The sequence below is a fragment of the Papaver somniferum genome, chromosome 5 (assembly GCF_003573695.1).
Source record: "Papaver somniferum cultivar HN1 chromosome 5, ASM357369v1, whole genome shotgun sequence".
Taxonomy (NCBI): Eukaryota; Viridiplantae; Streptophyta; class Magnoliopsida; order Ranunculales; family Papaveraceae; genus Papaver; species Papaver somniferum.
In genome coordinates this window covers 106,444,154-106,516,242 of record NC_039362.1, presented here as the reverse complement: position 1 = coordinate 106,516,242, position 72,089 = coordinate 106,444,154, and the positions used below count along the sequence as shown (strand labels likewise).

General features: G+C 38.4%; 1 long non-coding RNA gene across 2 annotated transcripts; it reads right to left on the bottom strand.

Annotated features, from left to right (window-relative positions):
* Nucleotides 1-56,130: 56,130 nt before the first annotated feature.
* Nucleotides 56,131-59,487, bottom strand: LOC113277701. 2 transcript variants are annotated; one of them, XR_003325075.1, is made up of 6 exons: nt 58,712-59,487; nt 58,434-58,599; nt 57,335-58,257; nt 57,092-57,193; nt 56,886-57,022; nt 56,131-56,503 (listed from the first exon to the last, which is right to left on the bottom strand). It is a non-coding gene; the product is annotated as an uncharacterized LOC113277701 (long non-coding RNA). The 2 variants fall into 2 exon arrangements; XR_003325073.1 differs by having other exon boundaries at nt 58,434-59,487.
* Nucleotides 59,488-72,089: the final 12,602 nt, after the last annotated feature.

Genomic DNA, 72,089 nt, shown 5'->3' with positions numbered 1-72,089 from the left:
CGGTAACAGAAATTTAATGGAGTTTCATATGGATTATCATCACAATTATGTTGAAGAGAGGGCAATTGGTAACTCAACTATGCAAACTGGAATGACACAGAATCAACATGGGGATCTGCAATCTCTTTGGTAATTTTTTTAAACCCTAATTCTTTCCCCAATTTTAATTGTTTTGATTTACTGAGTTTATTAGGTTTTTATCGTAGCAATTATTGCTTTATAATCCTGTTTTTGGCTGATCTCAATCCTGGGTTTGTCGAAACCGGTATTATTAGGGTTCAACAAATTCATAATGTTTTTAGATTTAGAATCTATAATAATTCCAACATGAAGATACTTGCTTGGAATGTCCAAGGATTTGGGAATGAGGTAACTAGGCAACACCAAAGGGAATTAGTTAAATCCAATGATCCTGATATTGTGTTTCTTTATGAAACTAAAACTAGAAATAAAAAAATGGCTAGCTATACTAGGAGTCTCAATTATCCCAATTTTTTATATGTTGATCCTGTGGGTGTTTCTGGTGGTTTGTATCTCATATGGAAAGATGCCATTGATATAGATTTTGTGGATATGAATCATAATTTCATCACTGTCTTAGTTAGAATGGATGCTAGGAGTGATAGAACTTTATTGAATTGTATGTATGGAGCATTTGATGATATTGGTTGGGATACTCAATGGGGTTACTTAGGCAACCTGGCTACTAGGTATCACTTCCCTTGGATAATAATTGGTGACCTTAACTTTGTTATTAGAAGAGAAGAAAAAAGTGGAGGAAACCCCCTATCCCAGACTCATCTATATGATGTTAAGGATCACTTGCATGAGTTAGGCTTATATGATTTAAATTTTGTAGGAAATATTTTCACATGGACCAATAGAAGAAGTGGAGATTCCCTTATTCTAGAAACACTGGATAGAGCTCTTGTGAATGATGAGTGGGAAAATTTCTTTCCTGATGCTATTATTTATCACCTTGTTTGCTTAGGAAGTGATCATGTTCCTATTTTAATGGTTAATTCTAGGAATGATAATAATGCAAAAAAAAAACTAGAAGATTTAACAAGTGTTGGATTCTGATAACTCTTGTAAGAGCATAGTTGCAAATAACTGGCATGTTGATGTTAATGGTTCTTTTCCTTTTAAACATGTTCACTCTCTGAAAAATGTTAAGATAACTCTTAGTCAGTGGAATAGCAATGTTTTTGGAAACATTCATACTCATATTCAGACTCTTCAAGGACAACTTCATGATGCCCAACAACATGGACTGTCTAGAGACCATACTGCGAAAATAGAAGCTAATCTAAAATACTGGTACAAAGTACAACAAGAATTTTATATGCAAAGGGAAAAGGAAGATGTTCTGAGATTTGATGACCAAAATACCAAATATTTTCATGATAAAGTTAAATATAGGAAGAAAAGAACTCAAATAGATTGCATTCAACATAGTCTTGGTCTTTGGTTAACAGATAGAGACATGATTGCTACTGAATTGAAAAACCATTTCTCTAAGATTACCAGATCTATTAAGCCTTCTGATGCTAGAGAGTTCCTTAAAGTTTTAAAACCATGTATTACTGAGGAAGAAAACAATTTTTTGATTAGTATTCCTAGTGATGATGAAATTAAAAATATTGTGTGGCAAATGCAACCTTGGACCTCTCCAGGTCCAGATGGCTACCCTCCTGGGTTCTATCAAACTATGTGGGATGTTGTTGGTGTTGATACTATCAATACAGTTAAAGATTTCTTTAGTTCTGGTCATATGATGAAACAAATGCATTATAGTTTTATTTCTTTAATTCCCAATACTAATGCCCCTAAAACTTTTGCTGATTTTAGACCCATTAGCTTGAGTAATGTTAGTTATAAAATAATTTCTAAACTTTTTGTTAGAGCACTGCTCGGTTGAACCCACTAGCGTTGGTATGTCAAGTTAGTTGTCAATTTTAGTTTCCAAAATTCATTCTTGATTTAGCATACTAAAGATAGTTTCGGACTAGTTTAGGTCTAAGAAGTTGAATCGAAACTATCCTTAAAGGATGAAGATTGAAGGATACAAGAAGGCATCAACAAGTACTTCATCAACAAAGGTATGTGATTGATTTCATTTGGATTCTTGTTAAATTCTACCTTTCTAATCTATCGAGATAAATGCTCACTCTATGGAACAATTCCTATGACGGTAAATATACATTTATGTATATATACTTGAGGTTATTTGATTCATGACTTTGGTGATAACAACCTTTATCCCTATAAAGGATCTCATGTTATAGTGAATGATCTTGCGAATCCAATGATCCAAGAATCACTCAATTCCGAGTTATAACGACAAAGTTATGAGTGATTTAAGTTCATTAGTAGGAAACATTCCATGGGCTTTGGAGTGGTCCGCGAACTTGGGCCCAATACGTGACTAAGAGGAATTTTTGGTCAAGTTGGTGATGTTTCCTTATCTAGGCAAGTTAGCTATTGGTCCAAACACTTTTGATTACCATATTAAAGTGTTTGTGATTCCTGCCTAAGTTAAAATGTGATTTATTCACATAAATATAATTTTTGCTAAATAAGTTATTTATTTAATTATTTTGGCAAGAGTTTTAACTTAGGAAAGACTCCCATATTTAGGAGAGTCTTGTAAAAGGAAAATAGTTTTGCTTAGCTTCCAAGCTATTGTTCATTATAAATAAGGAGTTCGCGAGTCTACACGTTTTTCATCCCTTTGGAAAATTGGCGTAAGCTCTGCAGGTCGTTTTCCACGTCTTCCGTTCTTCGTGAACGAGAGTGAGATAAAAGTCTTTGTATTAGGGATCACAAAGCCAAGTTGGATTTAATCTTCGTGATTGATCATACAACTTGTAATTTAGGTTTTTCACCTCTTGTCTGTTCTAAGTTTTTCTCTTCTGATATAAAACCATTCAAGAGTTGTTGATCATAAACCCTAGGTTTTGATAGATTTCAGTTTCCGATCGTATACCAACACTTGTTAGTCGAAATCGGAGACTAGAAAGAAAAACTTCTTTTGAGGCATCTCGTAAAAATCCTTGAGAAGTTTTAAACAAGATATCTCTAGATTTATTCTAGTTGTTCTTGTGGTAGATTTATTAGGGTTTTCTTAACTTGGAAAATGATCTTTGGAATCACCCAAGTTTACTTACGGAAATCAGGTTCACGGACTCCTTGTGTGTACGCATACTGATTGTAAGTTAAAACCCTAATCTACAAGTTTATTTTGATATTACTTTTACCTAGTAATTGTTTTTATCAAAATAAACACAAGATTTCCAAAACCTTGATTCACATCTAAAGGGAAATCAAACTAGTGTTTTGTGCAAACAAAATATCAAATCGTATCGATCGTTGTGGTGTATCTTCTAAAGAGAACTTTGGGTTCTGCTAGAAGATTTGTGTGAAGAGTTCCTAAAGAGAATCGGTATTCTGCTAGGAGTTCTACAAGTGCTGAAGAAGGTATTACATCTAGTCCGAATAGGTAGTAGGAATTTGGTATAACAGCTTATTATCAGTGCGTGTTTATTCTGGACTAGGTCCCGGGGGTTTTCTGCATTTGCGGTTTCCTCGTTAACAAAATTCTGGTGTTTGTGTTATTTCTTTTCCGCATTATATTTTATTTATATAATAAAAATATCACAGGTTGTACGTTAAGATCAATCAGTTCTTGTATCCGGCCTTAGGGTTGTTGAGTGAATTGATTGACACTTGAACATTGGTCTTTGGTACCGTTCAAGTTAATCCTCTTTTATTCAATCGGGATCGCAAATCCCTATTTGCTGATTGCGGATTGAATCAAGAGATAGAGATATAAAACTCTTTGATATACTTTTGATAGATTGAGTCTAACTGTCTAGTTGATTCTCTTGAAAGTATATTGTAGTTTGTCTATTCAGATTGTCAAACGAAATATTGGGTGGTGTTGTTAGACCCCCGCTTTTTCAATTGGTATCAGAGCAAGGAAACACGCTAAGACCTCATAAGTATGTGTTTGTAGCAATCTGATTCTGTGGACAGAGGTGTTATCTCTATAAACGTACCGCCAGTCTTCAATGGCACGAACTATTTATGGTGGAAAATTGCGATGCGAGATTTTCTTCAAGCACGTGATTTTCAATCATGGGTATATGTTGCTAAAGGCTATGATGCTCCCGTTATGGCAGTTGGATATGTAAACGTTCCCAAGAATATTGGTGAATATAGTCATGCCGAGATACTTGCTGCAAAGCAAAATTCCGACGGTTTGAATGCTATTATCCATGTCATTATCCCATATCTTCAGCACCACGTGACTACGTGCAATAAGTCTAAAGATGCTTGGGATATCTTAGAAACCGTATTTGAAGGGAATGCCGCAGAGAACGAAGCGAGGCTTCAATACCTAGCATTTGACTTGGAAAACCTTCGCATGTCTGATGATGAAACCTTTGATGAGTTTGACCAAAGACTTTCTCCAATAGTTAACGCCTCATTTTCATTAGGAAAAACTATTTCAAAGAAATATATAGTGTGAAGATTCTCAGGTCTCTACCATCAAGATACGAGTCTAAGAAACATGCCATTGAAGAAGCAAATGATCTTTATACACTCTCCAAAAATACTCTTGTTGGAAAGTTAAAGATCTTTGATAATGAACACGCAAGAAAATAGGTGATTTCTCTTAAAGCTGCAAATAATTCTGAATCCTCCAAGGATAAATCTGGTTCGCCAGATACTAAGGATGTTACTCCACGATAATTTATAAAATTGTTGAGAGACAGGAAAAAGACTTTTTCTAAAAGTGTGTCATCTCCTAAGGATGATGTCCAATGCTATAACTGTCGTGGTTTCGGGCACGTGTCTTCAGTATGCCCTAGCTGTAGCCGTAGACAATCGGAATATGCAGCAGATTTTCCTACTCTTGATGATGGACCTGAATATTATAATCCTCAAGAGCTCATAGGTGAGGTTGCATTAGCTTCTAGAAAAATTCTTTCGGATACTGATTCTGATTCTGACGAAGAAGTGTTCCATGTTGATCCAGTAGCTAATAATCTTCCTAAAAAATGTCATCGGAAACTTTCGGAAGCTGATAGTACCATTTTCAGTGAGAAAGTTAAATATGACAGACTTCGTAGTCGGAATAAAGACTTGCAAGACCAACTTGATTCTAGTGGTGCAAGAGATTATCTCAACGAAATACGAAAGCTTAAAGAAGAAATTGCCGAAGGTCAAGATCGGGAAATTACTCTTCAAGCAAAGCTAGATAACTTGGAAAACATTGAGATGAACTTGTTATTTGATTCGGAACGAGAATATCTCAAAGTTCAATGTGAATCATCTAAGAATGATCTAGTTATTGCGCTTGAGAAGGTCAAAAGCTTGGAAGAAGATAACTTGAGCTTAAAAGAAAGTTTTTCTAGAAATAGCAGCTCAGATAAATTAACCTCGATATTGGGAGCATGTAGAATTAATCGTGATACACGAGGATTGGACTATGAAGGAATATACGCTCCTAGTATTTGCAAAGAGGTAAAATTTGTCAAAGCTAAATATTCTTCTCAACCAAAACCTTCCACGGTTGACAAAAGTAAAGTATCTCTACCAACTACGGATGGCGAATAGAAGAAATCCTTCCAAGATCCAAAGAAAGCACATACACATTCAGGTAATACTAAACATAACTTTTTTCATTATACTAAACATTTTTTTTATTGTGGAAAACCAGGTCACTTACAAAGGAATTGCATATTTATTAAACGGGATAAAACCAGATATGATTCTGTTAGGATGACAAGATCTGATGTTCCAAACTGCAGAAAAACTGAGTCTCATAATATCAGTTCTTTCAGTATTCCCCCAAAGAAGTTTCACAATTATATTGGGGAGAAAAAGAAATACGTTGCTCCAAAAGTTACTCAGAAATGGGTACCAAAGAAGACCAATAAAGCAACGAGTTCTATTAAGAAGGATCTCCCAGACAAGAGTTTGACAAGGGATAACATCTTAAAAAGGTATGGAACATTTATTGAAAGTTTCAAGGAAGTTTTTAAATTCCTAGAGTCCATGCATGATTTTGTTTCGAATACCTGTAGTGAGCAATATTTTGCTCACCACAACACAACCTGATTGTGTTGAAAGTGCATCCTCGCCAAGAAGCCCTAATAAATGCGCTGAGGATTGCAAAAGAATATGGGCGCACATATTAAGTTGGGAAATTTCTGAATATGTGGAACAATTTATTGTTTCGAGCTGAGTTTAACTCGCTTATATATTCCTCGAAACATGTTTTGGTAAGCTTTCGCTTCAATCAAGTTTATCTTCACCCAGTGACGAAAGTCATGAAAAGTTTCAATTACTTTGAGGATTGCTCTGACGTGAAACGGTCTGTGAATAACTGTTATATAACGTCCTCTGAGAATGTCTCAATGATTGGAATGAGAGTTTAGATTACATAACCATGTATTCCTTAATCCGAAGTTTTCGAACTTTGTTGATTGAGAGAAACCGGAGGAATTGGCTTTGCCAAGTCCGCAACTCAATCCGCGAACTGACGGAAGTTCTCGTACCGAGAATTTCTTCTGGGATTTTCCAAAAACTCGTTTGCGTGTAAGTCCGTGAACCTAGTCTTCGAACTGGCGAAAGTCTCTTTGCCGAGATTTTCTGCTGAGTTTGGAAAACTCCACCGGTTGTCTTAAGTCCGCGAACTTGTTTATGAGCTTAAGTGGTTATGATCTAAAGATGTGCTCTGAACATGAAACTTAAATTACTAAGGAATGCTTTATGCAAACCGTGGCTATTAAGTTCATGAGCCGATTCATCGAATCGAATCATCTTTGTTTCAATTGTGTCTTGTGTAGTTACATAAGATCTCATAGCAATTGAACAACTCTCTAACTAGTTCATTTGAGTCAATTGAACTAGTTATGGTGAATAAGAATATGGTTTATATGGAAGTGATCATATGGCTAGATACCACATGTATGAGTCTTAATTACCTAACTTGATTTGTGATTGAAATTCTTAAATTTAACAGGTTAGAAGCAATTATCAAAGCCATGGATGTTGGTGTTTATTGTCAAATAATTTTTTTTCATATTCTTATTGTAGTTGCAGGAAATCCCACAACACACCCCTTGTATTATCATGACTATAATTTCTATATCTAAACTTATTTGATATGAAAATAAAGATAAAAATAATGAAAATAGAAAATAAGACACAAGATTTACGTGGTTCGATCAATATGATCTACATCCACGGGGTTAGGGATCTTCACTATGATTGTTTGTAATTACATATGGATTACAATTGAGACTCCATTAATGAGTATTTGGAGCTCTTGGTTGAAGAAGGAAGAAGAAGATAATAATACAAATTCTGCTCTCTCTCTCTCTACAAATGTGTCCTCCCTAAAGTGTCTCTCTCCTTTTTCTTTTTGATTATTCTCCTTTCTCTCTCTTGCCTTTCTCTTTATATAGGTATTTACATAATGGATGACAGCTCATATGTAGTGGAGTACAGCTCATATTCCCCTATTTTCGGATCCCGTGCTATGTTCTCTCAGGCTCTCATTACAATTTCGCAGGCTCTGCTACATTCTCGCAAGCTTTACTATTGTGCGATATTTGGATCCTACATCTTGCCTCTTTTTCCTTGAATATTGCTTGAAGAGCGATCTTTAAGGAAAAAACCACTTTGTAGTAGTAGTTGTTGGAGGAACGAGCGAAAGAATATTAGACTTGAAAAGTACGTACTTGCCTCTATTCTTTTGTGAAGTTCCGGAGCGTTGCGAAGTAAATAAGAAGTATCATCTCTTGAAGTATGCGAAGTATGAAGTATCCTTGAAGAAGTATAAGAAGTACTCAATCCTCGAAATATAAGAAGTATCCATCCTTGACTGCGAATAAGATGTATTGCGAAATTATACTCCACGTTCTCTGCCTCATGCAATGCTGTAATGCAAATAAGAATTTAGATTAGTATTCAACATTTCTTTTATCAAAAATTTTCATTTAATTGCAAGTTTAAATCGTTTTTCTTTGTTTTGATTTCCTTTGTATAACTTGTTTCGTCTCATCCGATAAACATCTTTCATGGAAATGATCCTAATGAGGTCTTATGCAGCCTGTTGATTGAAGGTCTTACTAGCCTGTTGATGGAAGGTCTTATTTTTCCTTCTACTACTCTCCATGTTAGATATCATTCTCATTTGAAACAAAGCAAATTTTCAAGAGAAATATATAAATTGATTTGTGCGAGATTTTTCTCGGTTTCTTTTGTAATTGTGGAATCTTTGTAATTCTGAAATTTCTGTAATTCTGCGATTATATCGCCTTTTGTAAATCAAATCAAAAATATTTTATTTTCTGTAAAAGTAAAACGTTCAAGGAAAGTGGTACTTAGCTTTTATGTGATTCCCTGTTGTTGTCAATCTCGCGCGAAAAATACGCTGCATGAAGTATAAATGTCGCTTAGCAAAAATAGATGCGAGAGGCAAGAATTGAACCTGCGACCTGCTACTTGCATATTCTCACACCATACCAACTATGCTAAGCCTCTCTTGCGAAATAATCAAAGTTCTTGCGAAGTAATCAAATTCCAACTGTGTGAGAGACAGTTCTGTATAAATTTCGCGTAACAAAAATAAACATGCGAGAAGAAAGAATTGATCTCGCGACCTGCTGCTTGCATTTATGCCTCCTGACAAACTGTGCAAGCTTCTTCTTTGCGAAATTATCATCAACTCTCTTCTGTGCGAAATAATCAAAGAAATATATGTGCGAAAAAATACGCAGGTGTTGGGACTTGATCACACGACCATGAACTCATTAACTTCGCAGATGACCAATTGTGATGCCTCTTGTTTGCGAAATAATGAAACAATATTGCGAAATTATTCATTTCTTCGCTCTCTGTAAAAAAAGAAGAAAACTATGTTCGCAGGAGAATTCGAACTTGCGACCACGAACACACATACTGCTCTCTGGACCAATTTTGCAAAAACCTCTCTGCGAAATTAACGCATAACTTTTTTTATTATTCTTTTATTCTCCCATGCAAATGAGAAGAAAATGAAAAATATGTGTCTCTGTGAATTCGAACCCGTGACCTATTTGTTGTTCGCTCAGCCTTGAACCATCTGTGCGAATTTCTGTTTGTGATAGAAATTGCAGCATCTGCCTCTTATGTTTTCTTCGTCCTTCCTTAACTTCTTTCACATTTGCCTTCTTCTCCTGAACATGAAAATCTTCCACTGAAACGTCCATTTTTTTCCTTAAATTTCACCACAACAACTAATTTGTTCTCTCCCTCTTTTCATGTCTTTGAATTTTTGATGATGTTTACTCCCTGAAAGTGTGATTTCTTTCATAAAATTTCCATTTTTGAACCTAAACTTTGTAGATCTAGAAAAATATGAACAGTAGCTAATCTTCATGAAAATTTCTTGATCCAACAAGTTACAGGAAGGATAAATCCTTTACTCGTTCCCTGTTTCTAGCGCCAACCCCTTATATTATCATGACTATAATTTCTAGATCTAAACTTATTTGATAAGAAAATAAAAATAAAAATAATGAAAATATAAATAAGACACAAGATTTACGTGGTTCGATCAATATGATCTACATCCACGGGTTTAGGAATCTTTATTATGACTGTTTGTAATTACATATGGATTACAATTGAGACTCCATTAATGAGTATTTGGAGCTCTTGGTTGAAGAAGGAAGAAGAAGATAATAATACAAATTATGCTCTCTCTCTCTACAAATGTGTCCTCCCTAAAGTGTCTCTCTCCTTTTTCTTTTTGATTATTCACCTTTCTCTCTCTTGCCTTTCTCTTTATATAGGTATTTACATAATGGATGACAGCTCATATGTAGTGGAGTACATCTCATATTCCCCCATTTTCGGATCCCGTGCTACGTTCTCTCAGGCTCTCATTACAATTTTGCAGGCTCTGCTACATTCTCGCAAGCTTTACTAATGTGCGATATTTGGATCCTACACTTATGGTAACCATTCTTGGTGTAAATCCTTGTTGAAAAGTTTATTCTTCCTTCTAAGCATATCAAGTCTTGTTTATACAAGTTTGTATCTTAGAAAATATGATCACAATACTTGATCTTCATGATCACATATTGTGTTTTGTTACCATGAGATAGTTCTAAACTTTTTTAGTAACATGATCTCATGAGAGACTTTCAATGATTGGTTCTTAAATCATATCTCCTTGTGGGTTTTCTAAAATCTAATTTATAAATCCTTATCTCTGGAGTAAGGTCGCTCTTGTTGTTCTTTCGGGAATGACATCAAATGGGGGAGAGTTCTTTTGAACTTGTGCTTAATGGTAATATCTTGCGGGGTGCGCGGCTGTGGAATTTTATAGGGGTTATCTTGTATCTTAAAATTCTTTGATGAATGCATTTAGCTTCGGCTTTATGATTGCATCTAAATTAAGTTAGTATGTATTTTTCTTTTCGTCTATGAAACGTCTCTTCCCGGAAATTTCATTAGGATCCCGTTCTTGTACCTTTGCCAATTTTATTGACAAAAAGGGGGAGAATTAATGTGTAGTTCTACTACATATACATATAGTTTTCGGATCATTGTGTAAGGGGGAGTGGTTTACATGTGAGATGGAGTATTGACTAAGAGGGAGTGATACATATCACCGTAGTATTATTGTCAAAGTTGTGATACAATGAAACTTTGATGCTGTGTAATAATACTATGATGGATCTTCAACAAGTACAGGATGAACACATGAAGATTTGAAGAACCAAGGAAATCAAGATTGTCGTTTTTACTTTTAACAAGTACAAGCCATATGTAAAATGGTTTTGTCACTAAAATTTACAAACGGGGAGATTGTTAGAGCACTGCTCGGTTGAACCCACTAGCGTTGGTATGTCAAGTTAGTTTTCAATTTTAGTTGCCAAAATGCATTTTTGATTTAGCATACTAAAGATAGTTTCGGACTAGTTTAGGTCTAAGAAGTTGAATCGAAGCTATCCTTAAAGGATGAAGATTGAAGATTGAAGGCTACAAGAAGACATCAACAAGTACTTCATCAACAAAGGTATGTGATTGATTTTATTTGGATTCTTGTTCAATTCTACCTTTCTAATCTATCGAGATAAATGCTCACTCTATGGAACAATTCCTATGACAGTAAATGTACATTTATGTATATATACTTGAGGTTATTTGATTCATGACTTTGGTGATAATAACCTTTATCCCTATAAAGGATCTCATGTTATAGTGAATGAGCTTGCGAATCCAATGATCCAAGAATCACTCAATTCCGAGTTATAACGACAAAGTTATGAGTGATTTAAGTTCATTAGTAAGAAACATTCCATGGGCTTTGGAGTGGTCCGCGAACTTGGGCCCAATACTGACTAAGAGGGATTTTTGGTCAAGTTGGTGATGTTTCCTTATCTAGGCAAGTTAGCTATTGGTCCAAACACTTTTGATTACCATATTAAAGTGTTTGTGATTCATGCCTAAGTTAAAATGTGATTTATTCACATAAATATAATTTTTGCTAAATAAGTTATTTATTTAATTATTTTGGCAAGAGTTTTAACTTAGGAAAGACTCCCTATTTATGAGAGTCTTGTAAAAGGAAAATAGCTTTGCTTAGCTTCCAAGCTATTGTTCATTATAAATAAGGAGTTCGCAAGTCTACACGTTTTTCATCACTTTGGAAAATTGGCGTAAGCTCTGCAGGTCGTTTTCCACGTCTTCCGTTCTTCGTGAACGAGAGTGAGATAAAAGTCTTTGTATTAGGGATCACAAAGCCAAGTTGGATTTAATCTTCGTGATTGATCATACAACTTGTAATTTAGGTTTTTCACCTCTTGTCTATTCTAAGGTTTTCTCTTCTGATATAAAACCATTCAAGAGTTGTTGATCATAAACCCTAGGTTTTGATAGATTTCAGTTTCCGATCGTATACCAACCTTGTTAGTCGAAATCGGAGACTAGAAATAAAAACTTCTTTTGAGGCATCTCGTAAAAATACTTGAGATGTTTTAAACAAGGTATCTCTAGATTTATTCTAGCTGTTCTTGTGGTAGATTTATTAGGGTTTTATTAACTTGAAATTGATCTTTGGAATCACCCAAGTTTACTTACGGAAATCAGGTTCACGGACTCCTTGTGTGTACGCATACTGATTGTAAGTTAAAACCCTAATCTACAAGTTTGTTTTGATATTACTTTTACCTAATAATTGTTTTTATCAAAATAAACACAAGATTTCCTAAACCTTGATTCACATCTAAAGGGAAATCAAACTGGTGTTTTGTGCAAACAAAATATCAAATCGTATCGATCGTTGTGGTGTATCTTCTAAAGAGAACTTTGGGTTCTGCTAGAAGATTTGTGTGAAGAGTTCCTAAAGAGAATCAGTATTCTGCTAGGAGTTCTACAAGTGTTAAAGAAGGTATTACATCTAGTCTGAATAGGTAGTAGGAATTTGGTGTAACAACTTATTATCAGTGTGTGTTTATTTTGGACTAGGTCCCGGGGTTTTTCTGCATTTGCGGTTTCCTCGTTAACAAAATTCTGGTGTCTGTGTTATTTTTTTTCTGCATTATATTTTATTTATATAATAGAAATATCACAGGTTGTACGTTAAGATCAATCAGTTCTTGTATCCGGCCTTAGGGTTGTTGAGTGAATTGATTGACACTTGAACATTGGTCTTTGGTACCGTTCAAGTTAATCCTCTTTTATTCAATCGGGCTCGCAAATCCCTATTTGCTGATTGCGGATTGAATCAAGAGATAGAGATATAAAACTCTTTGATATACTTTTGATAGATTGAGTCTAACTGTATAGTTGATTCTCTTGAAAGTATATTTGAGTTTGTCTATTCAGATTGCCAAACGAAATATTGGGTGGTGTTGTTAGACCCCCGCTTTTTTCACTTTTTACTAGTAGGCTTAAATCTGTTATTGATAAATTTATTAGTCCCTTTCAGGCTGCTTGTCTTTCTTCTAGACAAATTACTGATAACATTGTCATTGCACATGAAATTGTGGACACTCTTAGAAAGCACAGGTCAATTAAAGGTTTTATGGCCCTTAAGTTAGACATGTCAAAGGCCTTTGACAGAATTGAGTGGCCCTTCCTGATGACTATTCTTAAGCAATTAGGGTTTCATGAACACTGGTGTACTATGATTGAGCAATGTATTACCACTGTATCTGCCTCGATACTTCTAAATGGCTCTCCAGGTGAAAAATTCTTCCCAACAAGGGGTCTTACACAGGGGGACCCCTTGTCTCCTTATTTGTTTATCATATGTATGGATGTCTTTTCTAAAATGTTAATTAGTGATGAAGATAGTAATGCTATTCAAGGCATTAAAGTTACTAATACTGCTCCTTCTGTTAGTCATCTCTTTTTTGCAGGCGATTGCTTAGTGTTTACTAAAGCTAATGTAAAATATTCTAGAGCCTAGCATCCTTCAACAATTTAGCAAATATTCAGGTCAGTCTATAAACTATGACAAGTCAGGAGTAGCCTTTAGCCCAAAGACAGATAGTAATGTTAAAGACAACGTTTTCAACATTCTGAAGATTAAAAAGTTAGGACTTCAGGAAAAATATCTAGGAGTGCCTCTCTTAATTCAGGGAAACAAAATGGAAACATTTGGTCACTTAGAATCTAGCTTTGAAATAAGACTAGGAATGTGGAAAAGTAAACATGTCAATCAATCTGGTAGAACTACTCTCATCCAGACTACTTTAGGAACTCTAGCAAATCACCATCTTGTTGTTTTCCCAATGCCCAAAAGATTAACTGATAGACTAGACTCTATCCAGAGGAAATTTTTCTGGAATAAAAAAGACAACAATAGAGGCTTGTACTTTAGGGGTTGGGACAATGTTGCCAAAGCAATTGTCCATGGTGGACTTAATATCAACAAAACTGAATACCTAAACTCTACTCTTCTGGCCAAACTTGCTTGGCGTATGTTGAAAGAACCTGATGCTTTATGGGCTCAGATTCTCAAACATAAAAACTTCCCAGACCACAACCCTCTTCACTATGTTAATGATAAGTCTGGATTTTAGGTTTGGAGAGGCATATGTAGAGGCTTAAAGGTCATTAGGGAGAACTATTGTTGGGAGGTTGGAAATGGTAAGAATATTTCAATTTGGAAGTATAAGTGGGTATCAGGTGTGAATGGTTTGGTTAATTATCAGTTTATGTCTGCCAATATTAGTACAGTAGATCAATTAATTGACCAAACTACTAATGCTTGGAATGTCTCTATGCTGAATGCTCTCTTTGATAATGAAACTGTAAGGAACATCTGCAGGATTAAGATCCCTTTAGAGGTTGTGGATGATCTTAGATGGACTCCAGCTTACAATGGTGAGTTTTCTGTTAAAACAACTTATAGAGCTGTGACTGATAGAGTTTTTGGTCCAGTCCAAGGAAATTTTAATTGGAAATCCTTTTGGAAACTCAATCTTCCACCAAAAATTAAACACTTCCTTTGGAAGTGTGTCAATAACTATCTTGCTGTGAATGAGAATATTGGCAGGTATGTTCAACATGTTGATAAAAACTGCCCTCTTTGTAACAATCATGTTGAAACAGTAGATCATCTACTGCAATATAACCGATTCCAAGAATGTAAATCCATATAAATATGAATAAGGATTTACAGTAAAGAGATGTCAACATACTTTGAACACGTACAATAACTCTTATCATTTATTGTTCAAAGATATTCCTTACTACTCAAGGACATCATGTGCCGAAATAAATTGAGAATCTTTTAATTAAGGTTTTTGGTTTTATATGCTATAATTACCAGCAATTAAATGCATATCTCTAGCTAGAGAATAAAAATTAGTAATGCGCGTTTACTAATTGGAGAATTTCTATTGAGAGATTTCGGAAATTTTGGACAAGCATTTATTGGAATTAGGAAAACCAAATTTTGCAATTCATTGCATATCTTGAGAATATTTTCGGTTTTGGAAATTCCTTGGTGTCCAAACATCATTGGTGTATAAATACCTAAGTTTGCATTTCTAGCAAACTATCCTAAGAGACATGCAAACTTCATTCTTGTAGTTTCTGGTTGAGTCGTCTATTCGGAGAGGAAAGTATCCGAATTAGGTGAAATCTCTTACGACCGCTCGTTTAAAGACTTCTGTGGGATCAAGAAGCTCTACGAGTACCGTTGGTGGGAAACTAGATAATTACAGTGTTATTAGTTTTCGGTTAATTTGATTGACTAACGGTTGTTGAAACTTTGATTGCACCTAGTTTGTTTATTCTTAAGAATCTTCTCTTCTGATATAAGATTCACTCAAACTAGCTAGATCGAAATATCGACGGGATCTTTAGAACTGTTTGTAAATCTAAAGACATCTTGTGATAATCCATTGTTAACAGACTCCGTTCTATGTGTGATTGATCACAAGAGATTCAAGTGGTGTTGTGCAGGTTTTTACTGAAGATTAATGAAGATTTGAAGACGAAGAAGCTTTCTTATTAGTTCTCATATCTTTGTGTGTGCACAAAACTTGATTGGCTGGGATCCAACTAGAATCGGATTTATTCGATTGATTAGTTGCGTCGGCATCACTTTATAGCTTCTCGTTGAGATCTATACTGATTGATTGCAAATCTAAACTTAACTGCTTTTATAGTTATTGGATAGATTGATCTAACCAGGCAAAGAAGTTTATTAGATTAAACGGAAAAGCCTTTGCATATCACTTGAGATATCTTTATCTTGAAAGAATCAATAGAGTTGTTACCAAACAGATTTGATGTTCCTTTATTGTTTGGAATATGATCCAAAGGAATTGTACCAGTGCGTGACCTTCGAAGTAGGAAGCGCAGGGATACTGAGAAAACTAAGTGAACTAGGGGTAGTTGTTTGGTCTCAACTATACGAAGTTGGTTTAGATTTTGTATAGCGGCTTAATTATGAGGGTATTCAATACTAGACTAGATCCCGGGGTTTTCAGCACTTGCAGTTTTCCTTGTTAACAAAATCTTGCTATGTGATGTACTTTTGTTTTCCGTAATTATATTTGTTTATATAATTTAAAGTAAATTATCCAAACGTGAACTCCATGCTTGATAGTGATCCTATAGAGTTTGGTTAAATCCGAACCTATTACCAAGTATCACACTTTGGTTGTCGTATTGTCTCGATCTCGTATCCATAGAGAATCACACAAAATGTGAATACCGATTTGTTGTACTATCTCGACTCTGTCCATAGACGATCACTTTTGGTAAGAGGACTTATAGGTTGAAAACTAAAATATTGTGGTGTATTTGGGTACCTTCGTCTTTTCAATTGGTATCAGAGCAGGCAGACACGAAAAGATCTAACAATCTGTGTTTGGTGCGATCCAACCTATAAGACATGAGTCGAAATAAGAAAAGTAAAGCTTAACTTATAAAGGACTCAGTTAACGTATATCAAGATGTTGAGAATAATCTCTCAAAGAAGGTCAATGGAAATTGGTTTAGTAATTCTTTTCTAAAATCAAGAACAAAGTCTATGACTGATAATTTGATTGAGAATCATGTTCATGATAAGAAAAGAATGCATCCAAAACTAAAGGAACAAGTACCTAGTTCAAAGCATGTTTTGGATCCGACTCCAATTACTGGTGAAAAATCTTTTGTTTCTATTCCCGAAAGAAAGAAGAACTTTGATTCACTATCATGTTTTAATCCTGAATTAATGGTTGGATTACAAAGTTTTTCAATAAAGTCAAAACCTTTTCAGAAGCAGGAAAATCCGTTAATAGCCTGGAAGATGTCTTAGAACTTATTGTTCAACTAAATGTAAGAATTTGTGAAGGAAAGCGTGAAACACTCAGTCTTCAAAATCATCTAGTAGATTATTTGGAACAAAAATTGGCTTTGTGTAATGAAGTAAATCAGCAAACTTCAGAGTGTGAATATCTTACACAATCACTGGAGCATTCACAAATAAGGATTAAAATCCTTATAGAAGATCTTCTTACAGAATCATGTCAAGAGGTATGCTTTGGAAAATCCTTAGAGAGACATTTTCAACAAGGTATGGATACGTTAAAAGGGCATATAGAAAGTCTTGAAAGAAAGATATCTGTAATATGTTTGATGTCAGATCAAGACTACTTGGGTTCGAATAAAATGGATATACCATCCTGGGCTCAAAAAGTAATCAAAAATATAGCATCACGCAATATTCTTGATGAAAAGGATGTACCAAGCACATTCGAAACCCATACTAGGACACAAAATCATGTTCTTAAAGATAAGAAGAAAGATGTTACTCCTATGGGACTTGGTGAGAAAAACCCCTCTCACCCCAACACTTAACAATGTTGGAAAGTGCATCCTTACAATTCCCAATCTTTTGATGTAAGGAAGCACAAGTACCTGGGCATCCTGAATCCTGCTAACTTCTCTTATTCAACATAGAGAGAATACATGATCTACCTGAAGATATTTAATAGGTCTTCATGTGTAGAAAAGTTGTCTTACAACAACTTGTGTAAACAGGATGAGTTTTCTTGTCTAAAAGTATTTTTAGATACATGATTTAGAAGAATTCTTTTCGAAAAAATCTTTATGATTTGGAAACACATAAGATGCGAAAATATTTTCGAATGTGGTCAGAATTATTTATTTAAGGCTGATATCTATGTTTGGTATGTGTTGAAATCCTCTGGTATATGTACTCATATTGTTTGAGAATTTATACCAAAAAGATGTATCCTCAAATCAAATCTCAAGCCAAGATTTTGAAAGCCTTGACTGAAAAGGTTTCTAGCTAAACTGTTAATCTTGTTGATTCCTTTAAAAATCTGGTTTTGAGGATAAACGAAAAGAAAATGAAGATGTGACATCTCAAGCAGGAGTTACTAATCTTCTGGTCCAAAATAGTTTGGACACTAAGATTGATATTCTCAATCTTCGTCAAGTCCTCCCCAGTACTGTCGAAATTCATCACAGACAGAAAACATTACTAAGAACTGTTATCTGTAACCAAAGAAAGTTTATTAAACTTGGAATCAGTAATAGGGAGTATGCTCGGAATATTAATCGAAAGGTGTTGATGGTGGTTTTTAGCTTAGGGTTAAAATTGTAAAACCTTGCATCTGACGTGACGTCACTCTGTAAGATAACGGAGCCATGAGTGTTAACCTCTCCACTGGCATATTTATTGAGCCGTTCAATATACATACATGAAACTTATCTAGACTGGCGCATGTAGCAACCATCCCAGATGATCTGTAAATTTCGGCTCCCTGCCTTTATTACTTATTAATATAAGATTCACTGAGTACTTTTTTTGTGCTATGTTCCCCGGCAGAACCCTTAATATCGGTATGGCATGACGGATTTGTGTTCACTCGCAGCAGAGTAGCACGGATTTCCAAGTACCAAAGTTAAGGCCACTGCACAAAACGCTCATACAGAGTGCAGTGTAAGGAATCTTGTGGCAGCACACAAAATCCAATTAATTTTGTGATAACTCACAAAAAACTCATGAAACTGACTAATTTGCAAAATTAGGGTTTTTGCTCCCTCGCAGTATATTAGACCCCGTTGGTCGAAATTACGCTTAAGCAACTAAGCAATTGATCCACCGCAGATTAATAGGTGCAGAGTCCTGCCCAAAATCTGAAAACAAAGAGTAACGGAGTTGTGGAGAAGGAACAACAATGAGAGGAAGCGTGGCCACACCATAGGCCATCCGGCGCCACCTGCCACGCCCCATGTTACCTAACCGGCCCTACTCCTTTGTCGGCCAATCAGGTCGCCTTAAACCTGCCACACTCCCATGAGTTGTGGTTGGGCCCATACTTGTCGACCCTATTCCCCATCGACCAATCAGGTCGCATTAAACATGCCACTCGCACCGAAAGGGTAGCCACGCCCATGCTTGGTCGGCTTCCTACTTTCATTTACCAATCAGGTTGCTCTAAACCTGCCACAACCTTAAAAGAGGTGGAAATATTGTCAAGAGGTCGCCATACTAAGTTGGCTCCCCAAAAACCATGCCAACATACTAACGGCATGCCAAACATACCAAAAACAAACGTGCCAGGCGCACATGCCAAACGGCATGCCAAACATGCCAAAAGCATGCCAATCGCACACGCCAAACAGGCATGCCAAGTGCACATGCCAAACGCGCCACTTACCGCGATAGCATGCCAAAACTTGCCAACCCACTCTCCGTGCGTGACCAGCTTCACAACGGACTTCAATTTGGCTAGCCTGAACCCTAGACGCGGCCATGCTCTAGTGGCGGTGGATGAAACCCTAATTTCTAATCGTGGCCCAAAATTATGTCACCTCGGGCCCGCAACATGCCGCAAGCCGTACAGATTTAGAAAACCCTAAAAAAGCCGCCACACCATGGCCACTCGTGGAAATATTTGTTCCTGTGGTCGTTTCTACATGGTGGCCTGCCTATGGATCCTCCGGCATGACTCTGGCATCGTTTGTATAAAACGTCATGCCGCGGCCACCCACCGTGCTACATGCCATATATACTAATTAAGGTTTCGACATGCCAAACCCTAATTTAGGCAAAGTTGTCACGCCAACTGAGCCAAACAATGTTCCTCAGAACACGGGGACCAATGTGGCCATTAAAACTGATGTTGCCACACCACGTTTGATTCTAACACCAACGTGCCAAAATTTCAGTGCCCATAACTACGCCAGGCGCCACTTACACCATCGTGCCGTTGGCATGCACAAACTATGCCATCCACTCCACCACGCCACTGTACCATTATCAGGCGCCAACAGTAGGTATCCATAATCGACGACTACCCTTCCTCATGAGATGCAATCTCAGCCATCCAAGTCCGCCACCGAGCTGACAGGCTTGTGGCAAGTTTTAGGCGACCAGCCGCTTAAATCTAGTGGCCATGGCTACGCAGGCGCCACTTGCACCACCGTGCCACTGACATGCACGAGCCATGCCATCCATGCCACATTGCCACTGGCATACACAAAAACGCCATTGCACCATTATCAGGCGCCAACACAAGGTAACCATAATCAACGGCTACCCTTCCTCATGAGATGTAATCTCAGCCATCGAAGTTCGTCACCGAACTAACATACTTGTGGAAAATTTTAGGAGACCAGCCAAGGCGAACCTAATAGCATCACATGCTATTTTCCTGCGGCAAGCCTCTTGATTTTAACTTTCCACACGTAGCAAAATGCTACATGTTTTCTACGATAACACTCGAGACATCAAACATGTCACAAACTAGGGGATGCTCATCAGGGTAGTGGTATGGCGGTTTACAGCGTGTGGCGTGCAATATGCCCATTACAAGAAAGTGTCATAAAGTGGGGCGGTTAGTAATGGCAAGAAGTAATGGTGTAAACGGATCCACCTCCTTCATTATGGAAGCATAATTCATGACGCTACACGTTACTCTTCCACCACTCAATCGTTTCCACTTTCTACGAGACCAGGGTATGTTTTATTACGACTTGTATAAATAGGTTTCACCTATTTCCATCAAACAACAACTTTTGGTCAGAGAACAACACAGTATCCAGAAAGCACCAAAGAACTGATAGCTTTCATTTCGCAAGCCAGTTCCACTTTCTGATACAAGTCATAAAACAGTCACACCTTTAGAATTAACCATTCTGGTCTCAACACTTTCTTCGCTTCCCTCCCTAAGACCAACCCTTCTCCTTCACTTTGTGACCGAAGCAAGCCTGGAACGATCATTTCTTGGTTTAGGCCAGGATTGTACAGATTGATCTCTCGAATCAAAAGCACTCCCGTGCAGTGCATTGTTTAGGGTTTAGATTTGTTTCTCATCCACACACACGAATTTACCAAAACCGGCAGAAACAGTTTTCACCCACAAACAATTGGCGACCACAGTGGGAGATTAATCTCTCGGTTGCAATACCAATTTCCAATTTCATTTTGCAATCCCGATCTCAAGATGGTAGAACTCAGGTCCAGATCAGCAACAAACCCTGAAAACATTAGCGCTGAAATCATACTCGGTATTAACGTTCCTTCCAGTGGCATTAATACGCCACTTGTCAAGACTAGCGGCGCGGAAAATGTTACTTCAGGTGCTACGCCTCCGATCACCAGAGCCAGAGTTGCTGCCGCCACCCCCATTGTTTCTTCAAGTGTGACGCTCCCAGTCGTCACCAGAGCTGTTGTCACTCCACCATCAGGACGAGAGACCATAGGAGCCAGAGGAAGCCAACCCCCTTATTACCATTGTTGATTTGATGGAAATACAAGAAGTTTTTGCTAAGGCTCAGACGGACATGGCCACAACTCAAAAGGAGCGAAACAATGAACATCCGAATGATTAGTCAAGGGATTCAGAATTGGGGTGTTAGATTGTCATAAACCAAATGTGACCGAACATCAATTGGTGGAGTCGTGCATTAATGCTTTCTGGGGACTCTGTTCACAAAACCATGTAATTTATTATGGAGCATGTGTGTAAGATTTTTTATTTCTCCAAGGTGCAGCGCCGAGATATATTTTCAAGCTCTCAGCCGTGTTGCGTTGGCGCTTCGAACTTTGCTCCAGGAGCCGCTTCAACTTTTCTCTCCAGAAGCCGCTCCGTTCAACGTTTCGCTCCAGAAGCCGACCCGCTTCAACGTTTCGCTCCAGGAGCCGCTTCAAAGTTCTATCCAGAAGTCGCTCCGCTTCAACGTCTCACCTCCAGAAGCCGCTCCTCTTCAACGTTTCGCTCCAGAAGCCGCTTCAACGTTCTCTCCAGAAGCCGCTCCGCTTCAACTTTTCGCTCCAGGAGCCGCTTCAACGTCTCACCTCCAGAAGCCGCTCCTCTTCAACGTTTCGCTCCAGAAGCCGCTTCAACGATCTCTCCAGAAGCCGCCACTACTTCCTACCAAGGTTCGTTCCCGTAGCCGCCACTCCTCCCTATCAAGGATTGTGATCGCAGCCAGCCAAATCTCTTCTAATCACAGCTGTTGCCAAGAATCACTGCTGCTCGTTTGTTGATACCATCCAGAGCTTCACCATAGCAGCAACCACTACAAAGAATATTTCGTCCATGTGATGTTCCAAGCATCCCATCCAGGAGAGTACAATAAGTTTGTATCAAATCACAAAGGCGTGGATTCAAGGCGGTGCAATCAAAGTAAGCTACACTTGGGGACTGACGCCTCCTTCAGGTTTAGAAGTTTAAAGGCAGACACCTCCTTACTAGCGAATGCAATGGAAGCACATCTTCCACGAGAAAATAAGCTCAGGACAATTACACATGGGGACTTTTATCACGTTGCTTACTCACGAGAGCCCGATACACCTAAAGCCCAATCATGCGCGAAAGACATGCCTAGCGGAGAGAGAGCTAAGTAACTATCCTTAAACTAAATGTTTTATATCTATTAGGCATATCAAATAAATTTTAAATCTCTTAGTGTTGAGACGTGTAAATTCCTCAACACTCACTACTGTGTTGTTAGGCATGCTTCCTCAACACATCTTTCCTCTTAGTGTTGAGACGTGTAATTTCCTTAACACTCACTACTGTGTTGCTAGGCATGCTTCCTCAACACATTCTTTCTCTTAGTGTTGAGACGTGTAAATTCCTCAACACTCACTACTGTGTTGTTAGGCATGCTTCCTCAACACATCCTTTCTCTTAGTGTTGAGACGTGTAAATTCCTTAACACTCACTACTGTGTTGCTAGGCATGCTTCCTCAACACACCTTTCCTCTTAGTAATGAGACATGTAAATTACTCAACACTCGCTACTGTGTTGCTAGGCATGCTTCCTCAACACATCCTTCCTCTTAGTGTTGAGACGTGTTAATTCCTCAACACTCACCACTGTGTTGCTAGGAATGCTTCCTCAACACACCCTCCTCTTGGTGTTGAGACGTGCAAATTCCTCAACACCACTATTGTGTTGCTAGGCATGCTGCCTCAACACATCCTTCCTCTTAGTGTTGAGACGTGCAAATTCCTCAACACTCACCACTGTGTTGCTAGGCATGCTTCTTCAACACACCCTCCTGTTGGTGTTGAGACATGCAAATTCCTCAACACAACTATTGTGTTGCCAGGCATGCTGCCTCAACACATCCTTCCTCTTAGTGTTGAGACATGCAAATTCCTCAACACTCACCACTGTGTTTCTAGGCATGCTTCCTCAACACACCCTCCTCTTGGTGTTGAGACGTGCAAATTCCTCAACACCACTATTGTGTTCCCAGGCATGCTGCCTCAACACATCCTTCCTCTTAGTGTTGAGACGTGCAAATTCCTCAACACTCACCAATGTGTTGCTAGGAATGCTTCCTCAACACACCTCCTCTTGGTGTTGAGACGTGCAAATTCCTCAACACCACTATTGTGTTGCCAGGCATGCTGCCTCAACACATCCTTCATCTTCGTGTTGAGACGTGAAAATTCCTCAACGCTCACCACTGTGTTGCTAGGCATGCTTCCTCAACACACCCCCTTTTGGTGTTGAGACGTGCAAATTCCTCAACACCACTATTGTGTTGCCAGGCATGCTGCCTCAGCACATCCTTCCTCTTAGTGTTGAGACGTGCAAATTCCTCGACACTCACCACTGTGTTTCTAGGCATGGCTCCTCAACACACACTCCTCTTGGTGTTGAGACATACAAATTCCTCAACACCACTATTGTGTTGTCAGGCATACTGCCTCAACACGTTTTCCTCTTAGTGTTGAGACGTGCAAATTCCTCAACACTCACCACTGTATTGCCAGGTGAAACCTGAGAAAGAAAAACCCTTTTACCAGCCGTGTATTAAGGCTCCGAACGCGGGATACCAGCTGGATTAGATACTTGTATATACGGGATAATTAGGTTTTGGCATCCAGGTCAGCAGCCATCCCCGCCATTCCATGACCTAGCCAGCGCCATCTTTCCGCTCCATAGCCAGCCAAAGCAGCGCCATCCACCTTTCCAGTGCCATTGACCTAGCCAGCCGAAGCAACGCCATTCACCTTTTCGTAGCCAGCAGCGCCAGTGACCTAGCCAGACAAAGCAGCGCCATCCACCTTTCCTAGCCAGCCAGCGCCCGTTCCGCGGACCAAGTTACGGTGCAACCTCTGCCGATCAGTAGCCAAAGTTGCATCGCTGATGCCAACACCCCATGGCCAAGCCGAATTTATGCAAAGCCGCCAATGCAAGGATCACAGATTCTTCATGCCTCCTGACAAAGGTTAGCCAAATCTTCCTGACAATCTCTTCATGGCTTGTTGTTTCGATTTTATCCTTGTATGTCACCATCTCATGCTTACCCCGCAACAATGTCACTGTTCCGAGCTAAGCAGAGGACTTAATATTGATGGTGGTTTTTAGCTTAGGGTTAAAATTGTAAAACCTTGCATCTGATGTGACGTCACTCTGTAAGGAAACAGAGCCATGAGTGTTAACCTCTCCACTGGCATATTTATTGAGTCGTTCAATATATTTACATGAAATTTATCCAGACTGGCGCATGTAGCAACCATCCCAGATGATCTGTAAATTTCGACGCCCTCCCTATATTACTTATTAATATAAGATTCACTGAGTACTTTTCCTGTGCTATGTTCCCCGGCAGAACCCTTAATATCGGTATGGCATGAGGAATTTGTGTTCACTCGCAGCAGAGTAGCACGGATTTCCAAGTACCAAAGTTAAGGCCACTGCACAAAACGCTCAGACAGAAAGCACACTGCACTCTGTACCTAAGGAATTTTGTGGCATCACACAAAATCCAATTAATTTTTTGATAACTCACAAAAAGCTCATGAACCTGACTAATTTTCAAAATTAAGGTTTTTGCGCCTTGCGCAATATATTAGACCCCGTTGGTCGAAATTACGCTTAAGCAACTAAGCAATTGATCCACCGCGGATTAATAGGTGCAGAGTCCTTACCAAAATCAGAAAACAAAGAGTAACGGAGCCGCAGAGAAGGAGCAACAATGAGATGAAGCGTGGCCACACCATAGGCTAGCCGGCGCCACTTGGCCACGCCCCATGTTACCTAACCGGCCCTACTCCTTTGTCGGCCAATCAGGTCGCCTTAAACCTGCCACACTCCCATGAGTTGTGGCTGGGCCCATACTTGTCGACCCTATTCCCTATCGACCAATCAGGTCGCATTAAACCTGCCACGCGCACCGAAAGGGTATCCACGCCCATGCTTGGCCGGCTTCCTACTTTCATTGACCAATCAGGTTGCTCTAAACCTGCCACAACCTTAAAAGAGGTGGAAATTGTGTCAAGAGGTCTCCATACTAAGTTGGCTTCCCAAAAACCATGCCAACATACTAACGGCATGCCAAACATGCCAAAAACAAACGTGCCAAGCGCACATGCCAAACGGCATGCCAAACATGCCAAAAGCATGCCAATCGCGCACGTCAAACATGCATGCCAAACGCGCTACTTACCGTGATAGCATGCCAGAACTTGCCAACCCACTCTCCGTGCGTGACCAGCTTCACAACGGACTTCAATTTGGCTAGCCTGAACCCTAGACGCGGCCATGCTCTAGTAGCGGTGGATGAAACCCTAATTTCTAATCGTGGCCCAAAATTATGTCACCTCGGGCCCGCAACATGCCGCAAGCCGTACGGATTTAAGAAACCCTAAAAAAGGCGCCACACCATGGCCACTCGTGGAAATATTTGTTCATGTGTCCGTTTCTACATGGTGGCCTGCTTATGGCTCCTCCGGCATGACTCTGGCATCGTTTGTATAAAATGCCATGCCGCGGCCACCTACCGCATGCTACATGCCATATATACTAATTAGGGTTTCGACATGCCAAACCCTAATTCAGGCAAAGTTGCCATGCCAACCGAGCCAAAAAATGTTCCACAGAACATGGGGACCAATGTGGTCATTAAAACTGATGTTGCCACACCACGTTTGAGTCTAACACCGACGTGCCAAAATTTCAGTGGCCATGGCTACGCCAGGCGCCACTTACACCATCGTGTCGCTGGCATGCACAAACTATGCCATCCACTCCACCACGCCACTGTACCATTATCAGGCACCAACAGAAGGTAGCCATAATCGACGGCTAAACTTCCTCATGAGATGCAATCTCAGCCATCCAAGTCCGCCACCGAGATGACAGGCTTGTGGCAAGTTTTAGGCGATCAGCCGCCTAAATCTAGTGGCCATGGCTACGCCAGGCGCCACTTGCACCACCGTGCCACTGGAATGCACGAGGCATTCCACCATGCCACATTGCCACTGGCGTACACCAAAACGCCATTGCGCCATTATCAGGCGCCAACACAAGGTAGCCATAATCAACGGCTACCCTTCCTCATGAGATGCAATCTCAGCCATTGAAGTTCGCCACCGAACTAACAGACTTGTGGCAAGTTTTAGGCGACCATCCAAGACGAGCCTAATAGCATCACATGCTATTTTCCTACGACAAGCCTCTTGATTTTAACTTGCCGCACGTAGAAAAATGATACATGTTTTCCACGAAAACACTCGAGACATCAAACATGTCACAAACTGGGGGATGCTCATCAGGGTATTGGTCTGGCGGTTTATAGCGTGCGGCGTGCAATACACCCGTTACAAGAAAGTGTCATAAAGCGGGGTGGTTAGTAATGGAAAGAAGTAATTGTGTAAACGGATCCACATCCTTCATTATGGAAGCATAATTCCTGAAGTTACACGTTACTCTTCCACCACTCAATCGTTTCCACTTCCTACGAGACCAGGGTACGTTTTATTACGACTTGTATAAATAGGTTTCACCTGTTTCCACCAAACAACAAGTTTTGGTCAGAGAACAACACAGTATCCAGAAATCACCAAAGAACTAATAGCTTTCATTCCGCAAGTCAGTTCCACTTGCTGATAGAAGTCATAAAATAGTCACACCTTTAGAATTAACCATTCTGGTCTCAACACTTTCTTCGCTTCCATCCCTAAGACCAACCCTTCTCCTTCACTTTGTGACTGAAGCAAGCCTGTAACGGCCATTTCTTGGTTTAGGCCAGGATTGTACAGATTGATCTCTCGAATCAAAAGCACTCCCGTGCAGGGCATTGTTTAGGGTTTAGATTTGTTTCTCATCCACACACCCGAATTTACCAAAACCGGCAGAAATAGTTTTCACCCACAAACAAAAGGTTAATGCTTTAGCCTGTGAACATAATAGAGGTACTGTGTGTAGAATCCGGGAAATCACTCGTGATGTTGTTGATGAAGATCCCGAGAAATTTGAGGATATTGAAGATGATCTTTGAAGAATACTGTTCAAAGATCTAATCCAGAAAATAGACATCAATGTTTTGATTTGCTTCAATTATTGTTTAAGGTCTATTTTTGAATAAAACTATCATTATCAATGAATAAAATTATATCTTTATAATTTTTCTTGTGATAGTTATCGATTACATAGCCTGTGAATGAATGTTTATATTTTTTCTATGTGTATTCGATTTATGGGATGTCTGATTTTGGTTTTCATCAACCTTAATATTCAATCTCATATGATGTGACCCTTATGGTTTGTGTGACTTTTTGATTTGGGGGGATTAAGTTCTAGCCCATGTTGGTAGGCTTTATCAAAGGATCATAAGGTGCTCTGATTTAAACTCATATGTGAAAAGTCACAATATGTTGAATCAATTTCTATTTACATGAGTTGTCTTTAGCATAACATATGTGTTTCGGGTTTTCAACTTTTGTTATTGACATGTTAAAACCGTTTCAACCTTTCTCTGGTAAAGGTTGCTCTTGTTGTTGTTTTTTTGTTCTTGCGAGAAGATAACAACACACTAGGGAGAGTTCTTATTTGAACTTGCGCTTAGTGATATATCTTTCTGGGGAGAAGAGGTTGCGGAATTTGAGGTAACGAATTTGTTAGTTAATCATTTTCCTGTTTAAGAAAAGCTTGTTTATATTGCATATGTTTTTCTTTTGCTTAACAAAATTTCGGTACAATTGATATGTTTCATTATATTATATATGGATGTGTGTGTGATTCAATTGTTTCCGGTTAAGAAAAACTGTGTCAATTTATTTGGCTTATTGTTTGATATCTTCTTTGTTGGGTATCAAGTGTTTTTGCTTAACGAAATTCGGTGCAATTGCGGTGCTATAATGTCTATGTTTGTTTCAATTGCTTCCGATTAAGAAAATAATTGTGCAAGTCAATGTATTTTGGTTTGTATGTATTTTTAATGGCTTAACAAAATACGGGATCATTTGTTTAGTCCAAATTGATTCCGGATAAGAGAAACTAAGTTAATTTTGACCTTAGTTAGACTTATCAAATTGGAGGATTCAGTTATTCAAGTCTAATCGAATGCCTTGACAAGAAAAAATAGTTAACTAACCTAGTGTTTGTATTTTCTAAAGAGAAAGGTCTAAGTTATTGTCTGAATAATTAGAGCCTGATGAGAGAAATAAAGTTAATTCAGATCTTTATTTTGGTCTTATCGAAATAAGCGATTGCACATACGCAATCGGTTTAACAAGAGAATTAAGTTTTTTAGTCGATTTGTTAAACTATTAAGGAAAATTGCTTCGGGAAATTATTTCCTTGATAACATATTAAAACTAAATTACTTGTAGTTTCGGATTTAATATTGGTTATCTAAAGTGGTATGTGAAACCGTCGTGCTAAACTCTTATAGGTTGTTTACAAGTCTTTTAGATTTGTAAGATTCTTTCGGTTTGTCATTTATTTGCTCGAACCTTTGTCATTTTGTGACAAAAAGAGGGAGAAATATATGGAGTAAACAAGTGATTTGCAATCACTAAGGAATGGAAAATTGTGCTTAAACGTTATATCTAACGAAAGAGTAAAGCATTGACTAAGGGGGGGAAACTTATCATATTGTTGTTGTATTATTCTGACTACAAAAAGGGGAATAACAAAGATGTTCAGATTGAATATTTACATAGCTTACCTTTATGGAGTGTAAAAGCTTTTGTTACAAATGTCAACAACGGAATTTATAGATTGAATATATGCAGGTTATTGTGTTGTTGAAACTTGGAATCAAGCGTATGTAAAATGAATTCTTATGTAATTTGTTTATCCATATTTAATAAGAGTTTTGTCATTAATATTGACAAAGAGGGAGATTGTTAGAGCATAGCTCGGTTGAACTCACCAACCATCGGTATGTAAAGTTTGGTTGTCATATTTTAGTGTGTCAAAACTGATCTAAAGTCGCTTAATTATATACTTGAGTCAACTTCGTTTAGGTTATACTAGAAAGTCTAGGAATGTTGAGACATACATGTATTACTCCTAAGACCTGAAGAATGTGAAGAAGTAGCGAACAACGACGACGACATCTGGTAGGCTAGGATAGATGCCTAGAAAATTAAACTGCAAGTGCACAACGTCTATAGTAGACATAGAAAATACAGGTCAATCCCACAGAGATTAGGGCGATGTAGAGTTGATTCTAAGGTATTTCTATACGGATTCAAACGAGAAGTAACAAAAGGGGGTTTGTTGTATGTCGATACCACAAGATAAGTTTATGTAACACAAATTAGAAAACAAAAGTGCAAATAAAAAGGAACTATGGAAGTTGAATCCACCACCTAATCTATGCTAATCTATTTCAATTTCAAGTTATGTTCTTGTCCCTTTACAATGGACGCCGGTGAAGGTTCAAGCATGTCGTTTAATCCAGCGTAATCTCAGGTTGGATAGCTTAATGTCAACTAAGATATTAATCTCTAGCATTAGATTAAGGCACAACTAATGACAGACCAATTCATTCAATTAAGCATAAGTTGGAGCAACAATTACACAATTTCTAACAACTTAGGATGCAAAACATACTAAGTGAAAGTTATGTGAATGGAAGCTCTAGATTAAACCCATCCTTACTCAATGAAACACAACAAGAACAATATTGAAAACATGAACAAACTAGCAGTAAATTAAGGGCTTCATCTATGCCATAGCAAAGTTGTTTAGAACATAATACAAAATGAAATTAAACCTAATTTACTACTGCTAGTTGTTCCGGCTAGTCCGGGCTTAACTTCAAAATACAACTGGAACCATATTTATACAAGATTCTTCCCCAACTATTCAATCCCATTGACAGTAATTACACAAGTAGAAATCTAGGAAATTGATAGTCTTGGAACTCACCACTGATGTAGTTTTCCTTCTCACACACAGTCATTACAGTGTCTTCACAATAGTTTGATGATGTTGGTTTGCCAATTCTCTGCTGCTTGTGTTGGTGTTTGAAGGAACAGAAAATTCAGACCTAGCTCATCACTCCTGCTGCTTGTACAATGCCTCCTGACCTTGTCTTTGAATCACAACCTTAACCCATTTTGTGGATAGACTTCGTTATGACCAGCCACCCTAATGTTGTCACTTCCTTGTTGGCTTTGTTGGTGTTGCATAGAACCAGAATGTAGACAATTTCTGCTCACTTCTTGCTGTTGTTGAAGACAACTTATCCGACATGTTTTCGTCCGGTTCATAGTCTAGGGTTAGGTTGATATTGAGTATCACAGTAAGAGTACAAACTGGTCATCTGACTGATCAGGAAGAGATAGAATTAGGGCATGGTTTTGACAGAGAGAGATTGAGAAGATACATGGATGGTGATGTTTTTGGGTGCGAGAGGGAGGTGGTGTCGGGTGGAACAAACTAGGGATTTAGCTTTTGTCTATTGGATAAAAAAATGATATCAAGCTTGATGTTATACTAGGATAGAAAATCATCACCCCAAAGCAACTCTATTTACCACTGATGATATCATCCCCACTCGGTGAAGCTGGCACCTGGACTCAGCTTTTCAGGCCTCTTTGGTTTCCTACTTTATAAGTCCAGACTCCAACTCCATTGCTACTCTTCACACGAGCAACTTCTTCTCCTTACTTTAAACTACCGCCACTTTTTTGTCTCCGTTCAATTATAACAACTTCCCTTATTCATTCTCCTACAATCAACACAGAAAAACGTTATTAAATTCACCCGCTAATGGATATATGCACAAAATACAGGATTTGACATATAGTGGAACATTAAAGCCCTTGGGATACAATAAATAACTCTGAAATGTTCTAGAAATATGCATAATTAGACACTTATCACACCCCCAAACCTGAATTTTGCTCGTCCATGAGTAAAACAAAAAAATAAAACTACGAAAATCCTACGTACACCACTGTCGCTGGTCTCTCGATTGCATTTAGCGAATGCAATAAGACTTTTAAACCACTAAGTGTCCCTAGTGGACGAATTGAAGTCTTGTGAGGGTTTGCTTAGAACATACCCACAAAATTCTAGAACAAAATATAAGCTCAGATTCCATGAAAGTGATACCTGCATTTCAGTTTTAGCTCACAACAATTGGATATGTCAATGTAGCTTTCAAAGGCAGAATTCTAACACTGAAACAACTAAAGACATGTGATAAGAGTGTAAAGTGCATCTAACTTAAACATGTATAGAGAATGATTTACTTTAGGAAGTTCTAACTGCCAATTACTAAGAGATAGTTTTTAGGCTAAGAACTGAATTCAAAGCCAAGCTAGTTGTCCGGCTTTACGAGAATTGTGAATGTTATGTTCACCTTTAGAGTTGGTGATATTTCAGCTTACCCGCGTTGTACATCGATGGCTACACCCTCCTTGCTTATTACAATACTATTTATAACATATAACAAAAAGGAACATTGATTGCATACTTACATTGACTGCTCTCTTGATTTGAGGCAAGAGAGGAACTTTTACTGAAACAGAACATAATAGACAATGGATACTTCTTCTTTCTTTGTTTTTCTTTTCATCTTTTTTTTCAACTGAATTTTCTTTTCTTTCCTTTCTGAATTTTTCTGATGACTTTTTTTTTCAACTGATTTTGGAATAATGAAAGATATAGATACAAACTGACACAACAAACTTTACACAAAAACAAAAAAAAATAAAAATAGATTACATGACACTTTTAGCAAGAGGCAGCCCTTTTCCATGCACCTGGTCAAATTCAATGGTTGCTTTTCTTAATGTATCCTCCAACTTCTATTCCAGCCAACCAAAGAACAAGCTAGTCAAGTCTCATTCAGTATTCTAAATGATTGGCAGCCTACTTAACCTATGAAACACCGATGCTATACACGCTTGTTAGATCGTGCATGTGCAAAATTTCTATATCACATGTGAATTGTGCTAGAATCAGGGGTGCCTCATCATCTAGACTAAGAACCCTAAGATATCATACATGCACAGGTATCACAAATCAAGGTAAATGATCTTCATTATTTTTTTCAATTTTTTTTTTATTTGGCAGAATTCAGTTTCAAACTATAGCACAGTGACAATCAATGTATCTATTCTTCACCCCCAAACCTAAACTAAACATTGTCCTTGATGTTTCAAAAGATGAACAAAATTATACTACAACATACCATTAGAACAATGTTGAGTAGAGAAAAGGAACGAGATTACCAGATTTGACGAAAAAAAGTACTGAACTCCATTATTCGCGACTAGAATCCAACATTTTTCAGCTGAGATTACATTGGATTAGCACATTTATATACAAAAGAAAAATAAGATTCAGCTGACTCAAGATAGAAAATTTACCTACTGAATTATATACACGTATGATTCACCATAAATATACAGCATAAAGAGCTGAGGATCAACCCAAAAGAAGATATACAGAGATATCGACGGTCTTACACATGTACAACATGAGAGTGCAACTGCAGATGTACACGAGTTACCCCCAAACCAGAAATTTTCTACATATATGCTTTTGGACACAAAATCTCGCAACTTCGAGGGTGCATCATGCACAAGGTCAAGTTCAAAGTGAACTATGTAGGAACTGGCAGTGACACACATTCCAACTGTGGCTCCTTAAATATGTATATTTAGATGCAAAATGGTCCAAAAGAACTTGAGAAGCACACAGTTCTAGCCCTAGATTAGGTATTCTCAGAAAAGATGGTTTTACAATTTTGTTACAAACTAAATCTTGGTTGGATGCAAGACCACCAGTTTGTGACTTAGGCAGGAAATTCGGCACATCTATGTTTCTCACATCAACATCCCCTAAGTCACCTACAAGAGTTGCAGCATGCTCATATTCATAGAATAAATCAACAAGCCCAAATTCAGAATCATGATTATTAAAAGTCTCCATCTCATGCATAAGAAAATCAGAAGACACAACACATTTTGACCTAGGCAGGGAACTAGACACATCAAGGTTATTTTCACGCATATGATCATTGGTGTCAACAGAAAATTCGACCTTCCCTAAGTTAGGCACTAGCTGTGTGTTATGCTTTCCTTCCCTAAACAATTGTACATGCCCCAAATCAGTAGTCACATTATCCAAAAATTCATTGTTATGAATAAGAAAGTCAGAAGAAGCAGAAACAAAGTCTAATGTCTTAGAAACAGAAGATTCCATAAGAACATTTTCAGAAAAAAAACATGCTCATCTAACACATCATCATCATCATCATAACAAGGATGTAATGTCTCATACAAAACCATAGCGTCTCTACTCCATTCATGTACCTCTATATCAGGTTCATATTCAATATTATTTGCACGAGTAGGAATAGATGCATTGTTTTCAAAATTTAATTCATTGGGACTAGCAAACAATTCATCTTGAAATTCCCCCGTTGCCTCATTTCGTAAATGAATCAGATTCAATTTTAAAAGCATATTAAGTTGTTCAAGGGGAGTACAAGATTGGTCATTTTTCCATTGTGGTGATTGGTCCATGTGTGCATAGCAATTAGGGTATGTATATGGAGGCTCGGAACCTTGAAAAGGTTGGTAATAATCCCTATAGTTATTGACATCATGGTCTACTGGAAACTCATAACGTGAAGCATGCTCTTGTCCAAGTTCTCTGATTGATTTATGCGATGATTTTTCATCCCTAACACCAGTCCAAAATCCTGACATGCCAGGCAATCAATTTGGTCATAAAAAGAAACAATCATAGCCTAGTAAACATACCATTCAACATGTTATAACAAGCAGGCAACAGTCGGAGAACAAATTAGGCAAGCAATGCTTAAGGAATTAGTAACAGGTTCACGAATGTATGCACACAGATACAAAGTGTTATACTGCTTAGACAAGTAGCAGTGCGCAGATCAGTGGAAGAAGGAATATGCAAGCATACAAGCATATGTTGACATGATGAAGTTACGAAATTGACTGTTGAACAGGGAAGTTAAGATTTCAGCAAGCAAAGAGTTCAATCAATTATCACAGACTCATGCACAAATTCCATATATTTGCAGGGGTTTTGACACAGACCAATATGCGCTACTTCATCAGACAGGCAAGTGATTTTTAATGCAGGGAAACAATGATTATGAGAATGAGACACTAATTCAGCTGCAAAAATTGTCGCAGGGTCATACCGATGGGTTATTTCATGTTGCAGGGGTTTTCCAATAGTCAGTAAGCACTAGTTCAGTGAGCAGACAAGATTATCATTCAAGACAGAATATCAAGTTATGAAGAATGATACCGCCGGCATAAAACCGGGTTTAGGCACGATAACCAGGTTGGTTCTGCTCCTCTTTCTCCTCTTCCTTGGTTTGCAAAACAGTATCGCAGGTACCTGTTGAGCTCAAAAGAGAAATTTCAGTACAAAAATTGCGAACAAAGACATGGAGTATCAATACTGATTTTAAACAACTGAGAGGATTCTACAGCATGACAATAATTTACATTACTCCACTGATTTGCTAACCGGGACAGACTAAGTTGCTAGTGATAGGACAGTCACAATGGAACCAGACGAAGTTAACTCAGAATGCAATGTGATATGAATTAAGAAAATAAGAAACTAAAAATGTACAAGCTGAGCTACAGGATTCAATTAGCTACAGATTCAGATAACTCAGACACTAGCTATGATATAAAATGATGATGCAGCTACCCTAACTGAAGCAAGATGCAGTTTATGTGTATGGAACTGAAAATCAAAATCTAAGCTAAAACTGACACTGGGGTATGCATATTATAAACAGATGGACTATACTTTTAAGATAATACTGACAAAAGTAAAAAGAAGGAAATAAAAAACAATAGCTATGTAACACCTACTACTACTCATGATTCAGCTAACACAATGGAAAGCTCAGCAAGTTCAGGCTGGATGCTATAATGCAGCTGAGATAAGACAAATCAAGCTTGGCAGGTTTAAGTTTAAATACAGGGGACTGAATTCTACAATTGGATCCACACCCAACCCTGAGTAAGGCAACAGGATTTAACAAAGAGACAAGACACAGCTAAACACTTAAAGATATTTACAGAACTCTATAGGACTGACTCACTGATGGAAAATTACAGATGGCAGACTACTATAAATTGAAAAAGTTACAAACCTAAGAGAATCAAACAGAAATCAAAACTACGGGTTGCAACTAGTTATGATGCAAACAATGCACTTATATAAAATGATATTGCTAGAATGCATAAACTGAAATGAGATGCAAGATTGATATATTACAGGTGAAGAAAAACTAGATGACGATAAATGCTTGACCTACAGATGCGATTTAATATGAAAGCAAATTGAAAAATCTGAGTTATGCTATAATATGTTCAACTACAGAAGCAAATTAAGTAAAATGGAACTCTACAGACCCTAAATATGATGTAAATCAAATGACAACTACAGATTTTAATCTAAATCCCACCTATGCTTGCACAGTACAAAGAACAATTTATTTATTTTTTAAAACTTAAAACAACAGCTATGTAACACCTATTACAACTTATGATTCAGCCAGCACAATGAAAAGAGCAGAAAAGTTCAGGATGGGTGCTGCAATGCAGCTAAGATGGGAACAAGCCAGGTTTGCAGATTCAATGTTCAAGTGCACGTGACTGTATCTTAACAAGGCAACAATAAGTAGCAAAAACAATATTTACAGCTACTTAACTGAAACAAGATGCAATTGTACAAATGAAACTGAAAATCAACAACTACAGCTACTAAGATTGTCCAGGCTAAGCTACAATTACAGATTCCTAAGCTAATCAGCACAGTTCAACAAAATATATTTTTTTATTATTTTTTTTTTTTAGAATGATATGATAAGAGATGCAGGTAACTAACTTGAAAGAAAACTAAAAGATGAAGATTATAAATGGCAGAGAAGCAACTAATATAACTGAAACAGGATGCAGTGAAAAAACTGAAAAATTTACTGCTAATAATGCAAAGCTAAAGATGTTGTTTATGCAGATAGATGTGTTGACAACTAAGTTACACTAAAGACGTATGACAGGAAATGGCACAAAGTGTAATGACAAGATGCCAATGCTACAGAATGCAATGAAAGAAAGCTGTAAATGGAACAAGATGAAAGATATATGATGATGCAGGTGATTGAAAAATTAATCTACAACTAACACTAATCTAACAGGATGCAATGATATATACAAGAAATATACCAAAAATCAGTAAAGTTAACCAAAGAAGCAACTACACCGCTACCGAGTCCCCGGCAGCGGCGCCAAAAACTTGGTAGGCTAGGAAAGATGCCTACAATATTAAACTGCAAGTGCACAACGTCTATAGTAGACAGAGCAAATACAAGTCGATCCCACAGAGACTAGGGCGATGTAAAGTTGATTCTAAGGTCTTTCTATACTGATTCAAATGAGAAGTAACAAAAGGGGGTTTGTTGTATGTCGATACGACAAGATAAGTTTATGTAACACAAATTAGAAAACAAAAGTGCAAATAAAAGGGAACTAGGGCAGTTAAATCCACCACCTAATCTATGCTAATCTATTCCAGTTTCAAGTTATGTTTTTGTCCCTTTACAATGGACACCGATGAAGGTTCAAGCTTCCGTTTAATCCAGGGTAATCTCAGGTTGGATAGCTTAATGTCAACTAAGGTATTAATCTCTAGCATTAGTTGTCTGATTAAGGCACAACTAATGACAGATCAATTGATTCAATTAAGCATAATTTGGAGCAACAATTACACAATTTCTAACAACCTAGGATGCAAAACATACTAAGTGAAAGTTATGTGAATGGAAAATCTAGATTAAACCCATCCTTACTCAATGAAACACAACAAGAACAATATTGAAAACATGAACAAACTAGCAGTATATTAAGGGCTTCATCTATGCCATAGCAAAGTTGTTTAGAACATAATACAAAATGAAATTAAACCTAATTTACTGCTGCTAGTTGCTAGTTGCTCCGGCTAGTCCGGGCTTAACTTCAAAATACAACTGCAACCCTATTTATACAAGATTCTCCCCCAATTATTCAATCTCATTGACAGTAATTACACAAGCAGAAATCTAGGAAATTGATAGTCTTGGAACTCACCACTGATGTAGTTTTCCTTCTCACACACAGTCATTACAACGTCTTCACAATAGTCTGATGTTGTTGGTTTGTCAATTCTCTGCTGCTTGTGTTGGTGTTTGAAGGAACAACAAATTCAGACCTACACCTTGTTTGTTTGCAGCTGACTCATCTGAGTCGTCTGGGTCTGAGTCATCTGGATCTGACTAAAATCACCTGACTCATCTGGATCTGACTCACTAAGGTCTGACTCAGAAAATGTGTTTGTTTCATGAGTCAGACCTGACTCAACTGACTGAATTTACTTGGACAGAAAATACCCTTGTACACATTTTAGACCATAAGCACTTATCATTACTATAACATCACAACTATTCAATAATTTATAAAGTCCTAAAAACATAAAGAAACACTATATCCTAAAGGAGATTAGCTATCTGATCAACTAAAGTGATCATATGTATTTGTTCTTGTCTTCCAAATAAACGAGGTGTATTTTCTTCGGCTTCCCCTTCATTTTCCTCATCCACATGTGTCTCATTCATCTCAAATGTCTCGTTCTCATATTGTTTAAACAACCAATCACCCAATGCATTGTGGCGTAGAAAGTTAATTATCGATATGCAAGCGATGTCGATATCTCGCTGCTCACATTGTGTCCAGCAAAGGTGATCCATGAAAGAGTCTAATAGAAAAGCATGAAGAGACACAAAAACCATACCATATATCAAAATATGTTAAAGCCTCCACAACAACAAAACAGTACCAAAAAGAAAAAAAGATACCATTTCTGAGGAGTGAATATCAATTACATGTTCTTTGCTGAACTTGTTGCTAGATTCAAATTGAATTCTTTGTAATAGTTATATTAATGACAAACTTCATTCGAAGTATTTATTTGCCATACTCAGCTTGAATCCGAAGCTAAAATTGGATATGAAGGTGCTTGAGCCCATCCATGTCTAGATTTATAAAGATTGAACTCACCCTGTCCCATTAAAAGATAAGAAAATCAGGAGAGTCTACATATCATTTAGTAATGTCATGAGAATAGGTGCATGTAGATATAACCTTGTTCGTGTCTGGTGGGCCCGGAGGTGTGTGAATATTAAGCGCAATAAAAACGCGGGCCTACAGTAATACCGCAAGTGCACGGTCGTCAGTTGTAGCTCGTGCAAGTACGGGTCGATCCACAGAGACTGGGTGTGTTTGGAGTTTCTAGCTATTTTGGGCTCTAAATTGCTATTGGGCTTCTAATTGTGCTTTGGGCTTAGTGGGTTTGTTTGTAATGATGAAATGCTTTAGGCCTTGGGCCTTTGAATGATTTTGGAATGAACTGTGAACTTGGGCTCAACAGTTCAATTGTGAACTGGGCTTGGGTTTTTGAGCCTGGCAGTGAACTAGGCCTTTGAGATTTAAACAGATTACAATGGGCTTTTGTAAAACAAGGTAATGAATGTTGTAACAAGAACAGGAGAAACAAATGAGAAGAAAGAGCAAATAGTGGCAGTGAAGCTGTGATATTTACAAAGCAATGAAGATGGTAGTGAAATAATGAGACAATGGATGATAAAACAATAAACACAAGAAAACAGATACAAATACAAAACACAAAACAGGTGGCAGTGGCAGTGGAGAGTGATAGTGAAGAAAAGCAAAGGAAATGGTGAAAATGGCAGTGAGGATGGCAATGGAAATGAAGCAAAGAGAAAGACCAAGGCAGTTAACAAAGCAAAGATGACAAAACAGCATGGAACCAAGGCTGTGAGCCAAGGGCAGGCGTGAGTTTGTGCACTGATTTCAGTGCACAACAGCTACAAATTGCAAGAAATTAAACAAGCAAAACAGGTAAGGAGATAAACTGATCAGGAAGCAAAACAAGACTGAAATTGTAAGTGACTGCAATAAGGGATTGTGGCTAAGCTAAGGGCTTAGAATCCACCTTTGTGTCCTATCCAAACAATGTGATCCTAGGTTGAGTTGAAAATCCTATGCATACATCTAGAATGGGAGGAAAACTAATTTGCTCACTAGTTTGCCCCTAGCATTGACTGTCTTTTGACAGAACAATCAATCACAGGCACTATGAGCATCAATCTCTTCCCATTGCTCAATCAAAACAGACATCAGGATAACTATCCTAGCAATTCACCATTTGACAATGCACTAGGCTTCAAATGAGCCCTAACTGAAGAACTAGAACATGTTGACAGTAATTAAAAACATGATAAACATAATAACATAACATGGGAAGCACATAACAGTGGATAAACTTAGAACAATTGAGGAACTAAACATTAACATCACATAGTATTAAACATAAAACATCACAGTGAACATAAATGGAACAACACAAAAAAAATTGGAGAGACTGGCTAATCCAGCTCTCCCAAAATCAGACCAAATGACACTGGTTATTCCAGCATACCCAACAACACTACAGTCCCTTCTATTTATACCCACAGACCCAATTTGGGTTTTCCCCCAAATTACAAAATTAGGGTTCTTTAATAAATTCCCCCAAATCAGAAAATTTAGGGTTTGGTAATTCTTACCCATATTGATGTGATTTGACGAGTTTTTCTTCGACCCATTCTTCTCCTTGGTCCTCTGTTCCATTCCCATGCTTCTATTTCTTCTCTAGCCCTAGCTATTGTACCAATTTCTTTCCTAGGGTTTTCTGAGAAAGAAAAGAAAAGAAATTGGTAGGATAGATGGCTAGAAGATGGGGGGAATGATTATAGTGGAGTTGGTGGTGGTGTACGGTGTGAAGGAGTGGCGTTTGGTGGTACGGCAGTGGTGGTGGCAGACATGGTGTCTGTACACGGACAGGAAGGGGGAAGAAGAAGGGAAGAGAAGAAGAAGTGAATGAGAAAACTCTCGATGGGCTTTAGGGTATAGGATATTTCGCTGTGGAGCAGGTACATCGGAGTTGATGATCAGCGGCGATGAGCGTTGGATGCAAAGAAGGAGGATTGATCCAACGGCTATATGGAAGCGTATGTGGAGAAACCGTTGGATTCTGAAGTATAACGAAATTAACGGCACCAGATGGAGTTAGGTGTTGTAGTGTTAAGCGGAAGTATCGAGGTTTGATGCGCAGGCAAAGAAGCGACCGTAGGATGCATATGTGATCCAATCTGACGGTCGGGAATGGAGGCGGGTATGGATATAGAAAATGGGTTTGGGTAAGGGTTTTGGGCCTTGGGTATGCCAAGCCCATATCTTCTTTAAGAACAATTCTTCCTTCTTGAGCCCATTCCTAGCTTTTTTGACGTGCGCTCCATTCTTTGCGGCTTCCTTGCGTAATTCTTCCCGGCTTTTCACTACTTTTCTGCTCTTTTCGCTCCGCGACTCATCCGAACTTCGTTTATTACCTAAAAATGCAAAATTAAGTAAGAAAAATATTTATTCTTGAAAACAATGAAAATACATAATATGGGATAAAATGTAGAATTAATGCACAAAAGATGAGTTAAATGCCAAGAAAAATATATAAAAATATGCACTTTTTAGCACTCATCAAATACCCCCAAACCTGAATTTTACTTGTCCTCAAGTAAAACAAAACTAAGGAAATCCTACCTATACCACTGTCGCTGGTCTCTCGAATGCATTTAGCGTATGCACTAAGCCTTTTAAACCACTAAGTGTCCCTAGTGGACGAGTGAAGTCTCGTGAAGGTTTTCTTAGAACGTACCTACAAAGTTCTAGGTCAAAATATAAGCTCAGATTCCATCAAATGTGACATGTGCAAGATAGTTTAAGCTCACAGCAAAATGGAGATGTCAATCTAGCTATCAAAGGCACAATCCTAGCACTGATAACAAATAAAGACATGTGATAAGAGTGTAAAGTGTATCTACACATGTGTAAAGAAAGATCTGAAGTTATGACTACTAATCACCAAGAGATAGTTTCTCAGGCTAAGAACCAAGGTCGAAATCTAGCTAGCTGTCCGGACTTTACGAGAATTGTGAATGAGTTGGAGGTATTTCACAATTACTCGCGTTGTACATCAATGGCATACACCCTTCCTTGCTTATTACAATGAAACAACAAAATGACTCTTTACATGACTCTTATTTACATTGACTACTCTCTTTTTATTTTTGGAACAAGAGATGATGGAATTGATAAATACTTGATTTTTTTTTTTTTTTTTATTTTTTTTTAAGAACTTGAAATTGATTTTTACATATGGTAGCTCTTTTGATACATAACAAAAAGAAACAAAAAATTACATGACACTTTGCAAGAGGTAGCCCTTTTTGATGCACCCAGTTAAATTCGATGGTTGTCTTTCTTAATGTAACCTCCACCTTCTATCCCAACCAACCAAAGAACAAGCTAGTCAAGTTTCGTTCAGTATTCTAAAGTGATTGGCAATCGTGACTTCCTATCAAACACCTTGAAGATCGAGGCTATACATGTATTAGTAGATCGTGCGCGTGCAAATTTCTTATCACTATGTGAATTGTGCTAGAATCAGGGTGCCTAAATATCTAGACTAAGACTCCTAATAATTACATATTTGCACAAGAGTCAACATTTCAAGGTAAATGAGCTCCATTTTTATGTTTTTTTTCAATTTTTCATTTTTTATTTTCATTTTTCATTTTTTTCAAAAAGAAGGAGTTCTTGTTTTCAATTATGGCATATTATCAAAGTATCTACTTTTCACCCCCAAACCTAAACTAAACATTGTCCTCAATGTTTCAAAATATGAACAAAATTATAATACAACATATGAAGAGGATCATGTTGAGTAGAGAAAAAGGAAAGAGAATACCCGATTTCGGCGAAAGCAATATTAGAACTCCGTTATTCAAGGCAAGAATCCAACATATGTCAGCCGAGATCATATTGGATTAGCAAAATATATACAAAAGGAACAAAAGGATTTTTAAAATTTTTATCTACTGGATTATATACAAAAAATTCACCATACACTAACAATCTAAATAGTTGAGGATCAACCCAAAAGACAAAGTGTTGAAACATAGACAGTTTCAAAACACTAAAATTGGACTGAAATGAGAGCGAGAGTGAAAAACCGGATGAATCACCCCTAAACCTAAATTTTTCAACAGGTTTACTTTTAAGCACAAAATCTAACAATTTTAGGGGTGCAGGATTCACAAGGTCTAACTGAAAATGGACTTTGTTTGGGATGGACAAACATGCATATTCCAACTGTGGCTCCTTAAAAGTATTGTATTTATATGCAAAATAGTCCAAGAGGACTTGAGAGGCACACAGTTCCAATCCTAGGTTGGGAATCTTCAAAAAAGTTGGTTTAAAATTTTTGTTACAAACCAAATCTAGGTTGGGTGGAATAATCTCAATCTGTGACTTAGGCAAGAAGGTGACATCTAAGTTTCTCACATGCATGAGATCAAAAGTACCAATATTATCAGTCACATCAGCATTTTCTAAATCATAATCAAGTTGTGTAGCATGCTCATCATCACAACACAATTTCACAAGTCCAAATTCAGAATCATGGTTATCCGAAATATCCAAATTAACATCAAAAGAAGCAATATATTGTGGCTTAAGTATGGAATCAGACACATCAACTATATTTTCATGCATAGGATCATTAGTGTCAACATAAGATTCAACATTACCTAAGTCATGCTCTTCACAGGATAACTGCACAATATCTAAATCAGTAGCCTCATCACATGTATATGGAATACTAGAAGAAACATCATTCATGAAGGTCGGGGCAGAAAAGCCTAATGTATTTGAACCCAAAGGTTCCATAACATTTTCAGCATAGACATGTTCTTCTAATATAACATCATCATAATCATCATCATCACAAATACATGAAAATCCTACTTTGTCAAAACCATTAGTGTTTTTCGTCCATACATCTGCCTCTAAAATAGGTGAATATGGATTGACATTTTCAGCAATAGGGTATGAAACACTATATCCAGAATTAAGCTCATTGGGAAAATCAACATCTGACTCATGGTGATTACCCATATCATGTGGCATGGTCCTAGTTTCCCTATAGGTTTCCCACTGATGGGTTTTCTCTGCAACTTCAGCTAGAAATAACCATGCATCGTCCACAGTTTTATCAATGAATTCACCATTACACATAGATTCAACCAAGGCTCGAGACTTAAAGTCTAGTCCCTCATAAAGAATGGCGACCAGTCTCCACTTCTCGAGGCCATGATGAGGACACTCAAACAACAAATCATTACATCGTTCAAAATAATGAAAAAGTGTTTCTCCATCTAACTGGACAAAACAATTAATACTTCGACGAATAGAGATGGTCCTATGATGTGGAAAGAACTTTCCGACAAATTGATTTGTGAGTTGGTCCCAAGTGGTGATTGACTGCGGTCTCAAACCGTAAAACCATGTTTTGGCCTTTTCCTTTAAAGAAAAAGTAAACAAACGCAATTTCAAAGAGTCTTCGGATATATGGTCAGGTTGTAAAGCCCGGACAATTTGTTCAAACTCTCTTACATGGTTATAGGGATTCTCAGAATCGAACCCTCGAAATATAGGAAGTATTTGTATCATGCTTGCGTTTAGTTCAAATGGGCCATCAGTCTGGGGTAAGAAGATACATGATAACTGACTTATTATGTTAGGGTACATGTATTCATGGAGACTACGGAGTTTATTCACACACTCGCCCATTTTTTCAAAAAAAATTTGGTTTTAATGGGTTTTGAAAATTTGGTTTGAAAGGGTTTTGAAAAGAAAATTTGGTTTTGCTTGGGATAAAATTTTGGTTTATGAAATAAGGAGCAAAGTTTGGTTTTAATGGGTTAAAGAAGAAAAAAAATTTGGTTGTTAAAATGGGAGCAAGTAAAATTTGGTTTTTGAATGGGAGAAAAGTTTTGGTTTTTGAAATTGGGAGCAAGCCCACTGTTGGTCCTCTAATGGAATGGGAGGAAGGCTGCGGCCCACGAAACACTAAGTTTTAATTTTGAAAGTTTAATTTGGCCCAGTTGGTTAAGGCCCGACGTTTGTTTTAAAACTTTGGTTTCGAGGTCCACTCTTGAGTGGAAACAAGCCCACAATCGGTTACAAGCTCAGCTGGGTTTAAACCCAGAGTCCAAAATACAAGTCCAATGAAAGAATTTAAACAAGCCCACAAATTAAACAAACAAGCCCACAAAAATTAATTACAAACCCAACAGAAAATAAAAAGCCCAAAATTTGGCTTTAATATTACAAGCCCACAATTAAAAATTGGAAGCCCACAATTCGGGTTCTCTGAATGGGTTTACCTTTTTAGCACAGCCCAGCTGCTCTGATATTGTTGCAAAAACCCAGTTGGGCTTTGGTTATTTTCCTTGGTGGCGTCCCAGCAGAGGAAAAACTGGTTCAGAACAGCAGGTCCAACAGCAAATGAAGTGAAGCAGATGCAGATGCAAATGCTATGCAGTGAAATGCAAAAATAGCTAATAAAACTACAAGAAAAACACAGCACCAATCCCCGGCAACGGCGCCAAAAACTTGGTGGGCCCGGAGGTGTGTGAATATTAAGCGCAATAAAAACGCGGGCCTACAGTAATACCGCAAGTGCACGGTCGTCAGTTGTAGCTCGTGCAAGTACGGGTCGATCCACAGAGACTGGGTGTGTTTGGAGTTTCTAGCTATTTTGGGCTCTAAATTGCTATTGGGCTTCTAATTGTGCTTTGGGCTTAGTGGGTTTGTTTGTAATGATGAAATGCTTTAGGCCTTGGGCCTTTGAATGATTTTGGAATGAACTGTGAACTTGGGCTCAACAGTTCAATTGTGAACTGGTTAGGTTTTTGAGCCTGGCAGTGAACTAGGCCTTTGAGCTTTAAACAGATTACAATGGGCTTTTGTAAAACAAGGTAATGAATGCTGTAACAAGAACAGGAGAAACAAATGAGAAGAAAGAGCAAATAGTGGCAGTGAAGCTGTGATATTTACAAAGCAATGAAGATGGTAGTGAAATAATGAGACAATGGATGATAAAACAATAAACACAAGAAAACAGATACAAATACAAAACACAAAACAGGTGACAGTGGCAGTGGAGAGTGATAGTGAAGAAAAGCAAAGGAAATGGTGAAAATGGCAGTGAGGATGGCAATGGAAATGAAGCAAAGAGAAAGACCAAGGCAGTTAACAAAGCAAAGATGACAAAACAGCATGGAACCAAGGCTGTGAGCCAAGGGAAGGGGTGAGTTTGTGCACTGATTTCAGTGCACAACAGCTACAAATTGCAAGAAATTAAACAAGCAAAACAGGTAAGGAGATAAACTGATCAGGAAGCAAAACAAGACTGAAATTCTAAGTGACTGCAATAAGGGATTGTGGCTAAGTTAAGGGCTTAGAATCCACCTTTGTGTCCTATCCAAACAATGTGATCCTAGGTTGAGTTGAAAATCCTATGCATACATCTAGAATGGGAGGAAAACTAATTTATTGCTCACTAGTTTGACCCTAGCATTGACTGTCTTTTGACAGAACAATCAATCACAGGCACTATGAGCATCAATCTCTTCCCATTGCTCAATCAAAACAGACATCAGGATAACTATCCTAGCAATTCACCATTTGACAATGCACTAGGCTTCAACTGAGCCCTAACTGAAGAACTAGAACATGTTGACAGTAATTAAAAACATGATAAACATAATAACATAACATGGGAAGCACATAACAGTAGATAAACTTAGAACAATTGAGGAACTAAACATTAACATCACATAGTATTAAACATAAAACATCACAGTGAACATAAATGGAACAGCACAAAAAAAATTGGAGAGACTGGCTAATCCAGCTCTCCCAAAATCAGACCAAATGACACTGGTTATTCCAGCATACCCAACAACACTACAGTCCCTTCTATTTATACCCACAGACCCAATTTGGGTTTTCCCCCAAATTACAAAATTAGGGTTCTTTAATAAATTCCCCCAAATCAGAAAATTTAGGGTTTGGTAATTCTTACCCATATTGATGTGATTTGACGAGTTTTTCTTCGACCCATTCTTCTCCTTGGTCCTCTGTTCCATTCCCATGCTTCTATTTCTTCTCTAGCCCTAGCTATTGTACCAATTTCTTTCCTAGGGTTTTCTGAGAAAGAAAAGAAAAGAAATTGGTAGGATAGATGGCTAGAAGATGGGGGGAATGATTATAGTGGAGTTGGTGGTGGTGTACGGTGTGAAGGAGTGGCGTTTGGTAGTACGGCAGTGGTGGTGGCAGACATGGTGTCTGTACACGGACAGGAAGGGGGAAGAAGAAGGGAAGAGAAGAAGAAGTGAATGAGAAAACTCTCGATGGGCTTTAGGGTATAGGATATTTCGCTGTGGAGCAGGTACATCGGAGTTGATGATCAGCTGCGATGAGCGTTGGATGCAAAGAAGGAGGATTGATCCAACGGCTATATGGAAGCGTATGTGGAGAAACCGTTGGATTCTGAAGTATAACGAAATTAACGGCACCAGATGGAGTTAGGTGTTGTAGTGTTAAGCGGAAGTATCGAGGTTTGATGCGCAGGCAAAGAAGCGACCGTAGGATGCATATGCGATCCAATCTGACGGTCGGGAATGGAGGCGGGTATGGATATAGAAAATGGGTTTGGGTAAGGGTTTTGGGCCTTGGGTATGCCAAGCCTATATATTCTTTAAGAACAATTCTTCCTTCTTGAGCCCATTCCTAGCTTTTTTGACGTGCGCTCCATTCTTTGCGGCTTCCTTGCGTAATTCTTCCCGGCTTTTCACTACTTTTCTGCTCTTTTCGCTCCGCGACTCATCCGAACTTCGTTTATTACCTAAAAATGCAAAATTAAGTAAGAAAAATATTTATTCTTGAAAACAATGAAAATACAGAATATGGGATAAAATGTAGAATTAATGCACAAAAGATGAGTTAAATGCCAAGAAAAATATATAAAAATATGCACTTTTTAGCACTCATCAGTGTCACCACCACATTCATTACCTTGTTCCTGCATATACTTATCCTACTCCCCGAATAGAAAAGCAAAATACACTACTAAAGTCTCAAGTATATATATATGCAGCACAGACTAAACAAGTGCACATTAAACAAATTAAAATAGCTTAACCAAACAAAGATATTAAGGTCCAAATAGATAGGATAAAACACATACTAACGAAAACATGGCATGAATGATAATAATGGAACTTTTAATTAAAAGAATATATAATGTTAATAACACTAGAACTGTAAAATGGTTCTTTGTTATCCAATTTGAGTCTGCAGCAACCCATACATACTATTTCTTCAAAAATCTAGACAAAGATTATCAGTTCATACCCAGAGATATCATCAACGTATGACCAGCTGCTAGTTTGCCCAATCAAGAAAGTATGACCATTTATGGCGTACTAGCATCTTCCTGTTTGCAGTTTTCCTGTATGGAGTGGTCTAGAACAATAACCATTTTTAACTGCTTCAGGTTGATCACACAGCTTCGTTAAAGCTTTGTCTGATGGTCTAATAAAGATGGAAACACACCCTCAAATGATATGAGACCATGGATGACTAAAACACGAACAGGAATAGAAAGATAAGTTGTAATTCAGGCAGTGAACAAGAACTAAAATCTCAAGGAGTATAAACGGACAGTGTTTACAAAATGATGGGTGTCAATGGATGGGTTACCTATTAGTATGCATCCAGATATTTCAATTAATATATCATCTATATAAGCTCTCCGGGTTCAACCAAAATTTATTGGTTCTAATCACAACTACATTGTTATATCCGCTAATTTAACACACATGATTTCTATAGATTATAACAACCAAGAAAAGGAGAATTACCCATACAAAAAGGAAAATTCGAAAATTCAATTGACAGCTGATAAGGCGTCTCTTCTGATTAACATAAAAGCCTAACTTCATCAAGGAGAAATTCTCCTTCATTTTTAACTGTACATAATGGTTGCCAACCAAATTCAAGTCAAAACACAAAAATGGGTCAATTACTTTGCTAATATCATTGTCGCTGCTCCCCTATATAATTTAGCAAACTAATCACCATACACTTCATACAAAAAAAAATCATGTCATGGATTACTCCACATCAACAAACAAACAATCAACCATGGAAGGATAAGAGATAAACCTTACAGTAACTACCCCCACAAAACCTAATTGAACATCAAACCAAACCCTAGAAACTCTAAAGACATGATAAGAAATAAGATTCAGATAGAGGGTTTTTGTGTTCAGTTCCAATTACAATTTGTACTGTCCAAAAACTCTAGAAAACAATTTCACAATAGACAACCCTAGAAACAGAACATTTAAAAGAGAGAAAGATGAGACGAAAAGAAAAGAAAACTCCAACAGATACCTGTCATTTGATCTTCGATCTATGGATTTTCAAGCTCTAGATTGGTCCATCATCATCCCCGTACTGATCATCTTCAAAAAAATTCTAAGGTTTTGGGTTGTTTGTCTCTGAAGAAGGAAAAGCGAAAAACAAAGAAAAAATTTCTTTTAAAGGATCGATGGCTTTTTAGGCATTTTATTCGACTCAGAGGTTGGGTGCGTCGAGTAAGGGGTAATCTTACACCTGAGTCCAGCGGCCCCGAGTCAGGGGTGTCAAACGAGTCAGATAGCGAGTCAGAGGTTGTAAAAAATGCAAAACAAACAGTCTGACATCTGACTCGGTGCGAGTCAGGGGTTGACTCAGACCTAGACGCCGAGTCAGATGCTAACAAACAAGGTGCTATCTTATCACTCCTGCTGCTTGTACAACGCCGCCTGACCTTGTCTTTGAAGCACAACCTTAACCCATTTTGTGGATAGACTTCGTTATGACCAGCCACCCTAATGTTGTCACTTCCTTACTGGCTTTGTTGGTGTTACAGAGAACTAGAATTTAGACAATTTCTGCTCACTTCTTGCTTATGTTGAAGACAACTTAGCCGACATGTTCTCATCCGGTTCATAGTATAGGGTTAGGTTGATATTGAGTATCACAGTAAGAGTACAAACTGGTCATCTAATTGATCGGGGAGAGATAGAAATATGGCATGGTTTTGACAGAGAGAGATGGAGAAGATACATGGATGGTGATGTTTCTGGGTGAGAGAGGGAGGTGGTGTCCGGTGGAAGAAACTAGGGATTTAACTTTTGTCTATTGGATAAAAAAAATGATATCAAGCTTGATGTTATACTAGGATAGCAAATCATCACCCCAAAGCAACTCTATTTACCACTGATGATATCATCCCCACTCGGTGAAGCTGGCACATGGACTCAGCTTTTCAGGCCTCTTTGGTTTCCTACTTTACTAGATGGGAAAATACGGTTTAGTCCAAAAGTCAGTCCAAAAGTACGCTTTAGTCCAGTCCGAGTCAACTAGGTACAAATTAGTCCAAAATATGAGAAAGTACACTAATAACCCTTATCATTTACAATTTAGTCCAAATATTTGCCGTTTAGTCCACAGTGACTTATGACGATGTCAGCAATTTTAATTAACATAAAAATAATTTTAGAACGATTTATCTTTCGAACCGTTCATCCAAATTTCACAAACTTTATATATTTGGAAAGCTCTTTTCGGTAGCTACAAAAAGAGTACCCATATGACTATATAATTTTCACTTTTTAAAAAATTTAATTTTCACTTTATTATTTGATGTGTACAAAAAAGTGCACTTGTACAAAACTTTTAAAAGTTTATGTAGTTAGTTTTTCACATGTGCACCACTTTGTATACACCAACAAAACATGGATGAAATTGGTCATTCATATCCATTCTCAAACCTACTTTTTAATGGAAATTGTACTTGTGCACCAATATGTATACCCCTGCAAAACATGCATGAAACCGTTTATTCATAACCATATACAAATTTACTTTTTCATGGGAAAATACACTTATGCATCAATGTCTACACCCCTGCAGAACATGCATAAAAACGATCATTCATGACCACACCTAACCTTCTTTTTCATGGAAATAACATGGGCATACATATTTGTACTCCTTTCCAAACATGCATACGATTGATCATTCATAACCACAAACAAAACTTACTTTTTCATTGGAATTACATAGATGCACCCTACAAAACATTCATATATAAAATCGACCATTCATACCCACACATTGACTTATATTTCATGGAAAATACACTGGTGCACATATATGTACACCCATACAAAACATGGAACAAACAACCATATTCGCCTACAAACTAATCTATTTCATTGGATTTACACAAGCGCACTAGTATGTACACAACTACCCATATTGTATAAACATAATATATGAAAACTCAGATGGATTTGAACCATCAACCTCCACAAACCTTGTGATAGGCTTGGCGCTCTACCATTTTGAGCTTGTGAGTCCCTAATTAAATGCATAAAACGAAGAAAAACCTTTGATATTGAATCTCCAGGTGGGGTAGGCTCGAGAGAAAGAGTTGAGGCGAGAACGTCCATACTATAGATGTAAAGCCTTGCAATTATTAGGAAGAGCAGCCACTGGAATTCTAGAATTTACAGAAGCTGGCAAGTTGCCTTCGCTTCTTTCTCTTCCCTTGGCGGGCTGATGCCAAAGGTGCATCAGGGTATGATATAATCAGCACGTGTACAACTACGTGCACATCAACAATCTACATCGTATAATTATGTACACATTAACAATCAACAGGTGTACAACTATGTACACTTTAACAACCAACATGGTGTACAACTATGTACACATTAAGAATTAACATGTGTATAAGTATATATACATTAAGAATCAACATGTGTATAACTCAACTCTGTGACCCCAGGTTACTCTCACCAACAAGGCGACAACCATTTGAATATCCACAAAATAATATAAGCGAAAACACTATCAAGTCCATAACCAACTACGTGTCATTTTCTCACATGATCACAACTTCGTACACCCTAGTTACGGATTAAAAAAAGAAGAAGATAAGCTCACCTAGATCAATGTTTTCCATGTCGCTCGTTGCACATCTTGAATAATGTCTGCAGCTTTCTCTTTACCAATCCCTAGTTGCAATAATCGTCACCCTGATTAAAATCTTCAAATGATAAGCTGTTTAAGTAAATTGAACCAAAATCTTGTACAAAGAACTTGCAAACACCAAAAATATTTTTAACACTATAAGCAAGTTTAACTTACCTCCCGCTGAAAACTGCATCCCATGAGGATTGACTATGTCCATCTTAAGAAGCGCTCCAAGACTTTTAACCTCTCCAACGGAGGTGCTCGACTGACTATAGGTGAAATGAGGAATAATTTAACAGATGTGAAATTTCATATTATAAAACTAATGAATTGGCAGGTGTTCATATGATAGAAATTCAAGAGTTCAATTTGTGCAGAGAGTCACTTTTGTTGGGAAATAAAAAAAAAGTAAAGTAAAGCATCAATTAATTTACATACTCAGCTAAATTTAGTAATACAAACAAGTACAACAGAGTTTACCTCCAAAAGATGCATGGAGCCTCTATTCATTTCCATGTGAATTCCTAGAAAATCAATTCTTGGGTAGAAGGTTGTCGGCACATCCCTTCACCAAAATTCAAAAATATGGAATCAGATGTCTTTCCTACATAATCAATAGGTGTACAATTTTGTACACATTAACGATCAAAATGTGTACAATTATGTACACATTAAGATCAAAATAATGTAAGTGAATACACTAACAGGAATCTCTATAACCAACTATGTATCATTTTCTCACATCTGCACAACTACGTACACCCTAGTTACGATAAAAAAAATGAAGAACATAAACTCGCCTAAATCAATGATTTTCCATGTCCCTCGTTGCACATCTTGAGTAATGCATGCATATTTTTCTTTACCAATCCCTAGATGCAATAATTATCACCCAGATTAAAATCTTCAACATCACACTTGAAAAAAAAAATCATGCAAGAACTATTCAAATTCTTAAAAAAGGTAAAAAGAACCTCGACTGCTACAGCGTATATGGTTTCAGTCCTAAATGCACCACCAATGCTAAAATTAGTGTCAGCAAATTACCTTCCTTACCTGGAATACAGGTGCATATCAAGAATCGTCAACTAACGAAGTTAGCGAATTGGAGAAACACAAACTATCATCCTTCAAAGATTCATATTAGATCCTGATAGGGATGCTTCAGGGATCTCGCTAGTATAGAACTCAAGTAACCTTGCAAGATTGCAAGAGAGATAAAATATAACACCATGTATACATTGGCAATCAACATGTGTACAACTCTGTATACATGAACAATTAACATGTGTACAATTTTGTACACGGTAAAAATTAACATGTGTACAACTATGTACATGTTAATATGTTCACTTCATTTGGTGAAATGATACTACTATTGGTACTGCATTACAAGGATCTAGGGAAAAAGATGTTACATTCCAATAAGTAACGAATTAAATTTGTTTAATGTCTAGTGGTAGTAGCTATCTAACTTATCTGATGCAGAACAACTAGAAGTTATTGTAAGCCCAGGAAAAGAGACATATTAGAAGCTCTAGAAAGGAAGCTCAAATGATTTAACTAAAGATAGTGATCATTAACATAACCATATACGGGGAAAAGAAAAGGTTCCTAAATTTGAAAGAATAAATTTTTCTTTACACTTTCGAAAACAAGGCAATTTTCAAAAGAAAAAAAAAGAACTTGTCAGGTGATGATTTTTATTTCACTCACTTAAATAATCATCTTAGTTTTTATTTAACATTGAAGGTAGAGAAACATAATAAGTCTAACATTGAAGTAGAAAATAACTTCTCACTAACCAACTTGTCACCCCACCCACATACTTTAAAAGTTTAAAACGATTGCCTGACTAAATTGGCATTTTCACATCATTCATTATTATAGTACATAAGTCAGTTAGTCACCTCCTTACCAATAATACTCGTCAACCCCTATTCAATCAAGAGTCCAAATAAAATAAGACTAATCACTGACACGAAACATGTAGAGCTACTATAAATTTCAAAGGTCAATTTGGTTGAATCGAAATGACATAGTGAAACTTTGGGCAGACTATGTCTAAGTTTTTCAAGCAGATCGACCAGGACCTCCCGTAAATTTTTGTCTAACCATCGAGACATGGCTTTATACAACATAAATTGTTCCAAAGACGAATCCAACATTCAAATAAGTACACAGTCTATTAATGATAAATATCTTTAGTTAAATCTAAAGAAGATGTATTATTAGATGTTGCAGTAGAATACAAATGAAATTTCTTACATGTGGAGAACGACAAGAAAAATCCTTCATAGTAACCCTTGTTTGATACCATGTTCACCTATATGACAATAGGAGTACATAAGTCTTATGTTTCCACTATCAAATCAATCAAAGGAAACATCACATTTAACATCAACTAAACAGGACAAAGGTTATATCAAATGGTCTGTACAAACCATATTGCCGAGGGAGATGAGATGAACGAGGTTTCTAGTCAAAAAACTGCCCACAAACATCCCAACTTTTCCTGTTTCTTGATGTATAAATATCATTTTTTTCCTTGTCATGCTATTATACAACTGAAACTCTCATATCCCATTGATAACAATCGGTTCAGGTTTCTGCAAGGTACAATTCAAAAATTGCACAGTTAGGAGATATTGATAAATCAATCCAAAATTAAGAAATCTACTGGAAGTTTCTTGAATGGATTCATATATATGAAAACAAATTTTACAAAAATGGATTATTATTTTTCCGCGGATTATCACATGCAACCAACTACAATTGAATGAGAAGAATTTCCATAACTTTTGCCTATCAATAAAAAAACAGATCAAATCAAAATTAGTTCTCACCTGTAGAAGTTCTGTATCATCCCCTTCAAATCTGATCTATACATAAATTTTATTATTGATCTGGTGCCAACTTGAAGTAATTAGGTTATATAAACCGTTAAAAAAAATTCTGAGATCGATTTCAAAATCGATAAAGCAAATAGTGGCGATCAGATCAAATAATAAGAACATATTCAACTTACCTTTTAAATCGCCTTAAACTAAATCATCAATTTTTCCTCCCAATTTTGAGTTAATCCTCAAGAAGATGAATTGATGATGACGATTTCAATTTTTGTAGCTGAACGGAGTGTTTGTTTGATTACCATATTTAGGTTTGGAGATTGAACTTCCATTGACACGACGAGATTAGATTTCTCGGTTTTCTCTTCACTCCCCGATTCCATGAAATGAAAAAGAAGAATGGAAATTGAACGAACAACAAATCATATCTCGCATGATGGGTATTATCGTCATACAAAAGAAGCGTTTTGGACTAAATCGTTGATAAAAAGGATCAACTCGTACTAGGCTTGAGAAGACGGGACTAGACTGTCTAAAGCCTAACAAGTATGGGACTAAACGTCAATTTCTACTTACTAGATTTTGTGTCCGTGCTACGCCCGGGAAGCTTCTCAAACTTGGTTCACCAATTCAATCTACAACTACAAATACAATGCATAAATGCCTCTTTCTTTGAACCATATTTTGTATTTGGTAAAGCTCGGCTTCGCCTCGCCCCAGTCCCCATTTGATTTGGTAAAGCTCGGCTTCGCCTCGCCCCAGTCCCGATATGATTTGGTAAAGATTTTGTGAATTCAGCCAGCCACTGGGTGTGACTCCGTATATGCAAGTTAATACTCATAGCCTTTGTGCATCTAAATACTTAAAAATGGGTAGAGTACTAACATAAGAATCAGGTAAAGCCATGACTTTTTTAAATTAGTGGAGTAAAGATAAACGGTGAAACATAAATGAGGAAGTTTAGCAGCAGGCTAGATTTTGTGCCCTACCGGTCGAACCGGAAAACCATCCGTCATCATTTTTTTTATTTTAATCATATTTTTGGTTTATTGTGATGTCGCTTCTCCTCGCCCCATCTTGCATTTTTGATTTGGTGTCGGGATGCATTTTTGATTTGGTGTGACTCGGTTTCGCCTCGCTGCGATGCATGCTTTGAATCTTTACATACCTAAAAATGCATCAAAATACCCAGGAAAATCAGACACTGTACCAAAGACATGAAGTTGGAATTTTTGAATGCCCCCCTTCTCAATGAAGGGTGTAGAATGATGAGCGTCTTTAGGAAGATTCATTCTACATGTCCAGGAAGAAGGAAAGTTTCACCGTTCAAAGTACCGAGGATCCCATTTCAAAAAAGTTTACATCTTTCAATCATCTAACAGATAATCTCATAAAGCTCATGATATTTTAAAAAAGAAGCATTCTCTCCGCTAACCAAATTCAAATGTGACGGCAAAAAAAACGTGGTAAAAAACTTTTACGCACATAAGTTTTCCACAGTTCGCAGGAAACCCATCTTGCGTCACCATACTTTGCAAAGCTATTGCTTTTATAAACACTGCAAATGGTTAAAATCTTAAGGATCGGCAAACACCAGCAACCAAGAAGTGAGGTAAGTCGCACTTCAAACACCAGTACCAACTCAGATCTTGTTCAACTTCACCTGATCTTTTACATATTAACTAAGAAAGTGGATCTTAAAATAACTGCATCAGTAGTTATGGTTAATTAGGCTGCGGAAGCTAGAGACATCATTACTTGAGTAAAACATGAAACTGTATAACCCCTTCACTATGGTGAATCAAATTAATGTGGCATAAACTCTTGAAGAATCGGTGTTTTCCTCGTAAGAATGTCAAGTCTTCGTTAACGAATTAAGAGGAGAAGCCAAATGTACGATATTGGCATACAAAAACAAAGACTGCATTGAACTGTTCTCACATAATCTTTGTATGCTGAGTTATATAGTAATTTTTTAATGTACCAATTGCTATCTAATAATTACTATGGGTGTCAAAGGGGTTCTAACAGCCGGTATACTTGGAACCTTTAAGGCCGTAGCTGATATATCAAATCTGGATCGACAAAATATGTCAAGCAAACATATAAGGTCGACAAAATCCAGATCAGATCTATGAACTTTCACATCATCCAGAGGTTTTTTCTCCAACTCCTAGTTGCGAGTACTTTTAGGATGTCAAAGCCTTCCGTATAGGAGAGTTAAAACCCCTTCAAATCGGCAAGAAGAGATTCCATTTAAATTTCAGGATCAAAGATGCATGTAAGTCCTACAGCCTGCACAATAAAATACAAATTAGATAAAGACCACGCCAATCTGATGCTATATCACATCACTATAATAACAATATCCACAATTCCGAATGAGAGATAAGAATAAACACCATGAATGGGAACCAAAAAAGCTGCAAAATTACTGAGAATAAACACCTTTGACGTAATCAAAAAATTTTGGTATATCATCGCTGTAAGATTTGTCGCAAAACAAAGTAACGGAAAAAGACCATTTAGCATAATACTTCAAACTTATGAAAGTTGCTTAAGATTGGTTTTTAAGAAGGAACAGAGCGAAGAAAAATAAGATCATCAATAACTAAGGCTGTAAACTAAATTACTCTGCATGCACTTGTATCATGAAAAGAAAACATTAGCTGGTGACCTGGGTAATGAGCTGAAGCATTGTTAAGTAGGTTGTGGAGCATGCTCCAGGTCACCTGTCGTCTATTTTAGGTCGCAGACTTGTAGTAGATAACCTAAGACTTACCATCATAGAAAAGAAAATGACAAAGTCAACCCCTGCAACCGAAAATCACAAATTCAAAACTAAAAACTAAAAGGAAAAAAAAAAAAAAGATGATTAGTTACCTGAATCTTAACCTCAGTGATCGATGGTAGCACAAAGTGCCAATTTGTGATGATTTGATGCTTGGCATTTCCAGAAACAATTAAAGCTCGATAAGTTGACTCCTAAAAACAAAAATGAACACAGTGCAAACTGCTAAGAAATTCCAAATAAATCCAAAAATAAACACAGTGCTAACCGCTAAGAAATTTATATCTGGAATCAAAATTGTGAGAGATTTTACAGCGCCATTAGATTTTACTAACCTGGTGTCCCAGCAAATTCGACACCAGAGAAGAATAAACATCATTTTTGTAGCTCCAAGTAGGCAAATACCTATTCTTGTCGAAGTCATCTTACAGTCCACGCTGTACATCTGTTTCCTTGCCATACATTTATATATATATTGATACACATGGCTTCATACCAAAAAGCACTCACAAAATTAGTAATACAAAGAGAAGAACTATTTGCAATCATCAAAGGGAATTACATCAGTGAAGTAATCAAAGACAGCAAAATTTTTAGAGGAGAAACAATATTTTAGTGTTCGAAAATCCAAAGCATTAATCAAACATTAATCAAACCATCCTATAACCACTGTAGAAATCCAAAGAAATAACCAAATATTAATCAAACCATCCTAATCACGGTATCAACTTCATTCTTCGATTGATGTAATCCAAAGAATTCTTCTATTTTCATTGTCAGCCTCGGTAACCTTCACCGTAGCAGCAGACACATCACCAAACCATCTGCACCACTTCCTGGGACAACCATAATCAGCTTCAGTCGCCACTACAACTCAAATTTCACAACCACCAAATCAAACCAACATCAACAGCAAACCCATCTCCTTGTTTTCTCTTCTAGTGAACCAATGGTTCCAACTTCATGAAAACCAAAAGTATAAGAATAAAGTAGCAGAAAAAATCAAAAAATAAATCGTTGTCCAAACCCATTGACAAGGCGTTTTAGTTACAGAAACTGCAATGCCAAAGATTTAAAAAGCGGAGAATGGACCAATCACCATTTAGACCCTAAACTCAGAAAAGATATAATGGTGCCAACCAATTAGATTAAATGAACCTGCATCAGGCATGTTTTCTTTTCCCAGTACAAAGGTTCTTCTCTTCTCATGGTCTATGATGGAAATCTTTGTAGGCGTGCTCAAATACACTCGATCAACCTGTTTCAAGGTAAATTATTCATAAATACTCAAAAGGATTCTATTAAGAAAGACTTGAAATGCCTCAGAGTAGTCAAAATATAAGATATGGGCAAGGTTAAACACTTAAACATAATGTATATATCCCAAAGGCCAAGTCAACTGCTACTACGTTGGCCCAAGGGTTATTCACATACTCTTTAACGTTATAGTCTGCACGCAGTAAGACGTCTCTCAAAGGGTGACTTTCATTCTTATGCTCCTGCATCGTTTGGGAGAAAATCATTGGCAAATTTCTACACAGTTAACCTAGTAAGGCTAACATATTCGTAGGTTTGGGGGTTGAGCCTTATCTGCCCTTTCCTGTAATCATGAAAATAAAACCCCATTGTAAAGTTAACACAATAAATCACAAATAAGCCACATCAAATAAGTAAAGGCTTTGTTCTGTTTTGGCACGAATAGGAATGCTTACATAGTGCACTATGACATCCACAGGTTATGCAGCAAAGATTAGGGGCAGAGATTCAAGTATAGATAGATAAATATAGATAAAGGTAAAAACTCATAGACAACGATAAACAATCATCGAGCACAAATGATGCTTTGACAAAAGTTCTCTTAAGATGAACATCAGTCTACAGTTAGAGTTGTAAAATGGATTTTATACTAAAACCTTAGCCATTGAAAAGCATTTAATACCAAAACTTGTTAAATCGCATTTGTTAGATGAACAGATGAACAATTACAGATAAACAAAGATGGCCCTGTTTTCCAAAAAATAAAACAACTCTTGACATATAATAGATGTTTTATCAAGCGTCTTACGTACCCCTTTCGCACACTCTAAATACATAGGTAAATGGTCTATTTGGAACATTCACTGACTTTGTGAGTAAAATCTAGATTGTTGCCTGATCATATTTGGAACATTGATACCAAGCTAATAGCATTTATTGTGCATGATGGTATGAACAAACACCAATCTCCATCTGCATCGTCTAAACCGTGGGATTAGAGGAATACAAAACCGCTATTACCAGCATGTAAAAATATCAGGAGCAGGCGGAGTTAGTTTTGGTTTTAAGAGATGCAATTAGGGTTAGGAAAATTAGCTTCGTTTAGTGGAGAATTTTTCTAATGATAAATCAAACACAAACAAACGGATCATTGATCAAACAAAAGAAGCGAAAGCATAAGATAGAATTAGAGAAGTGAATGAACACCGGAATGAGCTGAAAAGATCAAGAAACCTTCAATTAACGCATGAGTAAACCCTAATTTACCTGATGAAAGTTGGTTATGTGCTCCGTTAGAGCAACTGCAGTGGACGACTAAACCCAAATTTGGTGTCGAGTGGGCTGGCGTAATGGGACGGACCATCGATCAAAATTTGATCAAAGAGTAAAACTCGGACCAAATTTGGTCGGCGATTAAGACCAAATCCAAATATAGTCGGGCGTTTATATAATGTCCGCCTACCCGACGGGCGTTGGTATAATGTCCGCCTGTAGACGCGCGTTCGTAAAGTTAACGCCTGATGCAGGGCGTTGGTATAATGTCCGCCTGGATGGGGCGTTGGTATAATGTCCGCCTGAATGGGGCGTTGGTATAATCAACGCCTGGCATGGGGCGTTGGTATAATGTCCGCCTGGATGGGGCGTTGGTATAATCAACGCCGGACACCACATAAGCCATGGGGCGTTGATAAAGTCTTGAACCCAAATTTGAAAAGTTTACAAAACTTTGGTTGGGGCGTTGTCTTTATCAACGCCCCATTTTTTTTTTTTTTTTTTTATTTTTGAACCCGGGCGAACGTATAATCTCCGTCCCACACACCAGGCGTTGTCTTTATCAACGCCCCATACAGGCGTTGTCTTTATCAACGCCCCATGCCAGGCGTAATCTTTATCTACGCTGGACGATGAAGCGGACTTTATATCAACGCGCGACCAAATTTACTCTTCACCCGCTACGTCACAGGACGGACTAAACCCAAATTTGATCTTTTTTTTTAGTCTTTGGTCTTTAGTTATGCTCGCACCACTGTGGACGCTCTTAGGTTACCAAAATGGGATAGGATGGGTAGAAGATCACGTCCCTCTACAACATCAGATCCTGTAAATATATAACAATTGGAGGGAGAAAAAAAATAAGCAAGATAAGATCAAACAAATCGTGAGATAGATTGAGACCGAAGAGGAGCAGAAAAGGAAAGAGGCGAGAGATGGTTGGTCGATGAACATCAGTTCGAGGAAAAAATAAAGCCTTCTACTCCTGGCTAGTTGTTTTTCCTAGGGTTTCTTCTTAGTTGTTTCGTGGAGAAGAAAATCTAGGTTTGTTCCTAGTGGTTTTTTTTTTTTCCTCTTTTGGTTTCCGGGATCGATAACTATAAAAATTATTTTTTTAGCAATAAAATGCCTTTTTTTCTTTCTTTTGAGGAAAAGTGAAACGAAGCAATTATGTGAGTGTGTGAGTGTCATCGTTCAACGTGGGGCCTTATGATCTTAGGATTTTAAAGGAGTTAGATAAGTCCAGACTCCAGCTACATTGCTACTCTTCACACGAGCAACTTCTTCTCCTTAATTTACGCTACCGCCACTTTTTTGTCTCCGTTCAATTATAACAACTTCCCTTATTCATTCTCCTACAATCAACACAGAAAAATGTTATTAAATTCACCGCTAATGGATATGTGCACAAAATACATGATTTGACATATAATGGAACATTAAAGCCCTTGGGATACAATAAATACCTCTGAAATGATCTACAAATATGCATAATTAGACACTTATCAACATCATCCTTCCACTTGAGATTAGTAATATTGACTTGATCTGTTTCATTCCTAAGATATCTTTCAAGTCGTGCTATATTGAAAACATAACTGCGAAGCATTATATACTGTACATACTGTATAATACTCTAGCGATGTGACATGGTCATATTTATACGATTATAGACTACAAAGTATAACGCTTATCTTTTGAACTTCGTAAATATGACATCGACATAATCTTGTATATATTGTTATGATTATGTGAATGGGTTATGGTGAAGATTTCATCCTAGGAAACAATGTTTTACATTCGTTTAAAGGAAGTACATTCATGGACTTGTTTTATGAATCGAATGGGAAATCATTAGGCTTATTGGTTCAGTTTTTCATTGCAAATCTTTGTATTACCAATATGTGTGAGATGGTAGAACCGATCGTAACTTTGTTATGTATTTTGGTATAACTAATCACAATGCCTGACTTATGATTTGGTATGACTAGTTTTTATTAATTGGTGTAACCGATCCTAAGTAATCACCATGAGATGGTATGATCGATATTTGTAATTGGTTTTACCGATCCTAGTAATTGGTTTAACCGATCATGGTAATTGGCGTGACCGATCACAGAGTGTTGTGTAATTGATCCTTGTAATTGGTAACCGGTCCTGGTAATTAGTATAACCGATCCTGGTAACTGGTGTGACTGATCACAAGCAATACCATGGGAATATGGTAACTGGTCCTGGTATCTGATGTAACCGGTTCTGGTAACTTGTGTGACCGATCACAAGTATTTCCATATTGAGGTATAACCGATCCTAGTGATTGGTAGAACCGACTGAACCCATGTATGTGAGTTGATATTCGATCAATCACATAGTTATCTTGGAATGCATGTCAACCAATTCTAAACTTGTTGGGAAGTGTGGTATAACCGATTCCAAGAATGTAAATCCATGTAAATATGAATAAGGATTTACAGTAAAGAGATGTCAACATACTTTGAACACGTACAGTAACTCTTATCATTTATTGTTCAAAGATATTCCTTACTACTCAAGGACATCATGTGCCGAAATAAATTGAGAATCTTTTAATTAAGGTTTTTGGTTTTATATGCTTTAATTACCAGCAATTAAATGCATATCTCTAGCTAGAGAATAAAAATTAGTAATGCGCATTTACTAATTGGAGAATTTCTATTGAGATATTTCGTAAATTTTGGACAAGCATTTATTGGAATTAGGAAAACCAAATTCGCAATTCATTGCATATCTTGTGAATATTTTCAGTTTTGGAAATTCCTTGGTGTCCAAACATCCTTGGTTTATAAATGCCTAAGTTTACATTTCTAGCAAGCTATCCTAAGAGACATGCAAACTTCATTCTTGTAGTTTCTGGTGGAGCAGTCTATCGGAGAGAAAAGTATCCTAATTAGGTGAAATCTCTTACGACCGCTCGTTTAAAGACTTTTGTGGGATCAAGAAGCTCTACGAGTACCGTTGGTGGGAAACTAGATAATTACAGTGTTATTAGTTTTCGGTTGATTTGATTAACGGTTGTTGAAACTTTGATTGCACCTAGTTTGTTTATTCTTGAGAATCTTCTCTTCTGATATAAGATTCACTCAAACTAGATCGAAGTATCGACGGGATCTTTAGAACTGTTTGTGGATCTAAAGACATCTTGTGATAATCCATTGTTAACAGACTCCGTTTTGTGTGTGATTGATCACAAGATATTCAAGTTGTATTGTGCAAGTTATTATTGAAGATTAAAGAATATTTGAAGACAAAGAAGATTTCTTATTAGTTCTCATATCTTTGTGTGTGCACAAACATTTATCAGCTGGGATATAACTAGAATTGAACTTATTTGATTGATTAGTTGCGTGAGATCGACATCACTTTATAGCTTCTCGTTGAGATCTATACTGATTGATTGCAAATCTAAACTTAACTGCTTTTGTAGTTATTTGATAGATTGATCTGACCAGGCAAAGGAGTTTATTAGATTAAACGGAAGAGACTTTGTGTATGACTTGTGATATCTTTATCTTGAAAGAATCAATAGAGTTGTTACCAAACAGATTTGTTGTTCCTTTACTGTTTGGAATACGATCCAAAGGAATTGTACCAGTGCGTGACCTTCGAAGTCGGAAGCGCAGGGATACTGAGGAAATTAAGTGAACTAGGGGTAGTTTCTTGGTCTCAACTATACGAAGTTGGTTTAGATTTTGTATATCGGATTAATTATGAGAGTATTAAATTCTGGACTAGGTCCAGATTTTTTTTTGCACTTGCAGTTTTCCTCGTTAACAAAATCTTGCTGTGTGATTTACTTTGGTTTTTCGCAATTATATTTGTTTATATAATTTAAAATAAATTACACAAACGTTAACTCCGATATACTTGATAGTGATCCTATAGAGTTTGGTTAAGTCCGAACATATTATCAAGTATCACACTTTGGTTGTCGTATTGTCTCGATCTCGTATCCATAGATAATGACACAAAGTGTGAATACCGATTTGGTGTATTGTCTCGACTCTGTCCATAAACGATCACGTTCGGTAAGAGGACTTATAGGTTGAAAACTAAAAGATTGTGGTGTATTTGGGTACCCTCGTCTTTTCACTAGGCCGTTTCTTCTGAGTCCTATTTATAATTGTCTCAAATTATTCTCTCAATGGTTCTTGTCCCAATTCTTTGTATTCTTCATTGTTTTTCATCTCCTTTGATCTTCCCCATATTCTTCCGAGTCTTTTTATTTCCTCCATGTTTTGATGTGAGCATTTCATATGTTTATGTTGCATCCTCTTTATTTAGACGTGAAGAAGGTACTAACAAACTGAGTAGTCATTTCATTCCTCTTTATTTAGACGTGAAGAAGCTACTAACAAACTGAGTAGTCATTTCATTCCCTTAAATGTTGTTTACTTTAATACCTTATTGTTTCCTCTTGATTTATTTATTCTATGTTTATTTTACTTTAACTTCTAAATCCTTTAGTGAACCTAGCAGCTCTATTTTAAACTTTTTTGTGATCCTTCATTCGAAGATTAGCTCTGTTAATTTTAACATCTATGCAACTAGTGAACAACTCATATCCTCGTACCCTTAGTATTCTCTTTTTAGACCTTGTACCTTGTCGACCCTTTGTCCTCATAGTATTGTTCTCACTTATATTCAGGTTAATTTTTTTCTTCAAGTTTTCTTGTTTAGTGTTTTTCAGTCACGGATATTTGTATCCTTGGCCAATGTGTCTCTTAATACTTATATTCAGCTCATTTGGTATATTTCTATTATATATCATGAATCTCTTCAGTTCAATTTCTTTGCTTTGATATTTTCTTTGTTTTTGAGTGCTCTTCTTTTCTGGTTTTGTTTTTGTTGATGGTGGATTTTTGTTTAAGACAAAATTGTAAAAGTCGAATTTTAATAGGCTGACATCCGGTAAAGGATAAAGTCATTTGAGTGGTGAATACTTCTTCACTTTATTAATTCACCTAGAATGGAGCATGTGGCAACAATCCCTGTGAGTTAGATACACCCAGAACGGAGCATGTAGCAACAATCCCGATTTTCTGTGGATTTATAACATTATTAATTAATACCTTATTAGCCTTGTATTTCATGTGATGTTCCCGGGAACCCTCACAATTGGTGCGGCATGAGGACTGAGTGTTGCTCCTAACAGAGTAACACGAATCTCCGAGTGTCAATAGTGAGGCATGCACGAAATGCCCGTACAGGCTATCTTTCGGTGTGTTATACTAGCCCGATTGAGTAAAGTCTCTCCGTGTGTTATACTAGCCCGATTGAGCATTCCTCTCGGTGTGTTATACTAGCCCGATTGAGTATAATCTGGACTGCCCGTGTCAGTCTCAGAAATAATCATGACCACGCAGGTTGGCCGCATGATTCGATATCCTGGACGATCCTCGGTAGGAGCAGGCTATCACCACAATGACCACCAGCGGGCCCGTTTTTGTCCTGGTCGGTCGAATACATACCACGCCCTTCAAATAGCCACCAAACGCCAGCCCAGAGTTGGATGTCTAGGCTGGTGTGGAGCAAAAGGATCACGCGACAAGGGCCGACCAAGGCATACTTAAAAACAGTCATGGTCGTCCAACTTCGCCGGCACAGTTGGACGACGTAGATTGTTCCAAGTCCGGTCGGACAAGTACCGTGGTGTACACTGGCGGGCCCCCTTCCTACCTGCATAATCGATCCTCCCCTGACCTAGCCACGGAATGACGTGTGGTTGCATGAAGTTGGGCCGACGTGAGGCTTAAAGGGTCACAGGAAATTCCACTAAGGGTCTCAAATTGATCACGACCATCCAACTTCACCAGCATGTTTGGATGGCTTAGATCAGGCCTACGACCGTCAGTCAGGTATCACCATGTTCACCACCGTCCCAATGTGGGTCCTACGTGGTCGGCCAATCCAAACGAAGAGCATAACATGCAAACTCGTCCGGCCAAAGTAGCATGCGCGAGACCAACATAAAACCCTAATTAGGGTTTGCGGCATATTACATGTGTCGTAAATCGATCACGAGCGTCCATCTTCACCATCCTGGATGAAGGGTGCAGGAATAGACTAAGGAGGTCCAGAGAGTATCTACATGATCACCGTGGGCCCGTCTACCTCTGTGTCCGACCGACCAGAGTAAGGCAGGACCAGACACCTCGATTCGTGCGCCCTGAAGGTGGCTTGCCGTGCCCCTTTGGAAATCCTTTGCGGCACAGGATTCCTTCCGCAAATCGATCTCAGCCACTCCTCTTTACCGGTAAACTTGAGTGGCCCAGATCGCATCTTCATGGCGCAGTGAGGTATGGACATGCACACCGGCAAGCCGTCTACACGCCTGCCCGGTCGGTCCTGTCAAAAACACCTTCCATGCTTGGTTTCGACTAAGCTGAAGAGTGATGCTTGTGCACCTCTTCAAAACCATAAAACTTCATCAACGGTCGCAGATGAACGTCATATATCATCTTATCCGTCCAACTCTACCAGCTTGGTTAGGCAGCCCAGGCTAGGAGTTAAATGGCCAATAAGGTGTCGTGGTGATTACCATCCGTCACTCTACCAGATCATGTGATCGTCCAAGGGAGGGCTTTCCTGTGCAACCTCCAAACTATCATTCGAAGATAGCTAAGCATGCATCTGTTCTAAGACGCTTAATATGCGACTTACTCCTTAAGCCTTAAAACAACGATGCTTCATACACATTGATTATATTCGATGCATTACATGTATAGAGTACACAAGATATTTCATGAGTATCGACTTCCAAAATAACTTAGTTATTTAACCTAGCACCGAATGCTACCTTCTGTGGGTCCCACGATCCACACAATCGAGACATCAAGCATGTCACAAACTGGGGGATACATATTGGGGTATTGGTCTGGCGGCTTACAGCGTGCAACGCGCCATCACAAGAACGTGTCAGGAAGACATGGACGGTTAGTGATGATGGGAGAAGTGGGCTCATACCTGATCGTGTGACAATCACTAACACGACTCCACTACTCCATCACTCCACCTCCTCCACTTCCCACGAGAGACGTGGGTTAGGCTAAATGACTTGTATAAATAGGTTCTCCTCCCTATTTCCAACACAGACAAGACAGAAACCAAGTGTTGATACAACGTATTCAAACACCCAGAGCTTATTGCTTATATTATTGCAAGCCATATAGGTATTATGATACAAGTCATAAACATCCAACACCTCCATAATCTCAACACCTTCTTCGCTTCCCTCCCTAAGATCAACCCCATCTCCTTCACTTTGTGACCGAAGCAAGTCTGGAACGACCATTTCTTGGTTTAGGCCAGAATTGTACAGATTGATCTCTCGAATCAGAAAGCACTCCCGTGTAGTGCATTTGTTTAGGGTTTAGATTCATTCTCATCCACACACACCCCAAAATTACCAAAACCAGCAGAAATAGTTTTCACCCATAAATAATTGGCGACCACGGTGGGAGATTAATCTCTCGGTTGTGAAGTCAATTTCTTCAATACCAATTCAATTTTACTGATTTCGAAAATGGTGGATCTTAGGTATGGATCAGCAACCAATCCTGACGGGACTAGCGCTGACAACACTCTCGGTGTTGATATCCCAATCAGTGGTGTCACCTGCAGCCAGTCAACACCATCAATGTATCTCGTGGAATTACTTCATCTACTACCAGCACCAGCGGAGCATGAGGAGATATTCCATTGGGCGTGACACCTCCTATCACCAGAGCCAGAGCAGCCGCAAACCCTGGCATCTCTTCAAGTGTAACGCCTCCAGCCGTCACCAGAGCAACTGTCACTCCTCCATCGGGACGAGGAGCTGGAGGAGCCAGAGGAGGACAATCCCCTATTACCATGGTGGATTTGATGGAGAGACAAGAAGTTCTCGCTAGGGCCCAAATGGACGTGGCTACAACTCAGAAAGAGGTACTCACTTTTCTTAAGACATTAACTGATCGATTGCAACAAGAGCCGCAACATCCCCTGGAGCCAACAAGGAACGCATTCGACGCACCCACAGAAGGTACTTTAGTGGCGCGGGCCTACATGGACCGGATTAAAGAAGCAATGAATGGCATACTCGATCTCCTCAACAAGATGACATCAGATATGAGCGGTCCTGTCATGGAGACTCCTATACTGGGGACTGATCCTCACAACGATCCTCCTCAAGTAAATAGTTTCACTATGATACAGAGGCCGGTGGATCAGGAAGCGACTTCTCTAGTGGAAAGTTTATGCGAACTTTTACACCTCTCGAAGAATTAGCGGGCGGAGACGTTTGCTGCAATCAACCAGAGGAAGGTCACAACCGTGCCATACATGTTACCGCACGCATCAAGGATTCAGAGTTCAAGAAGGCTCTCATCGACATGGGAGCGTCTTCGAATGTGATTACTCTCAAGACTCTCAGGACGTCCAAGGTTCGCCCAGACAAGATCGTACGTCTACTACAATGACAGACTTCGAGGGAAACCAAACCAACACGTAGGGGTATGTCAACCTGAATTTATCTGTAGGGCCCGTCCAGTCAAAGGTGACATTCGAAGTCATAGAAAAAGAGCCAGACTACCATATGATATTGGGGAGACCGTGGCTTCATGACAGTAGGATTGTCCCTTCGAAATATCACCAGTGCCTGAAGACTATGCTGAATAAAGAAGTCATTCATATCCCTGCATCGCTGTCTCCCTATGCACTGATATGTGGAGTGTAATTGTATGAACCAAGAGAAGCTCCGCGGGAAGGATCAGAGAAAGTTCATTGCATCCCACTCCCCACGTGGGCGTCAATTCAGGAGGAGGACCGACTCGCATCATTGAGGGTTAAACCCCACAATGCATCTTTGCTGACAAGGCGTTCTTCTTCATCCGGTGAAGCCGCAACCCACGCTCACGCTAAGAGGGAACGAACTTTTGTGGAAAGTCGTGACAAGAAAAGAAAAACTGACAGATCGGGTGTTGCGTAGATTTCAGAGACTTGAACAAATGCTGCCCCAAAGACGATTTTCCTCTACCTAACATTGGCATGCTAGTAGACTCTATCAGCGGACACGACATGTTCTTCTTCATGGATGGATATAGCGGGTACAATCAGATAAGGATGTACGAGCATGACGCGAGTAAGACATCTTTTCAAACTCCTCTCGGAAATTTTTAATATACTGTAATGCCATTTGGTTTAAAGAATGCCGGTGCAACGTATCAACGCTCTATGACGCCAATCTTCCATTGGAGCCCGATACCTCATGGGAAGCAGCCTCAAGAAGATAACGATGTCCGCGTGTCATGTCGAGAAAGATCCGGGCGAATTTACTCTATCATACAATGGTGCATGTCTATCGTGCTATGTTGGAGAATCTGCACTTTTGATCATCCTCTGGACTTCGTGAAACTGTTGAACGCTCATCTACAACAGCATCTGCCCTGCTAGAAAGAACCAGCAAAAGGAAAGCCACCGAGATACAACATCCTGCGCGTCCAAAATTTCCAATTTCAACTCTAGTACCACATGCACGACTTCCATAATGATGAAACAACGTCCAAGATATTCCATGTCTGGATCGACGATAACTACATCAATGAGAGACGCTTTCAGAATTTGTCTCCCGTAGAAGAAGTAGTTGTGTTACCAAAGGAGATTGCACCTGGGACATGAGAGGTACATACAGATCCTCCATGTCAAGAGCTTCATCATATTTGCAGAACTTATTAGTTAAGTCATTCGCATGAAGGAACTTCCCTACTCCTCAAAGACACGATCCAAAGATGATAATGGCAAAGGAGTATGACTGGGGACTGCTTAGCACTGCCCATCTCAAAGATGGTGAATTTGGAGAGATGCAAGCACACTATCACTATGATTCCAAGATGTCCAAAGACGAGGATATACTCAAGTGAGCAGACGTAAAGATGGCCTCATGAACTTAGCGTGACAACATCTATCAAGTCGAAATATCAGTGGATACTCGTGGGCAGGGGACTGTCTCCCTCTTCTCTATTCCATGAAGAAACATCAAGAAAGCCATCAATTCCTGCTTCTCCCTTTAATAACGAGACGATCTCTACCATTGTATGAAGGGTGCCAAGTTCGTGCAAGTTTCCGTCACGCCTCTCCATGCCGGTCTCTTATGATCACAGTTGCTGCCAAGAACCGTTGTTGCTCACCGATTGATACCATCCAGAGCTTCACCATATCAACGACCACTACGTACAAAAGGTAATCTAAACTTATGCATATTTTTACCCATGGAGAAGTAATATGATTACTAGTACGAAGGCTGGATGGCGATACCTTTATTATGGTAGACCCATCGGGCATACAAGATAGAGCCACGTAGACCACGCTTGGGGACTGAGGCTCAGCATGAAATTCCTTCGTCGTCAGTCAAGAACTTCTTCAACACAAGAGAAATGGTCAATCAAGAAGCATGTAATTCTAAAGGGGAAACCAAACTGAAGAAGAAGCCGCTTCAACACTCTCTCCAGCAGAAGCCGCTTCAATGCTCTCTCCAGGAGCCACCTCGACGTTCGCTCCAGAAGATGCTTCAACGCTCCCTCCATCAGAAGACGCTTCAATGCTCTCTTTCCAGAAGAAGGCGTTTCAGCTCTCTCTCCAGAAGAAGTCGCTTCAACACTTCAACGCTCTTTCCAGGACCCGCTTAGACGTACGCTCCAGAAGCTGCTTCAACGCTCTCCAGACCTGCTCGCTCCAGAAGCTGCTTCAACGCTCTCTGAAGGACCCACATTCACATTTGAGCACACAAGTTTCATTTTTGAGCAAAGCAAGCACGCGGTGGGTCCCACGTTCGAGCGAAGCAGGCAGCAAGGCCGGTGTTTGGTCAAGATAGCAGGGTCGGTGTTTGGTCGAAGTAGCAAGGATGACACTCGAGCAAGCATATCAACCGTACGGGCAACGTTTGAAACATGTACATGGTGGACCCGTGTTTGATCGAAGCATGCACAGCTTCCCATGTTCGAAGCAAGCATGCTCGCATCGGGTCCCACGTTCGACCGAAGCAGGCACGCAGTAGACCCACGTCTAACCGAAGCAGGCACATCAAGCCTACCCTATCAAACAGGTGCAACATGGTGATGTTTGGTCGAAGCATATACATGGTGGGGTCCACATTCGTCCATGGTTACATGCACGGTTTTCTGTGGGAAGAGGAGCATACAAGTTCTATTCCCTTCTTGGATCAAATACCCGAAGGAGGAAACCGGTCCCACCAAGGTCGTGGTCACACCCAGCGTACCCAAATGGATGATTGCAGGGCTGGTCAAAACTCCTCCATGTAAACTTCATTTATCTTCTCTTCTTACGTGCATACTTTCACCATATCATGCCTACCCCACAATGATGCAACCATTGTTTGCTAGGCAGGGGACTTAATGTTGATGGTGGATTTTTGTTTAAGGCTAAAACTGTAAAAGCTGAATTTTAATAGGCCGACATCCTGTAAAGGATAAATCCATTTGAGTGATGAATACTTCTTCACTTTATTAATTCACCCAGAATAGAGCATGTGGCAACAATCCCTGTGAATTAGATACACCCAGAACGGAGCATGTAGCAACAATCCCGATTTTATGTTGATTTATAGCATTATTAATTAATTGCTTATTACCCTTGTAATTCATGTGTTGTTCCCGGGAACCCTCACTATTGGTGCGGCATGAGGACTGAGTGTTGCTCCTAACAGAGTAACACGAATCTCCGAGTGTCAATAGTGAGGCATGCACGAAATGCATGTACATGCTATCTCTCGATGTGTTATACTAGCCCGATTGAGTAAAGTCTCTCGGTGTGTTATACTAGCCCGATTGAGCATTCCTCTTGGTGTGTTATACTAGCCCGATTGAGTATAATCTGGACTGCCCGTGCCAGTCTCAGAAATAATCATGACCACGCAGGTTGGCCGCATGATTCCATAGCCTAGACGATCCTCAGTAGGAGCAGGCTATGACCACAATGACCACCAGTGGGCCCGTTTTTGCCCTGGTCGGTCGAATACATACCACTCCCTTCAAATATCCACCAAACGCCATCCCAGAGTTAGATGTACAGGCTGGTGTGGAGCAGAAGGATTGCGCGACAAGGGCCGACCAAGGCAGACTTAAAAACAGTCACGGTCGTCCAACTTCGCCGGCACAGTTGGACGTCGTAGATTGTTCCAAGTCTCGGACAAGTACTGTGGTGTACACTGGCGGGCCCCCTTCCTACCTGCATAATCGATCCTCCCCTAACCTAGCCACAGAATGACGTGCGGTTGCCTGAAGTTGGGCCGACGTGAGGCTTAAAGGGTCGCAGGAAATTCCACTAAGGGTCTCAAATTGATCACGACCATCCAACTTCACCAGCATGTTTGGATGGCTTAGATCAGGCCTATGACCGTCAGTCAGGTATCACCATGTTCACCACCGTCCCAATGTAGGTCCCACGTGGTCGGCCAATCCAAACGAAGAGCATAGCATGCAAACTCGTTCTGCCAAAGTAGCATGCGTGCAACCAACATAAAACCCTAAT